The following is a 69991-nucleotide window of genomic DNA, read 5'->3' as shown; positions in this document are numbered from 1 at the left end:
CTGAGTTGGTGACATTTCTTTATTTACAAACTGGTATCCAGCTACGTCTGGCTCAGAGCAGACCCACTGAAATCAATGGAGTTAAATTCCTTAAGTTGAACGTCGCTCATTATTTGGATGGGGACCCAGGTGGCGCTGTTGTCTAAACCACTGAGCCTCTTGGGTTTGCCAATCAGAAGGTCGGAGGTTCAAATCCCCGCAACGGAGTGAGCTCCCATTTCTCTTTCCAGCATCTGCTAACCTAGCAGTTCGAAAGTACACCAGTGCAAGTAGATACATAGGTATGCTGCGGCAGGAAGGTAAACGGCATTTCCGTGTGTGCTCTGGCTTCCGTCGCAGTGTTCCTTTGTGCCAGAAGTTGTTTAGTCATGCTGGCCACATGATCCAGAAAGTTGTCTGTGGACAAACATTGGCTCCTTTGGTCTGAAAGTGGGGATGAGTACAGCACCCCATAGTCTAATTCGACTGGACTTAACCATCCAGGGGTCCTTTACCTTTAGCATGATTTGGTAACCAATTTGGTCACCAATTGTAATGTTTCACACCAATTGTAATGATTCACAAATATCTCAAAAACTAATATCTGGACTCTGATTCCTATCATCCCAGACCTTGGACCATGCTGGAATCAAAGAACACCCAGAAGGCCATAGGTTTCCCATCCCTGCCAATATGTTTTAAATGCAAGATGTTGATTGTCTACCATTAACCAGTAGCTTAACAGGTTGCGAAATCATCTTTGGCTAAAACTACACCTGAGCATACTCAGACGGTAGTAATGACCTACAGCTTCCTGCAGTAACTAACCTGAATAACATTGTTACATGCCACCCTAATCTCCACAACAGTGCAAGATGCCGGGGGTCCAGACACTAACCCAGGGTTCATGTTTCCTTTGGAAATGAGGCACAGCAGCTACTGTTGTGTTGTTATGATATGTGGTTTGTTTACACATACATACAACCTGAGCCAACAGTGGAGGTGGTCCCAGCACTACACTCCAAGAGGGCCCTGCTTTTTCCATGGCCACAGTCCTGGGTTCAAACTGTCAGCCCACATGGTGTTCTGAACCCTCCCCTGAACTTTCTCCAGCCTGCCTCTGCTTGCAAACTGACACCTTCTTTCCTTAGCTCAGATCAAGGAAAACTGCAAACCTGAAACTTCTTCTTCCTAAAAACCCTAACATTCTCTTCTGCTTACTCCCAGATCCCAGGGTGTGGCTCCACTCATTTGCTGGCTGGAGCCCAGAAAGGGAGCCCTGGCACCCCACAAATGCCTAACAATATATATTAACCAAAACAGTGAGTTTACTACTGATCCTTAAAAAAAATAAAAAAATTCAAAAAGGAATAAAACAGGAAGCCAATTTATGACTATTGCAAGCTTAATACAATCCTTTCAATCATTAGCAGTAAACTCAGCTAAAGCTTTTCTCTCCCTAGCTCTTTTTAACAAAAAAACAAAAAAAGCCCCACAGTCTTCTATTGACTCAATTCAAAACACTGCATTCAAACCTTGTGCCACATTTCCCCCATACACTTCCTAAACAAATGCAGTATAGAAGACCCTTTTACTTGAGGGGGGTTCTGTGCTAAGGCTGGGAGCAAGCCCCAATAATCATACTGGCACAGATTATTGCAAACAGTAAAGCCTGTGTGTGCACAGCTGCTCATACATTGGCTTCCTCCCTGCAGATGTGTGCTTCAATGCATAGACATCCTTGTGTGGCCCTGCTTCTCAGTCATTATATGGACAATTAACACAGAGGATCATAGAACTGTTCAGTCAAACTCAGGAAGATTGAAATGACTTCAAGGTAATGACTTCAAGCTCTTCCTTCTACTAAGATTGGCCCACTACTGAATTCCTCGTAGATTTCAACTGGCTTGCTTTTACCACCAATCAACTGGATGACAGTGAAAGCAATCCTTATTGTCCAATTCACTTCAAAGGCTCCTGGTTATGCATTTTGCAGCCTTGTCTCTACCTGTCCCTCACCTGACATCACATATGGCATCAGATGGGTATAGTTTGGTACAAATGGCCTCAGGCCAAATTGGAATTCATGCTGGGTCTATAAATAGCTCAACAGATTGATTTGAAACATGACAGTGTAGAAGGAGTGTTTGTGGATGGTTCATGAACTGGGGGTAAGGTAAAGGCAAAGGGACTCCTGACCATTAGGTCCAGCCATGGCTGACTCTGGGGTTGCGGCGTTCATCTCGCTTTATTGGCCGAGGGAGCCGGCGTACACTTCCAGGTCATGTGGCCAGCATGACTAAGCCGCTTCTGGCGAACCAGAGCAGCGCACGGAAACGCCGTTTACCTTCCCGCCGGAGCAGTACCTATTTATCTAATTGCACTTTGACGTGCTTTCGAACTGCTGGGTTGGCAGGAGCAGGGACCGAGCAATGGGAGCTCACCCCATCGCAGGGATTCAAACCGCCGACCTTCTAATTGGCAAGTCCTAGGCTCTGTGGTTATCCCACAGCGCCACCTGCTTCCCTGAACTGGGGGTAGAAAGGATAAAAGAGGATTTCCCCTCTCCCCGCCATAGACTTTGCTTGGGTAGTTTATCCAAAAAGATTTGTCCAATTGTAGAACAAAGTTTGTAAAATGAGAAGTGAGAGGTGGGGAACCACAGGCCTAAATCCCCAAATCAGTTCTTTGGCCTCTCTCTCTATTCCTTGGAATTTTGCCCAGGCCAAATTCTTAACAGACCCTGAGCATTTATATTTTAGTTAATTTCATTATTGCATTTGCATCTACCAATTTTTCAAAATCTAATTTCTCTGCATGGTAGGCATAAGGCCAAATGTAGCTCTCCACACTGGCCTTGCTTCACATTCTCCTTGAGTTGTTTCCCCCCTGGCTGGAATGTGTCCTTGAGTTCTGATCATGCTTCTTGCTTACCTGGAAGGAGGAAGGAGAGGAAAGTGCAAATATGTGTAGATTCCACCACCCACCTTTGTCTCTGGCCCCTCCCACCATTGGCATGTGGCCCTCAGAAGGTGGTCCAGAAGGGAATGAGGCCCTTGAACTGAGAAATGTCCCCTACCCCAGTTTTAAGTGATTTTCCCATGGGCTGTAGTTTGTCCAAAGCAAAGGTAATTCTTGTCTACTTACACATTATGCAAGTAATATCAGCTGGGGACTAGTCTAGTCTTTTGTTTTGTTGCTTGTAATTAACTCTCTCCTTTGAAGGAATGCATCTAAGCAAGTGGTTTAATGTAGCAAATAATTCCCCCTTACACCATTGTACTGCATAACCCCCCCCCCCCAAAAAAAATTGTTATGCAAATCCAGTAAATAGAAGCTTGGTTGGTGCTCTTGTCAAAAACAAAACTCTTCTCATTTAACTGGGGGCGTGATATGGCAAATTGCCGAGTCCTATGCCGTCTTCACAGATGCAATGGAAGATGATGAACACTCATCAGATATCATCAAGCACTCCACGCTTAGCTCCTACATTCTGATTGCCAATAAGCAATGCATTTGCGTTACATTCATATCCATTGTCTCTATGGACTTGGGTGTTCAGCCCAAGGTGAACAAGGCAATTTATTATCAGAGAAGAAATACAATAAATATGCAAGGCAGGGGATCTGGTTTGAATCTGGGAATCCAATTTATTTCCAGTAGAGTGAAGAAAAATGTCTTTTTGGCACAGGTGTATCCCCACATTCTTTTGCAAAGCTTTTTGCTATCCAACCCATCTCCCTTGAAGCTATGGCATAAATAAGTAGAACTGTCACTTTAGGTCTCTCAGAAAGACACTGTGCTCCACACAGTTTGAAAGCCTCCACTGAGCAGCAAGTGGGAGAGAGAAAATGAAGAACTTCCTTCGGAGACTGTATTGCCAAGTTTCTTCTCTTTCCCTGGGCGTGAAGCTGGATTTGTTTCTTATTTCATACTTCTCATTTTAGGAACTTCAGCACTCCACAGCATTAGTGGGACCACTGTCTAATTCAATCAAGAAAGTCACAAAGACCAAACAGATACAGTAGTATATCTTAGAAGTGCAAGTGAACTCAGGTATGCATCTTTCATCTTTTTACCATTAATCTGAAACAACCCAATTTATCTAAGCTTTACAGGGATGGGGCAATTTATGCCCCTGGGCACAAAGTGGCCTTTTAGTTCTCTCTATCTGGCCCTCAGCACTCTATCCAGATCACATAGCCTCCCTTGCCACACACGCTCTCCCTGGACCATATCTCACACTGGGCCTGCTTTGCAGCTTCCTTAGGTATTTTTGCCTGGGTAGGATGTGTTCTTGAACTCAATACTTTGTTTCTTGCCCAGAGGTTACTCAGTCTACTTCTATCCCTGACCCTGACATCCAGGGAAATGCCCAGAAGGAAATGTGAACCTTAGGTAGAAGAAGTTTCCCTATCCCTGATCTAAGCAAATTACTTACCAGACATCTGCCAATTTTCTGTAGATATAGCCATGCTCTTTCTCACAATTGACATTACAGTCGTACCTCGGGTTAAGAACTTAATTCATTTGGGAGGAGTGTTCTTAGCCTGAAACTGTTCTTAACCTGAGGTACCACTTTAGCTAATGGGGCCTCCCGCTGCCGCCACGCCGCCGCCGCCCGGTTTCTGTTCTCATCCTGAAGCAAAGTTCTTAACCCGGGGTACTGGGTTAGTGGAGTCTGTAACCTGAAGCATCTTTAACCTGAAGCATCTGTAACCCAAGGTACCACTGTATGTGCTTGGAGTACTGTTCACATACTTGGTTAGGATACATGTTTCTTAACACCCATCTGAATTTATCCCTTAGTTTGTGGAGTAATCCCATCAGGAACAATGAACAAATGGGGGAATTTAGTCTGGTGGTGCTAGGGGAACCTCTTCCCTCTCCAACTCTTGGTTCTATTCCTACTGGATGACAAGCCACTGGCAATCTGGCAGAGCTAGCTCAGAAACTAGCAAATGATTATGGTGATGATGATAACGTTAATGAGAGTGAGAATTAAAAGTCCCCTGCATACAATCGAGAAAGACCAGCCTCAGATTTATTACCTTAACATGAAAGAATCTTCCACCTAGTAGTTTTCAGCCTTGCATGTCAGTCAAGATTAGACTTGCTTGCCTATTGAATCCTGCAGTCCACTGTTTTATCTCTCCAAGGTAAAGGTAAAGGAACCCCTGACCATTAGGTCCAGTCGTGGCCGACTCTGGGGTTGCGGCGCTTATCTCGCTTTATCCAAGGGAGCCAGTGTACAGCTTCCAGGTCATGTGGCCTGCATGACTAAGCCACTTCTGGCAAACCAGAGCAGTGCACAGAAATGCCGTTTACCTTCCCACTGCAGCAGTATCTATTTATCTACTTGCACTTTGATATGCTTTCGAACTGCTAGGTTGGCAGGAGCAGGGACCGAGCAACGGGAGCTCACCCCGTCGCAGGGATTCGAACCGCCGACCTTCTGATTGGCAAGCCCTAGGCTCTGTGGTTTAACCCACAGCGCCACTCTAGTGCTCTTTAAAACTTGTCTCAATACTTGTAGATTTGCTGTTCAAGCCACACCTTTTTTTATGTGCTTGTGAGGAGCAAAACCCATCAGACTGTGATGGATGTAACATCAGTGCTCCACTCTCCGAGAGAAATTTTTCATTCAATTGTAATGGAATAAATTCAGAAATTCATACCTGCTGTCATCTAAAGAAACAAAAGTTGCTATTAGTGTAGCTGTAATTCATGTACTACCCTCTGGACAGCCGAATAATTTCATTCCTACACTCTTTCCTTATTTACTTTGAACACATCTTTTGTGTCAAAGGAAAGGAAAATTGAATTCAGCTTTGAAATTCATCGTTACTTGTAAACAACTGCTCCTCAAGTATATGCACAGTGGAAACAGTTTCTGTTTGTAAAAAAGTATAGCTAGTCATCTTTTGATTGTTGTTTTCAGTTCTATGAGATGTCAGGCTTTATATTGGATCTATGCTCACCAAGAAAATAAACAAACTTTTCCCCCTTGGAAGTAAATCAATCTCTCTCTACCTGAATGTGGGTTTTGCTAAAAGACCAGCACTGATTTTGCAAAGGGAGCTAATTGTTCCTGAATCATGCAAATGTACAAGAGCTGTTGCAAGTCAAATAATCTGCCAATTCAAAAGGGCTGTGCAATTAGCCATTTTCAGCTTCAGGAGCAATACTATCATTATTACTATAATTCCTTCCAACCTATTTGATGATGCCTACGATTCAGGTCTACAGGCACAAATTTGCAGTTCTACCAGATGTTTTCTAATTTGTATGAAGATTTTCTCCACTAATAAGTATAGTTGTCTGCTATTAAATGCTTGCACAAAATTAAAAAGGGATTTCTTCAGGAAGTAATTTTCAAATTGAGTTCCGGGTAACTTTGTCATTGCAGTCCAAGTCCCAGTGCTACCTTCCCCTGGCCAGTGAATAAGGTGAGTTGTGATAGAACAAACTCAAGCAGATAGCAGTCTGGATTAAAACTTTATTGATTACAGGTGTACGTAACTTTGGCCCAGGCAAAGGGTGTATATCCATTCTAGCCTCCGGCTGGAGGTCTTAAACTGTTTCAGGTTATGGCCTCCTCAAGACACTGATCTACTGAGGTAGCCATCATAAGACCACCAGTGGAAGCTCTATGGCCCATCCGCCCCATGCTTTGCTTCTAGACAAAGACTTCCACTAAGACCCCTCTAATGGGGTACCCTGAATACGCCACTGGTTCAGTACAGGGTGACGTACTACTTCACCCAAAGCTTGAATCTTTAAGATGATTCACTGCCCAACCACCTACAACTGCAACCAATCAGAGATACCTTTACCCAGCACTCATTCCCAGAGTTGGATAAGTAAATGCCATCTGGTCTGAAAAAGTCCCGGTTATCGAATTTGATGTTAGGATGGGGAATGGCTTGCCCTTCAAGTTGCACAGTGACATGCCACAATGCCTTGTTGATCTTTCACAGGGAATAGTTTATGTGTGCTGACTCATTTGCTTCTTGCCGCTGAAGAAGCTCTGATGAGAGGATTGTGAGGTCTAGATGCCGTGCACACAGACTTTCAGCATCGGTGACCACAGCCATGATGAGCTTGATATCCTTCATGGAAACCTAATCACTCTTGCCCAGCCAGAGAACCAAGAGCTTGGGGGCGGAGGCGGTTCACAAATAGTGAATTCATGCAGCAATGTAGGGAGAAGTGTTCCCTAACACATGCTGTGCTGCCCCATTCAAATAACTGTGGCTCTTGAATGAAGCTGCATGGTCCAGGATGTTGCTTTAGCATGCTGCTGTGCCCAGTACATGATACTGTGGCCCATGATTCAGATGTTATTGCTGGAAGTACCTGGAAGAGGATTATTATAAAGACACATTAAATGAGATGGTATAGCCTTTGTATGCAATCAACCACCAGTGCCCAAAAGTATTGAAGTATTCTGCCTCTAAATCCCATTCAAATGCTGTAGTGGCAGCACCAATGTGGAAGGTGTGACCTGAGTAGTCTTTAGGGTTCCAACGACACTCCCTTATGGGAACACCAAAGAGATGCAGTGAATTGACGCGGAGATAAAACTACACTGTTTTTGAGCACCAGTAGGGGGCCAGTAGGGACGTGGGTGGCGCTGTGGGTAAAACCTCAGCGCCTAGGACTTGCCGATCGTATGGTCGGCGGTTCGAATCCCCGCAGCAGGGTGAGCTCCCGTCGTTCGGTCCCAGCTCCTGCCCACCTAGCAGTTCGAAAGCACCCTTAAGTGCAAGTAGATAAATAGGTACCACTTTATAGCAGGAAGGTAAACGGCGTTTCCATGTGCTGCTCTGGTGCCAGTTTGCCGGAGCAGCTTCGTCACGCTGGCCACGTGACCCGGAAGTGTCTGCGGACAGCGCTGGCTCCCGGCCTCTAGAGTGAGATGAGCGCACAACCCTAGAGTCTGTCAAGACTGGCCCGTACGGGCAGGGGTACCTTTACCTTACCTAGGGGGCCATTACTTAAAGGTCTTATCTGCAAGAACCTCCTGGTGTCCTTCACAGGACATGAGCCATTAAAAGGGAAGGCATCTAAGGATAGGATGACACCTTTCGACAACTGGTCTGTTTTTGAATATGTTATCCTAACTTTGATGTAGCCCTGGTGAATACTGACATCAATAGTGCTGAGGCCGCAGTGAGAAGATGTGGTACTTGTGTACTCGCCAAGAGGAAGCACACAGAAGACAACCACCCGGAATAGCAGAGTCTCATATCTAGAATAGCATATCTTTATTTATTTATTCAAGCTATCAAGAAAATTCATCAGCATTTTACTGCAAAGTTCTTTTAACAAGCACATTTTTGTGCACAATTGTGCCTGATAAGGAAATTTTCGCAAGCAATTATCCACTGCGTAATGCATTTTTGTATCTTATTCACTTAACATGTTTTTACGCACAATTGTACCCTGGTATACATTTTTGTATTTATTATTAAACTGAAGAATCACATCACAGAATTTGGAGAAGTGCATCTTTTAATGTATGGCTGCATTTTGTAAAATGTGAAGTTGGAAATTGTGACTGCAGACCCTCCAAGTGTCCCTATTTTCCAGGGACGTCCCTGATTTAGAGAAGCCGCCCTGGTTTCTGATTTGATCCCATAATGTCCCTCCTTTCCTTAAAGGTAAGGGTAAAGGGACCCCTGACAATTAAGTCCAGTCGCAAACGACTCTGGGGTTGCAGACAGTTTTTCCAGGTCATGTGGCCAGCATGACTAAGCTGCTTCTGGCAAAATCAGAGCAGTGCACGGAGATGCTGTTTACCTCCCCGCCGGAGCGGTACCTATTTATCTACTTGCACTGTGTGCAAGCACTTTTCCTTAGGATGTCCCTATTTTATTGGAGAAATGTTGCAGGGTATGGAGTTATCTGACCCCCAAGCAGTCTGAAGGCAATCCTGTATAGGGAAGGTTTTTTAAAAAATGTTTTTATATATGTTGGAAGCTGCCCAGAGCGGCTGGGGCAACCCAGTAAGATTTGTGGGGTATAAATAGTAAAATTATCATTATGGAATGAGACGACCCTATTTTCATTGGAGAAATGTTGGAGGGCATGTGATCATTGTGCATATTGTTTTGGAAACTGTCAATGATATAAACTCACATTAAAATCCAAACCAAGCTGAATTTCCCATCTGGAATAGAAGCCTTATTGTCCTGTTCAAGCTTCATAGAAGGATGTGGAAAAGCACATATTTCCCTCTGAGACTCTTCCTGCTGTCATGCTAGAGGCTGAGGTCTGGACTAGTTTATCATACCCAGTCTATTTCTACTTCCAGGATCTATTCTACTTCCAGGATATCTACAATTAGGGCAGGGTGGAAAACCTCAGGCTTGGGGGCCAAAATGTGACCTTCCAAGTCTCTCTATTCGGCCTTCAGGACCTACCCTCCTCCTCAGGCCACACCTCCCCTACCCAGGCTGCATCACTCACCAGTCCTGCTCTACACCTCCTTGAGTGCTTTGGCCTGAATTGCATGCTTCTTGTTCTTCCAGTTGGAGGATGAAGATATGCAAATGTGAAGGCATGTAGAAAACTTATTTTTGCATGGCAAGAAAGCAAACTACTGTACAAAAGTAAGAGTCACACCTGTTCCAGTTTTTGCCTCCTGCAAAATATGGCCCTCCAGCCATAGCTGTCAACCTTCCCTTTTTTTGAGGGAAATTCCCTTATTCCAGCGCTGCTTCCCAGTGCTATCCCGGATTGTTAGATATCCCGTAGACTGTCCCCGGGACAGGTGAGGCTGCAGATCCCTTATTTTTGAGGCTGCTGACCCCTTATTTTCAAATCTGAAAGTTGACAGCTAGAAAGGTTCCCCAGCCCTGTATTAGGAGGCCTAAGCAAACTAGTTTCCTTTCCTCCTCCCCCCCTCTTTATTTTAATTCTCTTTCAATTTAATTCCCTTTTATTTTAATGTCCCTTTCAGTTTTTCCTATGTCACATAAACACCCAGGTTCTTGTCAGCCTGCGGCTTTAAAAATATTTTACATTTTGCTTGCAAACATAATTTTGGCTCCCATAAGAATGTAGAAAACACTGCCTTATTTTGGGGTGGCACAGTTTCACTTGACCACCTGAGTTTGCTATTGGCAGGAACAATGTGTAACGGGTGAGTTTTCTGCTAAATGCCAATTACTCACTCATGCTTCACACAGGAGTTGGTAACATAACCGGTTATTAAAAAGGGATATATGCAGCTGTCTGGCAGGGCTCCTAACACAGGCTTATAACATGGGTTCTTCTAGTTCAAGTCATCAGAAGAGAAGAAATGGAGTGTCAATGCTGGTCTTAACTTAAGGAGAAAGTGCAAAGCTCATTCGCTGTGCCAAAATTCAATACAGTGGTACCTCAGGTTACACACGCTTCAGGTTACATACACTTCACGTTACAGACTCCACTAACCCAAAAATAATACCTCGGGTTAAGAACTTTGCTTCAGGATGAGAACAGAAATCGTGCTCCGGCGGTGCGGCAGCAGCAGGAGGCCCCATTAGCTAAAGTGGTGCTTCAGGTTAAGAACAGTTTCAGGTTAAGAACGGACCTCCGGAACGAATTAAGTACTTAACCCGAGGTACCACTGTATATTTCCTGGGCAAGGAGGAAAAAAGGTCTATTACATTGACAACAAAGTTCCCTCTCAAAATGGCACCAGAATAGATCAAATCATGTAGACCAGGGTTGCCATATTTCAAAAAGTGAAAATCCACAAAAGTTTTTGAGCTTTTCTTTTGGGGCCGGGGGGGGGGGCAAAGTTATTGAGCTTTGGAGGGTGGCCATGACAATTGTTTCAGGCCTCACACATATGGAAACAGCCACATCAGCACACACAGATAATACCCTCCATATAATAACAAAATAGCCTGGCCCAAATCCAGTCAAATCCCATTGAAGTCAATTAGTTCTGACTAATTTATGCCCCATTAATTTCAGTGGGACTTTTGCATGTCTACATTGAATTGGAGTACAGTGAGATGGGTGGAAAGAGGGTGGTTGATATGTACTGGCTCTTTGTTTGACTCTTGTTGTGCCTATCTACAACACAAATGGAGGTACCCTATGGAATATGCAGCTCCCCCCCCCCCCGTCGCATGAGGGGCATCGCATTAAATAGGCAGTGGGTTCTCATTGGCCAGTGATTCTGGCCAAGGGAACTTGTATTGATATGTTAGTGCCTAATAGTGAGTCAGGCTGTTCGTCTATCTAGCTCAGTATTGTCCACACAGCTCTACAAGTTTTCAGACTGCCCTACCAGAAGATGCTAGAAGCAGAATATGGGAGTTTCTACATCCAAAGCAAATGCTCAATCTCTGAGCTATTGACCTTCCTCAATGTCTGTAATGACTCAGTATTTTGAGTTAATTAACTTCCAATATCCCCTTTATCCAGCCTTGTGATTGGACTAATTATAATTGTATTAGAACTAATGTCTTCCCTATAACTTAGACATAGGGAACAAGATCTACCCTAGCGGGTCACATTCTGGCATGCACAACTCCATAAGCGATTTTGACAGGCAGGTGGGGTTGGAAGCAGCAGCAGGAATAGATCAGTTTGTGACTTAAGGGTTAGTTTTGTTAATGTTAAAGCCAACCAGCCAAGAGGAAGACTGGTGGGGATGTTGCTTAGCAACCAGTGGCATGAACCTCACATGGTCTGATTGTCTATGTAGGTTTGAGGGACTTTTCTTCTGTGCATTAGTTGAATGCCATCCAGCTATACACTATACTGAGAAATTCTGTAGTGCAGCTGATCTCAGCAGAGTTGCTATAAGTGCTGAGCAGCTGATTTCTAAGTGACTACCCTATGTTCTAATGCAGGTGTAGGAGACCTTAGGCACTGCAGGTGTTGCTGCACTAAAACTCCCACCATCCTTAGCCATTGTCCATGCTTATTGGGGCTGATGGAAATTATGGTTTAGCAACATCTGGATGGCCAAAGGTTCCAGTCAAAATGTGGAGCCTGCTACCACAGTTATTTGGTTGTTTGTTTTATTGACTGTTTACACGCCAAAATCATTTCTAATCATTTCAGAAACATAAAATCAAATATGAAAATGTTCACACATAATTAAGACACACAATAGAACATTTCCTTCGAAACATTAAACATCCACAATTAAAATATAAAACAAATCCTTCAACAATAGTATGATAGTTTGATAATTAATAGTTGTAGCTTCCTAATTTCTTGGGAAAGAAAATGAAATTATTTAATCAGTGTATATGTTGTTGGCTTTGAGTTAAGGAATTTCACTGTATATAATTTATGAATTAATTGAAGGTATTTGTTCACATTCCTGTTTTGTTTTATTAATCATGCTTGGATTTGCCACGTTGATGGATATCGTTTTCCTTCTTTCTCTTCATAAGTATATATAGCGTTGTAAATAAATAAATAAGAATATAAAACAAGTCTGTTTCAAAACTACAACAATGCCATCCCCACGTGTTTATTCAGCACAAAATGTGATATTCAACTACACATTACTGAGAAAAGACACTTTGAAATTAGTGAACATAGGTAACTTAGGTTACTTGCAATATAGAACTTAGCTGCATGCCACTGAAAGTGAGTGGGTTGCAGTCAACTAAGTTTTACTCAGAGTAAACCCATTGAAATTATTGGACAGAAAATGTCATGATCATTAATTCCATTGGGTCTATTAAGAGCAAAACTTAGTTGAACACAATTCAGTGTTTAAAAGGTGCTTTGGAATTACTAGACTTCCAGGCATTCTATATCTGAAGAAAAGAAATAACTATTGGGCTGGATCCAGACTTTGTCATAATTTGAATAGGTACGGCAAAATCAATAGGCTTAATTCCCATTGATTTCACTAGGTCTACTCTGAGTATGATTAAATCTAGATTCACCCCCCCCCCTTTTAAAAAACAAACGAATATGTTGTTATGTGTTTAATTAACATACCTTGATCAGCTTTATAGATCTCAGATAGCATGTGTTTTTTGGCTGGTCAGCTTTGAAAGGTAGTTTTAATGGAAAGGAAGGTGTGCCAGCAGAGTCGCTAAATTAAATTTGGCAGGTGCTCCATTCCATCTAAAGAAGTTTGACTTCTTTAGGCAGCCTTATGCTGTCTGTTGTTGAAATTAAATACTAAATGTAAGCCAATACTTGTTTATTTTATGTGAGAGAGGGCAAAGTATTTCATGGCACAGTGACAATGTTTTCGGAGATCTTTGCCAGATCTCTGTATAAACGTAATTAAATGAACTAATTGGTTACCTGAAACTGTTCTTAGAAGAGCTGTACATGCCTGAACAAACAATTATTGTGGCTTTCCTTACACAAGAATGAGTCAGAAAAACAATACTAAGAGAGGGAGAGAGATGGGAAGACGCCATCCAGTCTTTATAAAGCCCAGCTATACCAGGTTCTTCCTTCAACTCATCAAATAGATGATAGATAGATAGATAGATGATAGAGATAGATAGATGATAGATAGATGATAGATAGAAGATAGATAGATGATAGATATAGATAGATGATAGATATAGATTATAGATAGATAGATAGATAGATAGATAGATAGATAGATAGATGATAGATAGATAGATAGATGATAGATAGATAGATAGATGATAGATAGATAGATGATGATAGATAGATAGATAGATAGATAGATAGATGATAGATAGATAGATATAGATAGATAGATAGATAGATAGATAGATAGATAGATGATAGATATAGATAGATGATAGATAGATAGATGATAGAAAGATATTATATTATTAAGAATTTTGGTAATACATCACAATAAAAATGAACCAATCTAAACAAAAATAACAACAAAAAGGAAAGGAAAGGAATAATGCAAAGTCCTCTATCACAGGTAGATATTAACTCTTGTCCCACACAAAAATATGTGAACCCTTTCAGCTCTCACATGGGAGATTGCTTTTCATTTCCCAGCATCTCACCCTGGGAGATCTTCCCTTCCCTGCCTCTCACACAGAGTCCTTCACCAACAACGATACCTAGCATTCTCTGGGAATTTGGTTCTGTGAGAGGAATGGGGGTCTCCTAACAGTTTTCAGCATATTTAACAAAGCACAGTTCCCATGATTCTTTGGGGGAGCCCATTACCATTAAAGTGGTATGATAATGCTTTAAACATATGGTGTGGATGTGGCCTGTGATTCCATTTGGCCCTTTGTGTACAGATTTTCACTGCCAAGATCAGACTCATCATTTGGCTCACCTTCTGTTTGATGGGCTTGTCATTTCACAGTTATAATTTGTTTTTGTTGTGGGCATTTTTCTTTTATTAATATGTTATTAGTATTTTAATGTATTTTTGTCTCACTTTTATTTAAACGTAAGCTTGCCCAAGCGCCATGTAAGAGGAAAGGTGGATTCTCGCTTCTTAAAAGAACCGTCTACTAAATAAATAATCAATAAATGATGTTTGCATCCTTCATTTTCTATCACGTAAACCAAGTTTCCCAAGATGGATGAAGTTAGAAGCCAGGATTTTACTTTATTTTCACATCCCTTACCATGAAAGCGGTCTTCAAAATTCTCATTTTAGAGGGGAAACCACTATCAAAGGACAGCAGAGATGGCATTTCTGTTTGCACTTTTTATGTTTGTGACTCACAGGGGACAGTCTACGAGTGCCTGATTTTAGTGTCTACATTCTGAGCATTAGTCAACATGGTACACTTTGTTTTATAAGGCAGTAAAACCTCTCAATTTTAAGATGTCTGCTGTACTTTGTCCATCGACTCTACTGATTTTCACTCCTGAGATTTTTATTGTTCCAGCTGGCATTTTAATTGCAGACAATTGCAGTGTCAATTTTACAAAGACTTGCTAGAGAGAGAGAGAAAGTTAACCGACTGTAATTGATGAACAGCCTTCCCTCACACATGTATTTTAGGCTTAGTCGGCTGCTGTTTTACTCAGAAGGGAAGTGAATGTTAGCCTTGACCTTGGTTTCATAACTTGGACCAACTGTTCCTGTCCTCATGTCCCAGAGCATACACACTTGCTAGAAAGCCAGCTGGGGCAAGATGAATAAAGGGGATCATGACAAGTCTCATAGGATGGAATCACTAGACCCTGGTCTGGTTCTAAACCTAACAAAAAATAATTCCATACTGGGACTTAGAATTTTCTAGCAGATGGTTTAAGCTGGGGATAAAGATGGCAGCAATCCATGATCTTTTGTATCCAAGCACATGGTACTCAAGAGTATTGTTTCTAAACAAGAAAATACCATTTGGTTCCTATCACTGATCACTGCTGATAAATCTATTGTTCACGACTGTATCTCTAACTCCTGTTAAAACCAAAGGTTCATTTTCAAATGTGATGCCAGATGTGTATGGAAATGAAATTCACCAGTAGCCTATGTACTGGACTACAACTCCCATCATACCTGAACACTGGTCATTCTGGCTGGGAATTATGAGTTGCAGGCCAACAATATTTGGAGGGCACCATATTAGCTACCCTTGTTTTAGGCCAAATGAGGGGAAATTGTGAATGTCTCCAGATGTTGAAAGACTACAACTCTCATTTCCCCAAACTATTGGCTACATGATCACATGTTCCTTACATGGCCTTCAGTTTGAAAGCAACTGTGGTTACCATTCAGCTAGCTTTCATATTGAAATCAAACCTTAGTTTGAAGAAGATTTTGGTGTTCCTTCACAGGTAAACCATTTGAGGACTTCTGGTGGAATTTTCTGAAGAATAACAACATTTAGCAGGGCTTTGCACCTTCTTAAATCTTTGGTTTGGCACCTAGAAACTTGTGTATGTGTGGTAATGTTCTGAGCAGGAGGCCTACTGTTGTTGGGGTAGCACACATGGTATCACACTGGAATGTGGTGTAAGAACAGAAGGATTAGCATCATTCACTTTTGAGCCAGTGCTTAACTCTGGCATCTTTCTCAGTTCAGTGCAACGAGTCTGAACCATCATTCGATTCAGTTCACATTGAAAGGCAAACCTATCTAAATTGCATTTCCCAAAACAGTACACAACCCAAAACACAACCATCCTTCAAAATTCACAATGATAGGCGCTGACTTCAAACTCTGCTATTGGGATTGGCCTGCACAGGATTGGTAGTAGCACAGCCGATTCCAGTTGGCTTACCTTTACCACCAATCAGCTGATTGGGGGTGACAGAAAATCTTCCTTGCCAATGCACAATCAGAAGTGGATGTTAAGCCTTCTGACTGCACACTGGCAACTGAGTATCCACCTGCCCCTCACCTGATTTCACATGTGACTTCAGATGAGGAAAATTATTTGATGGGAAAAAAGCCACATGAGCCAAATTGGAACCCCTGCTGGGCCAAATTAGACCCCTGGACCAGGGGTTTAAAGCAAAGTGTCTAGCTGAATGAAGGTAGAAGTTTTCAGCACCCTTCATTTTAAATATGACACACTCAGTCTATTGTTGAACCAGCTGCAAAATTGGGTCCACAACACAAAAGCAAAAAGCCACAGATGTAAGTCGCTTCAGCCAAGCAGCTTCAGAAGGCATCTTAAAGATTGCCAAGTGTGGGGTGAAGGGAGGAGGAAAGCGAGAACCTGCCACCTTCTATTAATTTTCGTTGCAATTCCATCTGTGCATGAAGTAGCCTAATGATCCAAGCAATTGCAGTCACTTGTCAAGGATCTTTTCACTTATTTCCCCGCAAACAAACTTGCTGATGATATTAGTGGGCAGCTGCCAGAATTCATCACGGCACTTAACGCATCCTTGGCAAGAGCTGACAGATGTGAAGACGCCGGGATATTCCACAGTTGGCACACATGACAGCCCAGAGCACAATTCACTTTTCAAAAGTCTATTTAAGGCAGAAGTGCAAAAAGAGAGGAAGAGATTGTACTAATCTTCAGAAGGAAGTCTATTGCCTAGGCTTGGAGAGAAACAGAGGGTGTAGTTTAGCATTCTGGCACATGATTTGCAGTAAGTCTGTAAAAATCTGAGGTTCACTTTCCAATTCCATCAGAAGAAAGACCTCAGGAAGCAGAGGTGGGAAAACCCATCTCACGATGTCTTGTATATGGCAGTAGCAATGTATTATTATGTTAGAGGTTTTATCACAATCAAGCTGTACATAAATTTTGTGAAATAAATAAGGTTTTTAATTATCCCCATTTTCTATGAAGCTCAGGATAGTGTCTTTAATGTATTTTGTCACCACAACTCTGGGAGGTAGGTTTGTCCAAGACTGACTGGCACAAGATGAGTTTCAAAGATGGCTAGGTGGGGCTTTGAAATTAAATCTCTTTCAACCCAGTTGAAAGGGGTGAGTACATTTTTTCAATGCTGAAAAACAGGTCACCTTTACTTATTTGATTTGTACATGGTGCCTCTCCCTTCTATCTTCACAACAACCCTGTAACATAGGCTAGGCCAAGGTCTTTTAAACAACCTTTCTGGCTAAGTGGATATTTGGACCTGTGACCCCCTCCAATTTAGTTCTGTACACTAACTACCATCCCATACTGGCTCTACCACCACCTCCCCCTTCCCCAAGGCCCTGAAGCTTCATGGGGAAACAGCAGAAGTGACGTCAGTCCCAAACAGTGTTGTTTTTTTCTCACCAGGGATGGGACCAGGGCAACTGAGGCGGGAAATGTTAATTTCTGCTGGGACAAAGATCCTTAGAGAACCATGGCAGGCAAAGTCTCTCGTCTGGGTCCTGAGAACATCACACAACCTCATTTCCATCTACTACCTGAAGGTGAATTTCTGAGCTTTGTGGCAAGGAAGGGGAAGAGCTGCAGTGCTGGAGGGCCCTTTGCACCCACCCACCCACCCACCCACTTATTGATTGATTGATTGATTGATTGATTGATTGCAACCATACAGATTGAATGAGCACAAAACTTTGGATCTTTGCAAGCATTCAGTTGAAGCTACTCTGAGAATTTCATTAAAGGGAATTTCATAGAAAAACCTTGAATGAGTATATATCAATACTTTTTTTTAGGGTGAACAGCAGGATTCTTGTAAATTGTTCAGAACTGATTTAGTTTTGTGCTATAGTTCTATTGCTTGTATACCACAGAAACTTTGTATTTCTAGAAAGGGTCAACAGAGGAGGAGGAGAGTGTGGAGAGTCAGATCTCCGTTTCTCTAGCTGTTGGGAGACTGGCACTGCAGGGTCTCATTCAGTAGTGGCCCCCAGGTGAGCAGGTATTTGTCATCCCAGTGGTACCTAGCCCTTTCATCTGAAAGAACAGGGAGTCCTAACAAAAAGAAAGAGCAAGCGTTCAGGAAATTAAATGGGATCTTAAAAGACCTCTATTAGGCTGAGAAGCGGCTTCACTCAGTACTGTTAGGTTGGATCCACTATGCAGTATCATAGCTATGACTCCTAATCTGGCTCCTATGGAGTCATGTCTGCTGTCCATGTTCCACCCACCCACCTCCCCACATACCTTCATCTCTCTGCCTGCTACAGTTAAGCACATAGGAAGATCCCTGTTGCATCAGGCCAAGTGTTCATTTGTCCAGCAACCTCTTCTCGCAGTGGCCAGCCAGATAGTGTTTTGGAGCCTGGAAGGAGGAGCTGAGTGCAGCAGTTTCCCTCCTCTTTCTCTATTGGGAGCTCCATGCCATTCTCTCTTCACTCACCCCTGTAGGACAGATAGATTGGGTTTAGATCTCTCTCCCTGTTCACACCTACCCTCAGGAATATCTGTTCCTTCCACCAGTTATGGAATCTGGCACCAGCCTTGCCCTGTGTTTTTAACAGGGTAAGGCTAGCTGGTCACACCCACACAGCATCACATGGCACTGCCCATCAGGTGAAAAGATATGGAGAGGCATTGGAAACAAGCAATTACTAAAATCAGGTAAAAGATTGCTTCTGGACCCTAAACTATGCGTTCTATTTTTAATAAAGGGAATGCAGCTCTTATATGTAAACAGTTGCATATCTTATTGTAGCCATTCAATTAGTCATTACTCAGGGCTGGAAAGGCACTTCATGCTGTACCCTACATAACTGGTTCAATAAAGTCATGGTCATTGTTATTTTAGAGAATTTGGTATGTAATCATGTGACTAGCACTGGCACAGATCCTTCTGTTTGGGGTTATTTATTAAATGTGCAATGCCTTCTTACTGTCTTTTATTGTCTTTTTCATTGTTATAATGTAAGGCTGTTTTCATATCTCATTTATAATTTTATAATTGTATCCATTTCATTCACTTCTGTATTCTTATTTGTCTTTGGACTTTATTATCAAAAGCACTTTGTGTTGGACTTATATTATTTTGTTCTTATTGTTTGCTTTTATCTTTGTATGTATTGTCTTTGTTGTTCAATGGGGGGGGGGAGGTGTGGATAGCAGCTGAAGACACATCTTACTAACTTCTGAGCCACTTAGGAAGTGGTTGAGATAGCTGCAAGTCCTTGCGGGGAGAGCAGTGTCCTAAACACTGTCCACTCATTTTTACTTTTATGTTTTGCAATATTTTCTCTGCCACAAGTATTATAAAGGTAAAGGGACCCCTGACCATTAGGTCCAGTCGTGACCGACTCTGGGGCTGCAGTGCTCATCTCGCTTTATTTGCCGAGGGAACCGGTGTACAGCTTCCGGGTCATGTGGCCAGCATGACTAAGCCGCTTCTGGCGAACCAGAGCAGTGCACGGAAACACCGTTTACCTTCCCGCCAGAGTGGTACCTATTTATCTACTTGCACTTTGATGTGCTTTCGAACTGCTAGGTTGGCGGGAGCAGGGACTGAGCAATGGGAGCTCACCCCGTCGCGGGGATTCGAACCGCCGACCTTCTAATCGGCAAGTCCTAGGCTCTGTGGTTTAACCCACAGCGCCACCCGCGTCCCTTGCCACAAGTATTATAGGAACCTAGGAAGTGGGCTTGCACTGACCAGTGATCCATCTAGCTCAGGATTATCTGCACTGATTGGGAGTGGCTCTCCAGATTTCCATGACATGGTCTTTCCAAGCCCTATCTAGAGATGCCATGTATTGAACTGGAACCCTCTGCACACAAAGCAGATCCTCTACCACTGAGCCATGGTCTTTTGCATTAAACACTATAGCACTACAAAACTGTAAGAGTATACCAGTAATCTACTCATACATAAGCTCGATAACATTCAAAAGGACTTACAATGGAACCTCGGGTTGCGAATGTGATCCATACGGGAGGCATGTTCACAACCCGCAGCATTCGCAACCCACAGCGCCGCATCTGCGCACACGTGGGTTGTGGTTCAGTGCTTCTGAACATGCGCGAAGTGCAATTTAGCGTTTCTGTACATGCGCGAGTGCCGAAACCCGGAAGTAACCCGTTCTGGTACTTCCAGGTTCGGCATGGTACGCAACCTGAAAATGCGTAATCTGAAGCGTCTGTAACCCGAGGTACCACTGCACTTCCAGGGAGGTCTGTACAGTACTGCAATGCTAGGCTGCAGTCCTAAGCCTACTTACTAAGGAGTAAACTCCAGGGAACACAGTAGGTGTTACTTCTGAGCAAACCTGCAAATGATTGCACCATAAGTCTCATTAGTATACTGCTGCAGCAGCTTCCTGTGTGAATTATGTAAGTTTTCCACTATGCTTTATTAGACGTAGTTTATTTCCTTTTCAACTTAATAAAAAGCAATTGCATGATTTAAAGCACATACGCACACCAGATTGCCTGTTATTGGAGAAAGATGGATTAATTTGTTCATTTGTCTAGTCATTTGTTTTCATATAAAGCAAAATGACAGGACAACAGCTGGAGATTATTATTATTTTTAATAGCCTTCAGGCTTTTCTTTATTGAATATTTCCAAGTGTAAATCAATCTAACTATTTTAATAATTCCAAGATTCCAAAATATGTTAACTTAAAAATCTACTCTGTTAATTTGTGCAGATTTGCACGTCAAGCAGCACAAAAGGAACCCTTGATATAACCGAGGGCTTTATAGGCTTCCATTTGGCACTTCTTAAAAGCTAAATACAGTGTTTTCAGCTTTAGATATCTCTTCCCTTCATTTGCACTCTCCAGCACTAGCTGGATACAATGGAAGTGGCAAAGAGGATTTAATTTTATTACCCAAAATATTTCATCCTCTCTTCCCTAAGTTTATATTACAGTAATGCATTTTGTTATTTACATGCTGTTGCAAAGACAGACAGCCAAATAAGAACTGGAGTCAGAGAGACATTTAGAATACAAATAAAAATTCTTCAATCCTCCCTCCCGCCCCAGCATGATGGCAGAGAAAAGCCAGCAAGATGTTGAAGCCGAGTTTCATCCTTCCTTCCTTAAATTATTTATGGCCTAACTGAAGAAGTATGAAATGCAGGGTGGGGAGAAAAAAATCAAGGAGTAGTTACTGTTGGGAGTTATGCTGTATGGAGACTGGGAAGGAAATCAATGGAGTTTACTTTTTAAAGCAATCATACCAAATTCACAATTTCCGAAACAATATGCAAATTGAAATACAGCCGTTCTTTGAAATTCACGCTTTTCTGAATTTTGCAAGGCAGTTCTCCAGCTAAGTAATGTGTACAAAAACACACCTACTAGGATATAGTATGCATAAATAGGCATATACAGTCAATTTCACACACACACACACACAAAATGCATGGGGGGTTACATCCCACGCCCCTGTGTGTGTAAATGAAAATCGTGTAAGTGGGGAGCACCCTCTAAGCACCCTTTAAATGCCTTCTCTGCTGCTCTCTCTAATCCAGACCAAAAATATAGTATCCAAAAATATCCACAACTAGAATTGAAACTCTGGGGCTGGAAGGAGACTGGAGGATGCATAGGAAAGTGGCATCTGTTGCTGTGCCACTGTATGTCTCAGCTGTTGTTAAAGTCTGGCTGTGCCTCCTGTATCTTTGGGGCTTCCTCCACCCTCACCGAAGTTCTCTTTGGGCTCAGGGGAGGGTCTCATGTTGAGGCACAAGGGCTCTTCAGCTCTCTCCTGCCATTTCCAGGTTTAAATCAAATTATTTGTTTATTTCCCGGTGCGGCACATACACACGGTCATGCGCAATATAAAATGGGGGTGCAATATATAATGGTCTACAAAACTGTGTATATTAGTCAAAATTGGATATTAAAAGTTACCTCTTAAAGAAATTTCCATAAGTTCTTTTTTAAAAAAAAATGCAAATTGCTGAATTTAAGATTGAAAAAATGAGAAATTGGGAGAACAGAAACCAGAGGAAAGGAGTGCTCTTTAGTGGCACGCTCAGTCTGACCAGACACAAAAGAGCCCAGCTAAAAATAAGATGCAGTGCCCGTGTCTGCCACATTCTCTTTTATTATAAGCTCCCCAGTGACAGACCTTGGGATATCAGATTTCAGTGGCACCCCTCCGCCTCTCACACTATAATTTAAATCATAGTTGTGGCATCCCCAGCGATGCTCCTGGGCTCCGTGCCCAGGGTGACGGAACCAGTCACGCTCCCCTAAATTTGCCTCTGAGTTCCCTCTATGCCAGGTTGGAAGGTGGTTCAGTGGAAGTGGGTAGTGATTGCCCTGTAGGACAATCCCATCACAAGGGATGCCAGGAGAAAATAGGAAGCTACAGGTATGACAAGAGATGATGTGAAGGGCTCTAGCTTCTTTTATAGAGCTTTGCAACCAGAACGCCTAGGGTTAAATCCTTTGCACCTCCAGGTGCGGGTTGCCCCAAACCCTGGCGAACTGCTGCCAGTCAGTGTAGTCAGTACAGAACTAGATGGATCCACTTACTAACTTGGTATAAGGCAGCTTCCTATGCTCCTAAGATCTACGTGCTTAAAGGTACAGTGGTACCTCGGGTTAAGTACTTAATTCGTTCCGGAGGTCCGTACCTAACCTGAAACTGTTCTTAACCTGAAGCATCACTTTAGCTAATGGGGCCTCCTGCTGCTGCTGCGCCGCCAGAGCACAATTTCTGTTCTCATCCTGAAGCAAAGTTCTTAACCTGAAGCACTATTTCTGGGTGTCTGTAACCTGAAGCGTATGTAACCTGAAGCATATGTAACCCGAGGTATTTCGCTTTTTTGGCCTTCTGACAGAGCCTTCTTGTTATTAGTTCCCCAGTAATGGAATGCCTTCCCTGGTGAGGTGCAACTGATTGCTAACTTTCAGCAAGAATTGTAAAACATTCCTGTTCACCCAGGCATTTGATAGCTGAAAAAAACTGTTTTTTGAAATGATTAGCTATGAGGATATGTAACTGTTTAAAACAGTTTTAGAACAGAGGTGGCCTCTCAGCACAAGGGCCATATTCTGTTCTGGGCAACCTTCTGAAGATCATTTTCAGATGTTGAGTGGAGTCATGAGCAAAGTGGGCCCATGAGCTCCGAAAGATTGGGGGAACCTGATTTAAAAGAACCATCAGAACTAACATTGTCTAGAACTCTCCCTAGATACTTGCATATCTTTTTTTTCTTTGAAAGTCTATGTATTTAGATATAGCTCCATGTCAACTTGCAAGAAGCAAGCTATTACAGGAGAGAACAAAGCAAATAGACTACAGGGAAGAATAGGCTACAGGAACGGTTCTCGTGAACTAGGGCTGAATATTTCACATTGGAATTCTCATAAAAAATGCCGATTAAGTATAAAAGTCAAGCAAGAGTCTTACGACGCAAAGAACAGTACTCAATTCATAAAGTAAATGGTTTTGTTTGTTTTGTTTTTTGTTTAATGGAAAAGCTTGAATTTTCCTTGCCACAGGCAAAATAAGTGCTTGAAGACTCTCCATGGCCTGTAGCCATTCATTCACAACGTCCTAGGTGAAGTACTTTATTGTGATGTATCTTGTCAGGTTGTTTCATTCACATCATACAGTGTTACATCATCTAATGTGATTTGACAGATGCAGCTTGACATAACATGACATGAAACATGTCACAGAATAAATTTAAAAAGCAGTTGCTGGAAGGTAAAATCTCATAGGGTTTTTTTTGCGCAAGGAAAAAAAATTTCACATGTATGTTAGAATGGATTGTTCAGACTGCATGCACACACAAAATTATCAGGTGCACGTAGACAACAAATTAAAGAGACACTGTTACTCTGGATAAATTCTTATTTGAAATAGAGAGGCTAGCTCAGTCATCTGAACCGGCAGGCCATTTTCTCCATGGTATTGCATGGAGAAACCATGCAGAATTTTGGAAAGGGAGGGAATATGCTAGAGAAATGCTACTCACAGTAAGTTTGAGAATCATGGGTCTTGGATATTCATAATTTATCACTGACCCTCTGCATGTTTAGGTCCAAGTTGGATTTACTCAAATAAGTGTACATGGGGCAACTATTTAAACTGGAAAAAAGCCATGCATTTGTTAAAGATTTATTGGAGAATTTTTTTAATAATAACTAAGAGAAGGTCACTCACAAAGGACAATCTCCCCACTTCTCTCGCACAAACACATTAATTTTTTAAGTAGCTGTCTAAAAATGCTCGGCCGCATTGCTTCAAAAGCGGAACACTCATATAGCACCTAGCTCTCCAAGAGAAATGGACTCATCAGGCTTGGCTCTCTAGAGCCTTGGTCAAACAGCATGCCTTGCTGTTTGGTTTCCTTATGCATCATATATTAATCTTGACGTCTTTCTAGCACACACATCAGGCCATCAATCTCCTTGGAAAGATACATTTGACTAAATACATTTTGTGTCCTTATAGTTTCAACTTATATGATGACCTTCTTTTCCTTCGATCATGCTGTATATTTTTTCTGTCACAACGGGACATGATCTCTTTGTTAATTTGTGTTGATCTGCTGTTTTCTTCTGCATACATTTTTTCTTCATATCCTGTTGGAAAAGTCAGTAAAAAAATAACCCCCACCCTCAGGCCAGCTGTTTCAGAACAGTGGTCCAACTTATTATATATCCAAAACAAATAGGGAATCTTTATTAGTTATTGAGATGCAATCCTAAATCTGATTAACTCTTCTGGAAATTAGTGTTTATTGAGTTTTGTGAAAAATCCAACATGTGTCCGGATTCTGATTCATAATATCCTGAAAAATCTCCAGAAACAGGAAGTAGGTCATGTGAAGTGCCATCTGGATACATGTTGGAATATTGACAAGGCGACCAGTTTAGGAAGCCAAAATACACTGGGAAATATCATGCTATTTATTTGCAATAAGTGTTAATGAATCTAGGGAGATGAGATTCTAATTCTATACACACTTACCTACAAGTAAGCTGTATTGAATTCACTGGGACTTACATTGACACATGCTGAAATTGTATTTGGGCTTTATCCAATGTTAGACCTACTCAGAGTAGACACAATGAAAATAATGGGCATCAGTAACTTAGACCCATCAATTTCAATGACCCTACACTGAGAATAACTTATTTGAATACAACCCTTTGTTTACCATGGCTTTTCCTGGCTACTGATGGCTACCTTTATAATATTTTCAGGATTTTTTAAATTAAGAATTTTACTGCATTTTAATGATTTCCATTTGTGTTATATTTTCTGATATTAGTGAATGCCAAAATGAGATGTCTGTATAACAAATGACATATACATATTTTAATAAAACAGCACAAAAATAAATCTTGGTAGATACATATAAGATTGTGCTCCAAAGTGCCTCAGCTATTTTAGACATTCCAAAGAAAGTGAAAAAGTTTTACAACATGTTTCCAAAGACAGCATTCCAAACTGTGCTTTGACATTCAGTTTTTGACATTGTCTGTATTTTAACCCACACAAGTTTTTAGAAAGTATCATTCAGTGCTGAATTTTGAAATGCATTCTTTTCTGTTCTTTGCCAATTATTTTGTCAGTCATTATGTTCAGAGCTGCACATTAATTTGGGATGCAAATTGGAATTTTTGCAAACACACAGCCCATTTGGCAGTAAACTGCCCATATTCAGTTGATCTGGAGGTCCCAAGACCTTTGGAAATTGAAAGTGAAATAAAATAATCCATGGTATGCCATTGTCTTAGAGCAGAGGGAGCCAATGTGATCCCCACCAGATGTTCTTACACAATAATTCCCGTCAGCCCAAGCTAACATGGTCACTGTTAAGGAATGAGTAGAAGTGGAGTCCAAGAACATTGGGGGGGGGGGTGTCACATAGACTACGTGAGTTGGGTTTTCAGTGGTGACCCTGGAGTCTTCTGAAAACCTTGCTGTTAAAGAGCTGTCTTTGTCAAATATCACATTGCCTTTCTCTGGATCTGTCTTATGATATCTAATGGCATTGTAGCCATGATCTCTGCTCTATGTGAGTTCTCTGTTGCTACATATTTTATGCTTATTTTAGGTTGGGGGTAGGGACGTGGGTGGCGCTGGGTCTAAACCACTGAGCCTAGGGCTTGCCAATCGGAAGGTCGGCAGTTCGAATCCCTGCAACAGGCTGAGCTCCTGTTGCTCGGACCCAGCTCCTGCCAAACTAGCAGTTCGAAAGCACATCAAAGTGCAAGTAGATAAATAGGTACCACTCCGGCGGGAAGGTAAACGGCGTTTCCGTGCGCTGCTCTGGTTTCACCAGAAGCAGCTTAGTCACACTGGCCACATGACCCGGAAAAACTGTCTGCAGACAAACATCAGCTCCCTCGGCCAGTAAAGTGAGATGAGTGCTGCAACCCCAGAGTCGTCTGCGACTGGACGTAACTGTCAGGGGTCCCTTTACCCTTACCTTTTAGGCTGGGGGTGGGGTGGGGTAGTGAGCTTGAGTTTTTGCTTTTGTGATTTATTTTATTTTAATGTTTTAATTGCAAACTGTCCAGATAATTTGGTTGGATAGGTGGTATAAACTGATGCTGTTGATATTGACAGAATAATAATAACAGTAATAGGAGTAGTAACAATAACAGTAATTCAAAGAAGCCTGTTCATAAATTGGCATTGCTGTTCCATAGTGATCAGTTCATACCACTGCAATTCATACCCTTGACATTTACATTTATTGAGGGAGTCATCACCAAGGACACATCACCTACAGTGCCTTCCTCAAGAAAACCCCAGTAATTGCAGCCTAGGACTGAGTCCGCAGTCTTGATTTGATCATTAAGAAAAAAATGCAGACAATCTCACAGAAGCAAGAGGAGGGAGAGAGAAAAAGCATTAGCCTAGCTGAATTTTCTACACTGACTAAGCAGCTTTATCATTTCAAGGACAGAGAGGGAAAAAAGGACTTCAACTCTCCCTAAATGTAAATTACTGACACAATTGCAGCTACTTATGCCAACATAAAGTGGAATTTAACAGGGCCCTCTGGAGTTTTAAATCCTCTGAACGGTGAATGTAATGGGCAGTAGGCACTTTCTTTCAGGCAAGTTGTCAGGATTAAAATGAGAAATTTGCAGGTAGGGAAATGGTCACCTTAGTGAGCTCATGAAAAATAAAAATTAATGATGAGTTTCTTGTTTATATCCGGTTCACAGATTATCAATAAAAAAAAATTGGATCAGAAACCCTGCTTTCCACCTCCCTTATCATTGCCTAAAGAGCCTGTTTGTAACGTGGCAAACTCTGGGAAAGATTGTTTTTGACTGGAAGCAATAACCAGTTTTCAAGTTGAAGAAAAGTTCAGGCATTGTTTGGTTGTCTTGTGTATGGTACCTGTATATTTAAAGCGGGTGCTCTATTCCTTGCATTTTCTAAAGCAATGACAGCATTTTTTTATACTTAAAGGTAAAGGGACTCCTGACCGTTAAGTCCAGTCGTGGATGACTCCAGGGTTGCGGGGCTCATCAGTTTCACCCAATTTCAATCAGGGATAGTAAGGATTTTGCCCCAGGGTCCATGGATAAGAGAAACAAAACAGCATTAAAGGTATCTTCAACATTTGAATCTTACAACTCTCTTTGGGTTTTGCATGTGATGACATGAGTAATCATTTCTCCAAGGCTTTATTACAGAGGCTCTTATGACAGGGTAAGATTCCATGGAAAAATACATCATCTCCCAGAAAAAACCCCCTATGGTTTAACTAGTCATTATAATGGGAACACTAACCTTGATGGACTAATGGTTTGGTTTAAGGGAGCTTTCTGCATTCCAGGGGGGAATGTTTCTGGCTCATCCCACTCCCTGGTCTGAGAAAGCAGTTTTCTACTTGCAAAGAGGGTTTTTAAAATGCAAAGAAATATTCAAAAATGTAATCTTCCAGCTGCAGTCTGTAGTCATACAGCCCATTCTATGACCGCAAGAACTCTACCATCTCTTTATCATGGTTCCTAAAGCATGCCTGTGCAACAGCAAATGGTCTTGCTAGAGCCAAGAAGATAATAGAGATAAGAGGAAATATCTATTTACCAATAGGATCTAAAGGGCTGTGTGCACAATGGGACAATTAGAGCTCCTGTTTCTACAGCAGCCTTCTCACATCCCCTGAAGAGCTCTTCCTAGAGACTGGGTAGTTGGAGAGATTCTTATAAGTGGAATTTAATGTGGGAAGTAAGTTGGTTATCTTATTTCCCCCATACTCTTAGACACACCTGACCATGGGGATGCCTCCCTACTAGCTGTGAGAAGGTTATTCCGTATACCTTGATCACAATAACAAACAGCCATGAAATACAAAAGATATTAAACACCAGAGAAAATGGCTTCCATTTGTTACAAGCACAGTTCTATGAGCTCTCAAATGTAAACCATTGTCACTCTCCATGTACATGTCTGATTACTTCCATCCCTTAATGGTGTGGAAAGGCTAAAGAGATGTCCACCAGGGCAACACTAGGTTCCAAGGCAAGGGGTACTGAAACAGCTGAGAAGCTGTCTAAGATGCAGGTTGTGTGCAACAAGTAAATAGCTATAATTGCCGCTGCTGTCTCACATCTTCCTCATACAGAGTATGAACCTTGCTACCTCCTGAGAAGGACTCGTAGATAGAATATATAGTGCTTCGTGAACTATGCTGCTACTTTCATTCTAATGCAGTGTCATCACTCTCTCTGCTTCTATGGTCCTGGAACTAATGGTAGAGGGATTGGAGCTAAGCTTTTGGGCCTCTATCACCAGGATAGGGCATATTTCAAGGAGACAGCCTCAGGGCACAAACAAAGGCATATCCTTGATCCTAGTGTCCTATTGCTGGTGGTAGAGTCTTCTACAGCCAAAGAGGAGGTCTCATCTGCTTTTGGATATAGGCATGGGCTGGTCCTGATCATATTGTTTTGACCTCCTAAAGGTAGAGAAGTGGGAAGGTGTCACAGGGAAACAGCTACTTCACAACTGTCTTAGCAATAGCCGGAAAATGTTTTAAATAGTCATATTCATATTCATATCCATCTTCATTTTCCTTTCTTTCTTTCTTTCTTTCTTTCTTTCTTTCTTTCTTTCTTTTTAAAAAAGACTATCCACTTCATAACTCCAGCAATCACACACTTAAATAAAACATTGAGCCCAGTCTTCTATATACAATTGACACAATACATTCCTACCTTCCCAGTCATTCACTGAAAAAGGAAGCAACTGAGGTGTCTATTATAGAGAGGACAGATAAAATTTAACTTAACGAGGAAGAAATATCCATGCCACATGTTAAAGGAAAAGCAGCTGGAAGAATGAAATCTTAATCTAATTGATGCTTCAGAACAAAAAGAAAAGGAGACAGCAGTTGGCACAAGTCTGTAGTAATCACCAGAGCATGAGTCTCAGACTCTCAGTACTCTCATTATGACCAAATCTAATCAGATGTATAATCTGTATGAGCTACAACTGTGCAGAATTTTATCTGAATACTTTTTTGTGTGTGATATTTCTTTTTCTCAGCCACTGAGGCCCCTTTTGCACTTCTGTAAATATTCTTCAACATTTGTGATGGCCAACATTTTGCTCCACAATGGTGGTCCAGGGCATTGTGGAAGGTAGGAAATGGTGGCTAGCCTGCCAACAAAGTTGCAGTGACAGCAAAAATAGATAGATAGTGGGCAGGGGACAAAGGAGGTGTGCAGTCTGCCTTGACAACGTTGGTAAAATGGTTCCCCTGGATTCTCTGCTCACAAACAGGAAGGAGAATTTCAAGGTGTCATGTATGTACAACTCTAGTATGAACTAGATGTAGAGCCATACCCCAGTGCCACCCCATATACATATGACCTCCATAGTCCATTTCCTGCTGCATGGATGTTGCCTGTGAACTCAGACCACTGAAACCTGTTATTCTCCTTGGAATTCCAGCATCAAGGTATCAATAAAGCAGACATGGAATGATGGGTTGGTTGGTAACTGAACTGTGCTGATAGGAACAAAAATTAGATATGTGGGAGGGAGTCTGTACATTGATAAAGGCCTTTGCTTATGACAACAATTCAGGAAAGGCCAAGGATTTGATAGTGTACTTCTCATATCTCCCTTTGCAAGCTTCCCTGATAAGAAAAACCCACACCCTAGGTTTTAGTTTTCTAGATGATTGAATGGTACAAACAGTGTCCCCATGGAAACATTTCAAGAGCACACACTGGGCTCATGGCCCATTGGCTCTTGAGTGGGAAAATGGCTTGTGAATGGTGCCTTGCATCACCTGGTTGATGGCTCACTGTTGAATGTGTGAAATGACTCCTTCAGGAGAAGGGAGAGACCATAGATCAATGGTAGGGCACCTTGTTTGCATGCAGAAAATCCCAGGGGCAGTCTCTGAAATCTTCCTTTTAAATAAAAAAGAATCAGGGTGCAGGTGATAGGAAAGACTTCTGTTCAAGACCTTGGAGAACTGCCAGTCAGAATAGATGTTATTGGGCAAGTTTGACCTGGTATAACAGCTTTATAGTTCCCCAAAGCACTGCATTTGTGGCAATATGAAAGTTCTGACAGACACTGCAGTCATAAAATGATGAAATGGCTCTTGTGAACCAGCCCTTCCTTAGCTTTTTTTATTTTAATAGATCATGTGTTCTTGTTGTAGCCAGTTTACAGAGATGCTTTATGATAAACCAACATATGGCAGGGATAACCAATGTGTCATTCTCCCAATGTTGGGGACCACAATTCCCATGACACCTGCTCATTGACTATGTTGGCTAGGACTGATGGGTGTTATGGTCCAAAACATCTGGATGATGCCACATTGGCTACTCCTGCAATACTGAGTCAACATGCAGGTTTGTCTACATATTCTTTTTTGAAATAATTTTTATTAACAGGCCAATCACATCACATTGTTCAAATCACATTAATTCCAAATTATACAGCCAAATTTTAAAATTTTTTGGGGGGTACCCATACATCAAGCTCAGCACGAGTCCAAAATTCCAGATGACTCCAGACATCACTTATTTGCTGCTTTTATTAAACAGTTCCATCCAGTTCGATTCGGATAGATCTTTATTACCTTCTTTCTCTTCTTGTTGTTATCATTTATTCCTTTCTTTGCGATCTCTGATGGTTTTCACAAACAGATTGAAGATTTGGCGTCTCTGTGTGGGTTTTGTGCTCTGCCAAGCTCATATTATTCAGGAACGGCCTCTGTTAGTCTTCGGTCGGTCCATTATTTTTCCTCAGGCTAGTCCAATAAATCAGACTTTATCAGGGGCTCTGTCAGGTCAAACTTGCATTCCAGCCTTCTTTCTTTTTCAAATTCCTGAATCTCCTCCCCCTCGTCTGTTCTCCTGCCAGCCTGTCTTTGCGAGACGCCATGTTTTTTTAACTGCGTCATAGGAATTTTCTCCCTTCTCGCCTTTCAATCTTCTCGTATTGTGGTCATTTCCCCCACACAGTTTTAAAGTTCTGTTTATGTTTTTTTAAAACGCGACGATCTTATTTCTTTCTAGGGTGGAGGATTATTGTAGTCATATCATGCAAAGGAATTTAAGAGGGTTTTTTCCTCCACCCCCCCCCCCTTCGTTCCAGCCTTACGTTCTCATGGTGGTAATTCATCAAGAGATTTACTTATCCATCCGTCACTCCCGATCACAGAGATGCATTAGTCAGCAGTCCTTATCTCGAGCCTTACTTGATATATGTGCTTCAGCCTTCTTCCGATCCGTTATTGCCAATTAGTCCAATTATAATTCCAGGCTGAAGCAACCAGCACGCGCTGATTGGAATCGGCGTCGGGAAGATCTGATTCCATCGAGGGCTTTTGCCAAGTGTTCCACACCCCCGTCTCTCGGATCAGGGGGTGCATTATGAACACCGCTGGCAGGGCAGCCCCCCCCATACCCTTGGGGGGGGTTTAGGAAGGCTGCCTACTTCCCATAGCAGCCCCTTAATACCTCGTATGGGTCAGAGAGATGTTATTGTCGGCCATCTTCCAACGCGCCACCTAGTGGCCCCCCCGGTTTGTCTACATATTCTAACTGGCAGCTGGTTCTTGGATGTTAAGTGCCTTTTGCAGCACTTGCAACCTAATCCCTTTGGTGGAGAAGCTGGGGACTTTCTACATGCAAAACATGCATTCTAGACTGCTATTGACCTAGGGCCCTTTCCATCAGCTTTATTGGTGATATTTATATGTAGGTAGAGGACTGTGCAGAGCACACAGTGATGATGATTGTTGTTGTTGTTGTTTAGTCGTTCAGTCGTGTCCAACTCTTAGTGACCCCATGGACCAGAGCACGCCAGGCACACCTGTCTTCCACTGCCTCCCGCAGTTTGGTCAGACTCATGCTGGTAGCTTCGAGAACACTGTCCAACCATCTCATCCTCTGTCGTCCCCTTCTCCTTATGCCCTCAATCTTTCCCAGCATCAGGGTCTTCTCCAGGGAGTCTTCTCTTCTCATAAGGTGGCCAAAGTATTGGAACCTCAGCTTCAGGATCTGTCCTTCCAGTGAGCACTCAGGGCTGATTTCCTTCAGAATTGATAGGTTTGATCTTCTTGCAGTCCATGGGACTCTCACGAGTCTCCTCCAGCACCATAATTCAAAAGCATCAAGTCTTTGGCAATCAGCCTTCTTTATGGTCCAGCTCTCACTTCCATACATCACTACTGGGAAAACCATGTAGTACTGGGAAAACCATGTACTGGGAAAACCATGGATGATTATTAGAACTCCACAAAGCTTTGGAATGTGTCATTTTCAATAGAAACATAGGAAGCTTCAATATACCAAATCAAACCATCATTCCATTTAGCTCAGTATTGTCTACAAAGACTGACAGCAGCTTGCCAGAGTTTAAGGCAGAAGTGGTGGAGTTTGAACCTGAAACATTCTGCAGGCAATGCAGATGTTGTACCACTGAGGATGCACTGTCCTTTATGGAGTAACATCTGGGACATAAGATTGTGTCCAACAAAGTTAGAGCTAGCATTGGATACAACCAAAGGGAATCTGCCTTACAATGAGCCAGATTATTGTTCCATGAAGCTACACTGGTTGGTAGTAGTTCTCCAGGCAGGGTTCTTTCACAGCCCTAACTGGAGATGCCAAGGACTGAACCTGGGACTTTTTGCATGTAAAATAAATGTTCTCCCTCTGGGCTACTGCATCACCTTAAAAATCCAATGAGAATCCATTACAAAGCCACTCTCTAAGACAGGCAGACATGGAGGTAAAGATTGTGCAGGAAGCAATGGGATAGACATCCAAGTGTACATTTGAGGACTAGCGTGTAAATGAGGGATTTACAACAGCAGCCCCCAGACAAATTGCTGTATCACGGCTAGTTTAGCATTCTTATTATATATAAGCCAGAGAGTGTATAACAGCATGCTAAAGAAAGGCACACTGTATGTAAGTATGGCAAGAATTTGAAACAGTACACATATTTTACTTTTCTGTAAAATCCTCCAAGCCCTGCTAAAACTGAAGGGCACTTGAATTTTCCCCAAGCTGTAATTGTATCCAAGTTGCATTGGGTGGTTGGTTACACACTACAGTATGTCAGTCAAAAAATTGGTTTTTATTCCCTCTTCCAAAATTTACATGTAAAGCCTAAGAACAAAAGTAATATGCTAATATGAAATATCTGTAGATTAGTCACGGATGCTACTATTTTTTTTAAAGATATTTATTACAAATCTCCAAATGGAGCACTCTCTCTCACCCCCAGTTCATTGTGCAAAAACTAATCTTAAACTTTCAAATATATTACTTGACATTTTATAGCCACCAGAGCAGAATAGCAATTTTTTAAATGTTAGTGGAAATTGGATAAGAAACCACATCTCAAAGGAGAATCACTAGAGTATGGAATACAGCTATTAATTTATTTTCCATTACCACCTGGAATCTCTTTCTACTCTTCACATCCATCTATCATCTGTTCTGCTTAGTCTATACCCATAAAAATAATTTTGTGATTATAGGAGGGAAAGATACTGTCAGATGATTTATGGGTGATCAGTAATCTAAAAGTAACACTGCAAATTAAGCTTCTCAAATAAGCACTTAATTTAGATGTAAGAAGACATTTATTGTACAGTATGTTAATTAAACAACAATTCATGGATAAAGAGCAGCTGATTAGGTTACACAGATACCAGAACAGCTTAGACACTCTCTTTCTCTTTTTAATTTTAGATGCTACAGTAAATGATCCTCCAAGCTCATCCATATTAACCTTTGTACAGTTATTCACAACTGCATTCTATCTCCTCCCCAAAGTTTTACAGCTAATCTTGTTTTGTCCAGAACTTGATACTGTTGTTATAATGGAAGGAGAGAAAACCATTTTTTTAAGAAAAAAGGAAGAAAAAGAGAGGGAGATGTCAATAAACAAAAATCTAGTTCACAGACTTTACTGAACCAGCAGTATTCTGACATGGTGGAGGAGCAAGCATGCCCCCTCCACCAAAGATATAAATAATGACACCTGTGAGATATAAATAACAGTGCTTGGTTTTACATTAATGTACAAGTGGGAAAGGGCTGTAGCTGAGTGGTGGAGAGCATTTGCTTTGCATGCAGAAAGTCCCAGGTTCAATCCCCAGTATCTCCAGGTAGGCCTGGGGAAAAACCCCTGCCTGAAACCCTGCCAGGCTGTGTCGGAAATACAGAACTTGGTGGGGGCCAATGGTCTGATTTGGTGTAAGGCAGGCATGTCCAACAGGTAGATCGTGATCTACCAGTAGATCACTGGATGTCTGTGGTAGATCACTGGCAGATCAGTGGCTCCCCCCAAAGAAGCTGGACAACTTTGGCTCCCCTAAGAAAAGCTCAACATTTTGGCCCTTCACCCCCAAAAAGCAGGCATTCCCTCCTCCCTAAAAGAAGCTCAACAAGTTTGACCTGAACCCCAAAAAAGGGGGTAGATCACTGCCAGTCTTTGTGAGTAGATCACAGTCTCTTGGGAGTTGGCTACTGTGGCGTTTGCCTCCTAGATGGGTCATAAGGAAAGGGTTAAATGAGTGTGGCGTGATTGGCCAGTGGAAACTGATAGGAGTTAGAGTGAGAGTAGGAGTTGTGTGGAAGTCAGTTGAGAGTTGGGAGTTGGAGAAGAAAGAGGGAGGATATAAGTCTGTGGGTTGGTCGAGTTGTGTGGTGAGAGTGAGGGGAACTGTTAGGTGGAGTCAGATAGATAGTTAGGATAATCAGTTTGAAGTTGTTAGGAACATATAGGTCAGTAAATAAACTAAGGCCAAGAAAAAATAACTGAAACCATAAGCTTGTTCATGCCTATAAAATAAACTTGATTATTTGTTAATGTTAACACCTGTCTGGACTCTGTGTGTACCCGAGGGAAACGGGTTGGTGACAGCAAAGAGGCAATCACAGTGGTGGCCCAGGGATCAATAGACCGTCAAACATCCGGGGACCCTGTGTGATCGCCACAGCTACCCTTGGTGTAAGGCATGTAGTTATGTTCACCCAATCGGTATACATCCTTAAAAAATTCACGTGGACTAGGTGTGCTCATAATGGAGATGTGCAAATTATTTGTACAAATCCCAAGAAACTGGCTGCGATGGGTGCTGCAGAGGGATCTACAAAGCACTTTATTATGTGCCTCAGCAATCTAGGCATCAAAGAAAAAATGCTGCAGACAAATATTTATGAGAAGGAAAACTATGTTTCTAAGCTTTACTGCTAATGCCATGATTGGGGGGGGGGGATGAGAAGCTTTGCGAAATGGAAACTTGCATCTCTAGCTTAAGGAAAACATCAGGTTCGGGTGGGGGGGGGGACGAGTTCCAACTCACCTGCAAGGTCTAGTATGTAATCAGAGTAAATGATTTTATCAGCACTCTCCTATTCCAGTGCTTTGGAGGAAGGATCAGCTTTTCAAGAGCGAATCATTTATTTGTCTCCTGTAAGCTTAGGGAAGATGCCAGGTTTCAGAGGGAAGTGGAGGAAGGAGAATTGTGCTGTGACTGACATGCCAAGCTTGTAACTGCATAGCACAAATGCCTCTGGACCTATTTGTTTGCCATTTTTCTGGTTTCTTACACAGGGGCTTCTCTCGTGCACACCTGCAGTTCTTAACCAATTGTCCACAAGGGAGCGTAAATAATTCTTTAAAAAGAAAAAAAAAAGCACCCTGAAAAATATAAAGGCTGCACTTGCAGGAAAACCACTGCAGCCATCCTGCTGAAATTTGGCAGGATTGAGGTGCTGAGGAGGAATGACCTTGCCTGCAGATTTCATCAATTCCACCCAAAACAATGTTCAGATATACCAAGCTTATTTGTAGGTACTCATGTGGCTATTTATATATCATTTGCTTCAGTGGAATAGGTTGCAAGTAAAAATAGCAGTAAAGCATGCAAATTTCATGAAGAAGGTCCCAGATACAAATTTCCTGAATTTGTATTTGAAGGATCTCTGGTGGAAGCATTCCCTTGGAATCCTATAGAAGTATTGTCACTCATGATAAACAATGCTGGGACAGATAGCCATTAGCTTGGCAGTATCTAAGACAGCTGTTATCCACTCTCCACAGTGTTTCTCAGGCTTGGTAACAGCATACTTAGCTCCTGGGCTAAGTTCAAAGTGCACGTTTGAGTATATAAAGCCCTATGCAGCTTGGGACCAGAATACCTGAAAGATCCTCTCACTTCTTATACACCCAATCAATCACTGCACATAATTCCAGCCAGCCAATCACACACCCCTCTAGCAGGTCATCCCATTCCTTTCCACCCCACCCCTTGAGAATGACAATCAACACCCTATGGATAATGAGCAACATTCCATAGGTCTATTGGGGAGAAGAAATAACTTGTTTTATACTTCTACTGGTCTCAAGGTTTTTTTCAAGCATGCTGACACTTCCCTCGTTTTTGGTTGCAATCCCATTGACACTCATGACATGAGTTAGAAGGAATAATATATTTGTGTTTGTGTGTGCGTGTGCGTGTGTGTGTGCGCACACACACACACACACACACAAAAGTATGCTTTTTAAAAAAGCTACTTATAATGCAACAAGACAACAACAAGCAAAGTACATGGCAAAATTTATATGCATCTCAAACTAGAACAAGATTTGCCCTTTGGGAAATTTCATCTATCTTTAAAGATTGCTTCTATTGCATGCCTTTAAATAAATAAAGAAAGCTAAAGAATATTTTTGGGAGGAGGAAGCTATATTGTACATATTCTGGAGTTGTTTATTGGCTTTCTGCAGTGGATGCAAAAAAAAAGCTCTTTGAAGACATAAAACACACCAAGTGCTCACACTCATTCCTGTCTTTTTAATGAACTTGGTTATGTTGTAAAATTATACCCAGGCAAATAAAATGTGATATATATTTTAAAGAGAAAATAGGGGGAATTTGAGTTTCTCCAGTTGCAATTTCACAATTAGCATAATTTATCCACAGGATGGCACTGTAGGGTTTTGCTATCACTGTGTCTACAAGGAGTGTGTGAGAGGAAACAACAAGCTAGAATAAAGCTGCAGTGAAAAGAAAAAGGAAGAAGCATGCAAAGACACAAACAGAGAGAGACTTCATGTGTAGAATGTGTGTGTGGATAAGGAAAACCAGGGCACAGCCAGTGGCCCCATACTCAGCCTCAGGTACATAATCAGCTCTACCTCCAGTGTTTGCAGCTGCTCATGCACTGGGATCCTTTTGTGTAGGGTTGGGCTGAATGTGCTGATAAAAGGGAGTGGGGCTAATTGAACTCTGTCACTGCTGGTACACTGCCCCCACCACAATTTTTTTAGACACTTTGATGCACATCCTAAATATGGCCAAATTGCCTCCATCTGCACACACCAGCATTTGCAACATCTCTTATTTTAATACTGATATAACTACTGCTCATATGAACAAGGGTGTCCACCAATTCCCACTCACTGAGCATCTTGGTTCAGTCAGAGGTTATTACACTCTTCAGAAATAGCAACCCAACTATTCTATATGTGGCCATTAAACTCAGGATGCAGGAAAGACTGAAAAGTCCCCAGATCTTCATTTCAAGCTATGAATTTAACAACTTAACACATCAAGCAAGTCCAGCTGTTGTTATCCCCGGGATCATCATGCTTGTTCATAGCCCGAAATTTCTTAGTTTTGCTGCCTACCAAAAGACAAAAAGTCTTTCTCTTTTTAGATGGCATATCGTCCTCTGTGAGCCAGCCATTTAAAACAAAAAACCTCACTGCAGACCTTTGGGGTAAACTACAGAATCTGCAAAGCATGAGACATTGCCAGAGATCAGTGACTTAATCTGATGGCTGATAGCTTCCCTGCAGAAGACAAATGACTCTCCAAGATCACCTAGTGGGGATGCACTGATAGGCAACTAAGCTTGGGCATTAATCATCCTGCCCAATGAGTGCACATGTGTATATGTGAATGAGAGCTACATATTCCTCTTTGGCGCCAAATGACTCTTGTACCAGTATCACCCAGCCAGTTCTCTGGCACTGTGTAAGAGGTAGTGTTGGCAGCTGTTGAGTTGTCACAGGTGGCTCAATAACATGCAGGGCCCATTCTCATGATACACCTGCTAAATTGGGGGGGGGGGGTGTTACCTTTCCATACACCAGTGATCCGTGCTGCACACCCACTAGTAGGGATGTTCATTAAGCATTTAATGTTCAGCAATATGATTGTTATTTCCAGCTTGGTCATAGCGGGCTAAGTTTGAATGATGCTCTCCCTCATGGGCCAGGCTGGAGGAGCTTTGGAGACTCTGGCAGCATGCCCCTTCCAACTCCGGTTCGGCTGATGAACCACAGGATCCTGGTGCCATGAGAGCAAGAACTGCAGAACAGGCTGCTGTCCAAATATATCCTTGGTGAATTCTCTCGCTTTCATTTTATTTGACATTTTAGAGGCAGAGAGTTCTTACAGATGACTGGCCTGTGGCAGCTGGCTGCCAACATGAGCTGTTATTGAGTTATAACACACACACACACACACACACACGTACAAATGTGTGAAAAATTGAAACAGCAATGGCTGTTGCAAGAGGAAAATGTGTGAAAAATTGAAATGACAAAAGCTTTGTGTTATCAGCCTCTCTCGCTGTCACAGACAAACTGGGAAGCTGCTAGCAGTCTTGAAGTCAAAGAGGGATGTAACAGCATGGCAAAGGGGCCTCCGGTCACGAACTCTCTTGGATAAATCTTCAGGTATAAGTCTTGTCCAGTTTGTAAGAAAGGGGAAAGAGGGAATGTAGTAAAACGAATGAAGAAAGAGACAAACAAATATCAGCAAAATGAGGCCTAGCTGCTACACAGATTTAAACACAGCTACAACTAGGGATGTGAGAGGAATTTTGTTCAGTTCACATTTTAACCACGGAATTTGCACTTCCTGAAACAATGCACAAACCAAAACTACAGATCCAATGATTCTTTGGAAAGGAACTCAAGACACTTACGTATGAAACTAATATTTGTAGTGTACCAATAACCTGAAAACAACAGTTATTATTGCTATTCAGAAGAACAAAGAGTCTTGTGAATTCTTCAAGGTTAGCAAATTTACCATATCAAAAAAGGTAATGTCTGCTATAGAGTCTGTTTACTCTTATTTTTTTTTACCTAGTGTGTTAACTATGAAATTTTGTTCTTTTGTTTGTATTTAGAAGCTACACAAAATCCGAGGACTTAAGATGTAGATCACTGGTTTGTGTATAAATATGCCACTAGGTGCCCTCAAGAAATTGGGGACTACAACTCCCATCAGTCCCAGCTGGCACTGATGGGATCTGTAGGGCACCAGGGACTATTTTCAGTTTAAATAGACATGTGAAAATATGGAAAGAAGAAAGAACAAGTAAAGAAAATGGAGGGAAACTGATGCTAAATTAAAATATCAGGAATTAAAGAAGGTATGAGAAAATACTTTTGAAGACCATTTGTCATTTTAAAAAAAAATCTGAAAGTACAGAGTTGCAAATATAAGGTGCTGCCAGAGAAGTGCATTAGATAGGATGGGTGAACTGTGAGCCCCTGACCTTGTTGCTAGACTGTAGTTGCTAGATTGCATCATCACTGACCACTGACCATACTGGCTCAGGATGATGGGAGTTGTGGTTCAGCAGCATCTGGAGGACATTGCATTGGCTGCCTTTGATCTGTATGCATGATTCATGAATCCCAAAAACAGCACCTTTAATAAAGAAATGGCATTTGCCTCTTTCTTATTAGCCCCGGGTGGTTTCAGTTTTCTGACTCTGAAGGGTCTTACAACTCCTACTCCTAAGTCCATTCAATCTTACAACACTTGGAGAATAGAAAAAAATTGTGCCAAATGGGGGGTAAAAAGGTTGCTGTGGCGTATCCACTGGTCCTAAGGAGAGTCCCCACCCCAATCTGTACCCTGGCACCCTCTGAAAGTCACTAAATGCCCCACCTTTCATAAGAGTATTAAACCCATAGTTGAATAGTTCAATGTATAGTTAGTTCCCCTACTATTTGTGACCATTGCCTTCAAGATCTGGGAAGCTTTTGACAACTAATTTAACCTCTTTGTTTCCTCTACCTTGCGGAATGAAAAATGAGTTAGTGGTGAAAGAGGCAACCATTGAACAACTTACATTACTTTGTGCTAAGGAACGTTAGAACTGAAGCCTAAATAAGGAAAATAGTATCTCCACATTGCTGAACTACAATGTCTGCCATCACTTTCTTTTACATTTTTTGTTCCTCCATCAAAACCCTAGTGCTTATTCTAGTGATGACAAGGTCTGTCATTTGACTGAAGAAATCTTAGAGGACTGGTCTTCTTCTTAGTTGATCAATAGTCAGAATACACATTAAAGGGGAAATGTTTTGTGTTTGGATAATCTATTACAGTAGGTATAATCTTAGGAGACATATCCCCCCTTTCTTTTTCACACAGAAGGGACTACCTATTTTATCTGCATTTTTAATGTCCTAGTAGTAAAAACAATTTATAAATCAATTAAACTCCACTGACTGATGAATTGCTTATTAGAATGCAGATCGAATTCTCCTCCTCAAACTATAAACAATCACACAACATGAGTGTGGGGCTTCTGCTGTCTTCTTACCCCAGGCAGTGGCAGGAACATCTCTAGAGATGAGCATGCTCTGCTCACATAGGTTCCCTTCATGGTGTGGAGCTCTGAACCAGAGTTACACACCAGGACAAGTTTCCTACATGTGGAGAGCAGATTCCCCTGCCCCTCAGCTTGTGGACAGTGAAGAAGGATGTGATAGCAATGGAGGGCAATGGAGACCCAACTCCTTCCCTCCCATGATTACTAATTTCATGAAGAAGACTGCCGCAGTTCAGCTTGTTCAAACTGTAGTTAGACTACTCATGCAACTAAATGGTTCTGTCTAGATAATAATTATTAATAATCGTAACAACTATTGTTGTTGTTGTTGCTGCTGCTATTCATAGAGTATTTCCAACAAGCATCCAATCCACTTTGCATATATTATCCTAATAATCATTATAAGAAGCCTGAAAGGAATACCAATAATTATTATGTCCATGTTACAAGGTGAAGTGCTGAGTTTAGTGGTCTGCCTAGACTCTCCCAGTAACTTTCTGACTGCAGCATGATTCCACTCTGGGATTTACTGACTCCGAGCTCATTTTCTTAACCAGTGGAGCATTTTCAGCTTTTTAGTTTTGCAAAAAAGATGACTAAGAGGAAATATGATGAGATTTATTTATTTTTATATATGCTATTTGTGGTGAAAGTGGATTTTCCCGTGCTTTCTCATAAAACTAGAACATAGACTAATCCATTGGATTGATTGGTGGGGTATTCCCTACAGACAAAAGAGAGTACTTCTTTGCACAGCAATTAATTAATGTGTGGGAATTACTGCCAGAAAATGAGATGATGGTCACCAACTTTGATGGGATACCCTCCCAACAGAGGAATGACTGACAGCAACAATGCAGACTCTTCAGCGCCAAGTTAAAAGCTTCTTATTTTGGTCTGTTAGCTGCTCTATTCTTTTAATTGTTTAGACATGCGTTTGACTTGATTGTTGTCATTGCTTGTATTAAAGTCTTTTATTTTGGTATGGTTGTGGATCATGGTCACTGTATACCACCCTCACATCTGTTAGGATGAAAGATGAGTTTTATTTATTTATTTATTTATTTATTTATTTATTTATTTATTTATTTTAAAAATGTAGAATCTCCAGTTAGTTACTCAGAACTTCATGAAAAATGGCATTTTGTCATGATAGCTGTATGGAAACTTTTAGAGTCAAAGGGACTTAGAGTCTGGGTTGCAGTAGTGGGGCATTTTTGTGTTCAGGGTTTTCCAGTGCACTTCCTACAGCAGGATTGCAGGTCAGTGATAGAGCATCTATTCTGCATGCAGAGGATTCCAGAGCCAATCCCAGATCCTGAGTACAGTGACTTTTTCTGTTTAAGGTTAAAAATATGCGGGTTGGGGTGTGAATGTGGAAAAACAACCCGACTACATCAAGAGGCAATAAGAACCTCTTCCCCAAATCCTGGACTTTCCCCCCATACACCTAAACATTTGCCCTCCCAATGACCCAGAGAATTCAAAGAATTATGCTGGATTTGATGTTTAGATCAGCCCCGGTTCCATTTTTAATCTGTTCAAAATCATATTGCTTAACCGTATTCCCCCACCTCATGCCCTGAGACACTAATATTTTCTTCATTCATTTATTTCTTTTTCTAGCAGTGCAAATGACAAGAACATTATTTCCCATTTGCCCTATCCAGAGGGTAGGATATTGGTGAAGACTGGCCAACTCACAGGTCAATCTGTCATATTTTCTCCTCTCAGTATGTGAGCAGTGGCAGATTTCTTCCTTTCATTAGTTGTGCAGAGGCACTGTGCATGGAACTGCTTTACTGAATGTTCACTTTGGGTGTAACACTGGGAAACAAAGGAATAGCATGATGGGGTAATGCAACCAGATCACTACGGTGGAAAGGGTTGAGATTTCAGTGGATTTCGCAAGGCACATTATCCTTCCTCTGCGAGGGAGCCTTCCCAAATCCGCTTTAGACCCAGCCAATATGGCCAACTATCGCCCAGTCTCAAATCTAGCATTCTTGGGCAAGGTGATTGAGCAGGTGGTTGCTGAACAACTCTAAGCACGCCTGGAGGATGCAGACCATTTGGATCCCTTCCAATTGGGATTCAGGCCTCACCATGGGACTGAAACTGCCTTGGTCGCGCTGGTCGATGATCTCCAGCAGGCTAGGGACAAAGGTGAGAGCTGTTTCCTAGTTCTGCTGGATCTCTCGTTGACCATAACATCCTTCTGAATGTTATTATTCCTCTGTGATACTTTACCTTACTAAATCAGGTTGTGTGAGAGGGATCTCTCACAGCCTCCTCTCTCAGATAGTGTCTAATACAGCTGCCTTCTTCATTTAGGTGGAACAAGTCCACCCCAACTAAATGTTGGAGACAATACATTCAGTTGTATAGTATAATCTCATTGAAATGGTTTGTCTCCAGATTAATAACACTTTATGAATGACTGTTCCTTAAACACACATGGGTTAGATAGGAAATACCAGCTTATTTTCCCCCTTCCTCCTCTTCTTTCTATGGCCATCACTCATAGCCACGTAGGATTGTCTTCCATGAACATGGTTTTAATAGTGAGTCCATAAGTGACTGTGGAGGCCAATTCTGGATCCACAAGTCCTCCCACAGTGGGAACATAGGTTTCCGGGCAGGAGTTGATCATGGTGAAGATTTGTCAAGTGTCCCTTCCTCTTAGAACATTTCTCCCTTTTGTCCTGAGTTTGAGCATCTTCAAAGCCCATGACACCTTTGGTAAAGGCTGTTCTCCAACTGAAGTGCTCGCAGGAAACGAAGGCCATCCCTGTCACCTCACAAGGTATTGAAATGCAAACTAATAGATGAAGGAAAATAACAATGTAGGATGAGTCTTGCCGGATGAGACAGAAGATCCATGCACAGCCTGAATAAAAACATCTCAGAGATCACCTACCCCACATTTATCCATGTCAGAGAAGAAATCCCATTATAATTCTGTGAAGACAGAAGTGTAGGAAATGACACCATTTAAAATTGCTGTGTTTAAATTCTATGCTATAAAAAATTATTTCTCAGTTGGCTCTATCACATGCATGCAACTAGTCACTCATTTTTGTTACAGTCTGGTGGAAGAACTAGTCTTTTGAGAAGAAACTTTCAGAATAAAATAAATAACTTCTTAAAAGTCAGTTTCCATCTTAAGAAGCTCAGGTCATTCTGGGGGCATCAAAGGAAAGGGAAGCATAGACCTTCCCAGAACAATGACTCCCAAAAAATTCAATAAATGAAGAAAAGATCATAAGACCAGCAAAATAACATGTCAATTACTTGAAAGGAACTCTAATCAAAGAGATTTAGCACAATCTCCCAAACAAAGGAAATTCTTGAATCAAGGTAACAAAAAGAGGGGGGAAAGTTCAAGGATGAAAAGATATTGGAGAAGGGTTTCCTTACTCTTCTTGATGTGAACCTCTTGATGAGAATTAAATTGGAAAGAAAGGATGAAAAATAATCCACAAAGAATAACTAAGGTGGGACTTGCTACACGCAGGGGAGTTTGCTCTCAGAGGCTAGTTTATGGGACCCTGAAATATTGTCAGTGTGCCTTAAAGTTATCATAAGGACATACAAAGAACTCATTTGGGCCAAACCAAAGTCCATAGTTCAGCACTCGCTTTCACAAATTGGTCACCAAGATACCTTCAAAAGGCCAATAAAAAATTCATGAAGGTAGCAGCCATCCCTTTGGCTTATGCCCAGCACCTGGAATCCAGAGGGATCTTGCCCTTAACAAGTTCTCCATAAATAATAGCTCTGTCTCCATGATGTTGTCTAATCACTTCATTCATTTCATTCATTCCAGTTAAAAAGCCATATCAGCTAGAGACCATCACCATATTGTGAGATAGTAGTTTTTTGAAGCTAATTATGCACTCAGTAAATAAAGATACAATTTCTTCTGCCAAGAAATGATGGCAGAAATGGGAAATCAGTGGCCCCTAGAACCCACAAAGCAGATCTGGACTATGCAGCCTTATCAACTGGCCCACCAGCATTTGTACACTCTTCTTGGCCCCATTCCTTCCTTTTAAGTGATCTACCCCTGGAAGAAGAAAGATCATAGCAATGAAAAAGTGACCTCCTTTCTTATAGGAACATGGAAATCTGCCTTTACCGACTCAGACCACTGGTCTATTCAGATCAGTATTGTCAGCACTGCCTTTCCAGCATTGCAGGCAGGGAATCTTTCCCAGTCCTACCTGGAAATGCCATGAACTGCACCTGTGGGCTTCTGCATGCAACACAGATGTTCTACCATGGGGCTTTGCCCTTTCTCTGCACAGCACAGAAATACCATCTCCAGAATTATTACTAGTATAGAGTGACCAAACATTCTATGAAGGAATGACATCTATTTCTTGGGAGGATTAGATGCAGACAACATGCAAATATATAACCTCTTCCTTCATTCAGGAAAAATTGGGATTCCCCCTGCCAAAGTTAGTGCAAATGGCTGAAATGCCTGTAAAAGCCCTATCTCTCTTTAGTGAAGAAATCTTTTGGCATGGAGAATGGCACTGCAGTATATCAGAAACAAGACCTGTGTGAAGGTTTTCTTGCTCTTACCTGTACAGTGGTACCTCGCAAGACGAATGCCTCGCAAGACGAAAAACTCACAAGACGAAAGAGTTTTTTTGTTTTTTGAGTTGCTTTGCAAGACGAATTTCCCTATGGGCTTGCTTCGCAAGACGAAAACGTCTTGCGCCTTTTTCTTAAAACCGTCAATGCATTCCTATGGGAAACCGTCAATGCATTTCCTATGGGAAACCGTGCTTCGCAAGACGAAAAATTCACAAGATGAAAAAACTCGCAGAACGAATTAATTTCGTCTTGCGAGGCACCACTGTAACTTTTTAGCTGTTAGTCTCTCTGCTATGAAGCTACTTCTAAATGTCAAACTCCAGGGTTAGCTATGGGACCTTGCCTCAGCCAATAGTGACAGGAAGATGTTTTGTCAGTTGTGACTTGTGAAGGGATTGACATCTTCCAAGATACAGTGTTACATGTGTTGGATTGGAGATGGAGGAGGATGAAGGGGTGGTGAGCTCTGAGGTATCAATTACATCTGCTGCACTGGTACTCCCCCAGTTTTTCTACCATCTCACCCTGCCTATTACCATCTCAACAAGTGGAGTGCCATCATGAGTACCTTCACCCTTCCAAGCCTTCGCTACTTCTCATATGTAAAAGTCTTACTGCCATTCCTAATGATGTGGTCAGATAACAGAAAACCAAAGCTTCTGGAAAAAGTATTGAGATCCCATCCTGCGACTTAGTGCTGCAACTCAAACTCTTATTTGCTGGTACAGTGGCTCATATGATTGCACCATTCATTCTCAAATTATCCCACATCCAGACCTCTGGCTTGTATCACAACACGGTGCAACTTTAACAGAATGCTAGGTTAAAATAAATGATGTGGGAAAGGCTTTGAAACAAGAAAAATCCTTCACTGACAGCGTATATGGAGCAACGTCAAAGGAACTGCTCGTTTTTTGCTGCAGCAGAGTAAACTCAGATTATTGACTTCATATATCTTAGCTCTTCTTTCACCTGTCAGCATGGAATAAGAACAATCTGAGTTATATATTACTGCGATATAAAACAAATCAGTTCCATTTTTGAATGCGTTGGAAATAATTGCTCCCTAACACAACATTTAAATAAAATGAACACATGGCAGTATTTGCCTTTTTTGAAATTTCCACTTTTAGATACTTAAAAAAGACAACATAAACCAGAGTATATATCATATTTATCATAAACCAGAGTGATCAGTTATACTATGCAATCATTTGGATTTAAGCATGTCATTGGCAGTAGGTTCAGGCTGAAAACTGTAGCTCATAAAGGACCTACCAAATCCATTGCACAATGTACGTACTTGCAGGTATCACTGAATAGACAAAATCCATGCTAAACACACAATGTCTATGAAACTGAATTATGAGGAACCTTAGGTCAAGGCATGCAAGATTCCCTGAAAGGACTGCATCCCCTCTCTTGTTGGTTTCCTCTTGTAATGTGCAAGAGGCACTGGCTATATTGGAAGTTACACTCTCTGTATAAAAGATGTTGAGACCCAACTGAACTAAGTAGTGTCGAATTACAAACTGAATAGAATTTTCTGAACACAGGTTCTGTGGTTCTCTAACAACTAGAAAACCTCTTATCTGCCTGATAAATCTATGAATATTATTCTTAAATAGTCATTATTCATTATGTAGCTAAAACTAGAACTTTCACCTTCTGACACAATTTCTTGGCTGAGAACCAGATGCTGAGAACAAACTGTCCCACCTGTAATTCACCTCATTTCTTTCCTTCCTGGGCCTTCCCTGGACCATTGCTGGACCATCAAAAAAAAAATCCACAGGAGGGAGAATTCTGTGAAACCATGGAATGCTAGTCATATTGAAAGCAAGGCAGATGGAACTCATATCTTCATATCAAAGGTATTAAGCTCAGTTGAGAGAATACAATGATGAAGCTAGAGTAGGGAAATCTGTGACACTCCAGATGTTGTTGCTGGACTCCAATTCCCTTCAGCCCTAGCTGGCATGGGATAATGGTCAGGGATAAAGGGAGGTGTAGTCCAACACTGTCTGGAGAGGCAATGGTTTCTGATCCCTGAATAGTGAGCCAAGAACATTGTTATGTTATTCAAAAATCTCTGAAAGCATAACACTGGCTAGACTGGGGCCGGGAACAGATATAAAATGTTAATAAAAGTAGGGGCTCGTCCACACTTCCCCTTTTACCATGCCTAGAAACCATGGGTCTGGGAGCTTTCCGTTTGACCCACACCTTCTAGGCACAGGTCTGAGCAGTTTCTCTCTTGTCTCACTCCTTTCCAAGGAAAAACCTGCTCTTTAGTGATAGACACTCTAAGGCCATATGCAACAAAATTCTACTCAGAGTAGACTCAATGAAATTAGTGAACCTAAATTAGTCGTGCCCATTAACTTCAATGGATCTACTCTGAGGAGGACTTGCATTGGATACAATTTATTGTTCCCCTTATTACAGCAGAGTGTTTATATTTCCTGCTGAATGAAGTTTTCTTTTTGACAGCAAAGATATCAACATCAAAATTATCAATTGAAAATAAATGCTCATTTACATCACTGAAAAGTTCCGTTTTCAGCTCCTGCCCACCATTTCTACACTAATGGGGACATTATCTGAAACATTAAAAGGCACAATTATTGCTAAAGCCGGCTTTTAATGATCTTCAAACAATTAAATTTAGCACATTTATTCCTGATATTCACACCAAGAAATCCATTGACATTCTGTTAACCTCCGCCATTAAATTAATCCCACAATACTGAAAGGATGCAACAAAATTACATATTGATCACTGGATTCATTACTTTGCTGTGACTTTGAAAGATGCTATGCCACCAACCATGGTGAGTAAGATGAAGAAATGCTACAAAGCAACACATGCTCACCCTCAACACACACACACACACACCACAGTTTATGCATACTAATATGTATTATTGCATTTCAAAGGTTGGTCCAAGAAATGAAACACACTTTCCTCAATCCAGCTAGGGGCATAAGTGTGAAGAGGTAGGCTTGAAATGACACCATCCAGCTAGACATATGAAAGCATGACAGGAGCAGGTTACTTGATTCTGACTATCATTCAAATGCAGGGATGCGGGTGGCGCTGTGGGTAAAAGCCTCAGCGCCTAGGGCTTGCCGATCGAAAGGTCGGCAGTTTGAATCCCCGCGGCAGGGTGCGCTCCCGTTGTTCGGTCCCAGCGCCTGCCAACCTAGCAGTTCGAAAGCACTCCCGGGTGCAAGTAGATAAATAGGGACCGCTTACTAGCGGGAAGGTAAACGGCGTTTCCGTGTGCGGCTCTGGCTCGCCAGAGCAGCGATGTCACACTGGCCACGTGACCCGGAAGTGTCTCCGGACAGCGCTGGCCCCCGGCCTCTTGAGTGAGATGGGCGCACAACCCTAGAGTCTGTCAAGACTGTCCCGTACGGGCAGGGGTACCTTTACCTTTACTATCATTCAAATGCATGCATTCCAAATTCCTTCAGCCTTTCCCAGATGAATTACTATTCTTGTTTTTACTATAAAAATGTCTCAGAGTGACTTACAAAAGCATGCATAATACAAAAGAACAATTGACTAAAAGAACAATTGACAATAACACAAATCCTACCCCACCCTACTGAAAAGTTGGACATCAATAAAGGTTTAGGTATCACCATATACTATAATCCCAATTAAGACCCTAATGCTTGGGTGAACAGAAATGTCTTTGACTGGCACCTGAAAGTTGATAATAATGGTACCAGCACTTTCTCTCTAGAAAGAGCACTGTAGTATAGTTTGCAGTACAGTTTGCTAGGGTCATCAGTCTTCAGCATTCAGCTTGCTCCCTAGGGCTTCTGGGTGTTAAATTTCTGAGGGTCAAACCACAGGTAACGTTAAATGTGCCTTGCATTTTTTTAAAAAGCACAAATTGCAGCTTTGGCAAGGGGATGACAATTATAGAGCTCACAGCAGGCTGTAAGAGGACCAAATGCGAGGGGTTTTGTTTTGCTTCCCCTCAATGCAAATAGCAATTTCAAACAAGGACCACAGCACAGGAGCAATGGGTTAAACCTCCTTCTTGCCATCTGCTTTGATTCCAGTATCAATTAGCCAACTCCATGGGTGCAATCTGTACTTTTAAAAATATGCATTGAACATCATGTTAAACATGATGGGAGCAATTCAACACAGCTGTAACTGAAAGTCAGGGGTAGGGAACCCTTTGACCTCAAGGACCACATTCCCTAATAGGCAAATTTCTGGGGGGATAGCTTCCATACACATACACACCCACACACACACCCACACACACCCCTTTCCTTCATCCTGAGAAGCAAGAGGCATCATCAGAGTTCAAGGTCATATTCCATCCGGGCAAAACCTGTCAAGCAGGTACAAAGTAGGGCTGGTGAGGGATATGGACTGGGGAGATGTGACTTAGGAGAGGGAGCCTGGGAAGAGTCCCAAGGGACCGATGGAAAGGGTTGGCTCACATTTGGCCCCTGGCCTGAGTTTCCCCTGCTCCATCTTAATGAAGGTAAACCTCCACATAGAAATTGAGGAACGTCAGGCTATGAACTCAGCTAGACAGGTAAAGAAAAAGCTCTGTATATGCGATATAACATTGTGCCACCAGATGGAGTACCGTTTTTCTCTACCTGTTTTCTCTGTGTAAATTTGCAATCCTTTAAATTGAGATGCTTCTTTGATATGTCTAGATCCAGCCTATGTCCCCCAAAAGTCACCACACTTCTGCTGCTCACAAATGACCCTGGGACAGTGGAAAGAATCTAGACTGGCTGTTGAATATGTAGTCCAAAGGATATGAGTCTGTATCTCTTTCCTCCATCATTTCTGTTGAAAGGGGTAGACATCATAAGAACTTGATAGGCTGCAATTCACCTGCACCCTGTGGAACCAGCTTATTTGTGTTATTCATTTCCCTTTGGAATATATTTCCAGGTGACAATAATAGACAGAATTTTTGACTCCAGGGGTGTATGTGGTTGAAAACATGGCATTTTGGGCAACCAGTTAATGGATCAAGTACTATGGGTGAGCAGCTGCTCAAAATTCTAACCTTACAGAGTGCATTGTCTACAATTGTCAGGAATGATCTTGACTAGAATTAACCTTTGACTCTGCATACAGCAGCCTCTTGTGGTGAGCCCCTGGAGCTGCAGTTTGGAACATCTTCTAGGGAAGGGGTGGGGAACAACAAACCTGCAAGAAATATTCAGCCCTTCAAGTCTCTCTAACTCGCCCCTGGAATTGACCCCAGGTCACACCCTGCACTCTTTAGGGCAATGTTCCAAGGGTTACATGCCAGTGATGGGTGTGCCAGGTGCAAAATTGGGTGGAGCGATGCACCTCTGAACGGGATTCTGCAATCCTCTGCCAATCCTTCAGCCATAAAAACAAGCTGCATTGTCATTCAAGGATTTGTTCCAGGCAGAGAAAACCACTCAGGGTGAGAAGTAAGGCTGGTGGCCTGGAGAAAGTTCCATGGACCGAAGGGCCACATTCCGCCTTCTGGCCCAAGGATTCCCAACTCTACTTTACTATAATTTCTCACTCCACTCTGGCTACTGCCTATGGTTCAGCCCTGACAACAATCTTCACTTTTGAAAGACTCCACTTTGCTCAGCCGTTTATTTGTTCCATTGATGAAATATACTCAGAGTCCTGTAGTGATACCATGCTCTTTATTGCAGCCTGTAAAACAGTGATTCAATTGCCCCCCAAACCTCAGGCTTTTATATACATTATTTACACAATGAGTCCCGTCTGATTGGCTGATTCTGCTTCCCTCCTGGAGCCTGATTGGGCTTTTCCTGCAGGCCAATCAGTTGTTGCATTCTAGGATCCTACCAGCCTAGCACTCCTACCAGACACTTTCCCCACTTCATCCTGAGGCTGGCCATCTGGAAACGGTGCAGGACAGTGCGGAGTCGGTCCCCAAAGTCCCCCAGAGTGGCCCCGATGATCAACACATCATCGAAGACAGGTGTGACACCAGGAATTCCTTTGAGGAGAGAGTCCATTAGATTTTGGAATATGCCTGGCGCCACGCTGATGCCAAATTGCAGCCGCTTGACACAGAACACGCCCCTGTGTGTTACAATCATCTGTGCCTCGGCAGTGGCCTCGTCCACTGGCAACTGCTGATAGGCCTAGGCCAGGTCCAGCTTGCTAAAAATCTTAGACCCTGCCAGGGTGGTGAGGACATGGCTGACCACTGGCACCAGGTATGCATGAGGCGTAAGGGCCTTGTTTATGGTACATTTGTAGTCTGCGCAGATGTGGACTGAGCCGTTGGGCTTGATGGGTGTGACGATTAGGGTTTCCCAGGGGGCATTAGGCACCGGTTCGAGCACTCCTTGCTCCATGAGCCAGGCTAATTCCTCGTCGATGCGGGGTTTAAGGGCAAACAGGACCCAGCGGGCCTTGAACCTGATCGGTCGTACGGCAGGGTCTAGTTGTAGACCAACAGTGGGGCAGTATATAGTCCCAATGCCCCGCTGAAAACCACCAGAAACTCTTTGCAAATGGCATCCATGTGGGAGCTGGTACGGTTCACCCCAGTGATGGCTAGCCCCAGTGACCCAAACCATGCCAACCCTAGTAAGCTAACATAGGGCCCCTTGATAAAGTCCAATCACCACCCTCAATATTGTACATTGAAGGTTCCCACCCCCATTGTGGGGACCTTGTGTTTTTGGAAGTCCTGGAGGGTGAATGGGGCTGGCCTAAGCTTGGGACACAATTTCCTTAATGTTCGTGCCGAGATTATGGACAGGGTTGAGCCTGTATCAAGCTCCATGCGGCACGGGGCTCCCTCTATCTGTACCTTGATGTAAATAATTTTCGCATTAGAATGAGGCAACTGGTATGCCTGACAGTCTGTGATCTCCGTTGAGTTGCCTTGGTGCATTGGACCATGGGGCCAGGGACTCTTGGATCGGCCATCTGGTTTGAGGCATCGGGCAGGGCGGGCACAGCACACCCGGGCGATGTGTCCCACTTTTCTGTATTGACGGCATTCTGCATTGCGGAAACGGCAAGTCCTCTGCTTGTGGCTCTCCCCGCAGCTTGTGGAGTTCCCCTCTTCTGGACAAGGCTGTCATGGTGGGCATGCGGCTTGTATGTGCTGCTGCACTCGGTGCACGTCCTCTCGGTCGGATTCCAAGTCGTCAGTGAGGTCTTCGTGGTGGACCCTCGGTTGGGATGACACGTTTGACTGGAATCCTTGTGCTGACCTCTCAGCAGCTTCAGTTGCTAGAGCCTCCTCTAGGGCAACCGGAACATCAGGTACAGAGGCACCGCTGCAGTTTCTCGTCCCTCAGGCAGGCCACGTGGCTGTCGCGGAGCATGTTCTCCAGCTCTGTGAAGTTGCAGAGCCAGGCAGCCTGGCAGGGGGAGGTCACATACCCGGTTATGGTTCCTCCGGGAGCTGCTGCTTTGTGTAGAAGGCGTTGCAACACGGTACCACCAAGGGCTGTGGTGAGAAGCACCCCTTCAGCTGTTCCATCATCGTGTCATAGGAAACGGTTGCGATATTTACGGGAGCGAGGAGGGCTTGGGCAATCTCAAACGTTTCATCTCCACAGATGCTGAAGAAGGTTGCCCTCTTCTTCGCTGTGTCCATAACGTCCTTTGCTTCCAGGAGGAACTGGAAGTGGGTGGCGTATCCTTCCCAGTCTCCTGAGGCTGGGCTGAACAGCATGAAGATGTTGTCTGTCACCATTCTGGGTCCTTGGGTCCTGGAGCTGTAGCCGGGATGCGTGGTGTGATGCTGTGTTGTGTGTGGCAGCTGTGTGCGGTGCGCAGCAGACAGCTCAGCAGGATCCCATCCTTGTTGCCAGTGAAATATACTCAGAGTCCTGTAGTGATTCCATGCTCTTTATTGCAGCCTGTAAAACAGTGATTCAATTGCTCCCCAAACCTCAGGTTTTTATATACATTATTTACACAATGAGTCCCATCTGATTGGCTGATTCTGCTTCCTTCCTGGAGCCTGATTGGTCTTTTCCTGCAAGCCAATCAGTTGTTGCATTCTAGGATCCAAGCTTAGTACATAGCAATTGACTAACACTTCTGATTACAACAATATCCCAGGTGGATTTAAATGACACATCCTTCAGCTTAAACCCATTCAGCGAACAAAGCCAGTGAACGAGCCTAACAGCCTTGACTATTTGAGCATTTGTGTGTTCTACCACAGCAGGAAGGACTTGAACCTCCTCTCCCCTTTTGTCAAAAAAGTAAAAACCACAAACAAAAGGCCACTTGAAGGGCACCATGTGCTTCAACCAGAAGAGCACTAGATTCATTTTAACTGGGTTGTAGACTGCAGCAATTCAAAGCAATAGGGGGATTTTAAATAATCAAAAAGAGAGAGGGAAGGATGCATGTGTTGACAAGGCTTAGAAGGAAGGAGTGGAGATCGGGAGCAACACATTGTCACAGAACAGCAATACTTTGAAAAATTTATTTGATTGATATTGAGTGGTACTTGCTGGAAAAGCTTTATCATAATAAAAAATTAATAGTTTGCTTTTCTTTACCATAAATAACCTTAATATGGTACACGGAATGCTGCAGTTTTGCCTCCACATAATCTCTTTAATAGTGGTTGCATGCTGGGGAATTATTCAGTAGTTTGCTGTTGCTAGAGATTGCTCCTCTTTGTTATCATGGGGCTAGTGGGTAAAAGATGTATCTGCATTCTGTACAAGAAGAGGCAGAGCAAGACACATCATAAGATAGACAAAAGAAACAATTTCCCCCCCAACTTTAACAATGCAGTCCTGTGTATTTTTACTCAGAGCTAACAGGCAAAAAAATTCAAAAGCCTTTGTGCTGCTGTGCAAGAAGGGCAGGAAGCTTCTCCTGCGTCTGATCTCACTGCGGCAGTGGCAGGGTATCGTCACACATCAGACATGGATGTATATTTCAGCATACATGTGAGCTTTTAAAACAGAATTTTATTTTGCAGTATAGTATTGTTTTTATGTTGAATTACATATGGGATTCAGTGTTTAGGGTCTCTAGAAGTATTAATCCAGCCCTGGGGTTGACCACTGCACAAAGAGAGGAAAAGAGGGAAGGAACCAATATAGCGAATGAAGAGGTGAAGAAACATAGTAAATTCACTGGAATCAGTTAATGTATTAAGGAGCACATTTCGAGACACAAGTCAGTGCATTGTTGAAACTATGGAACGAGCCACTAGAGGATGCAGTGATGGTTACCAGCCCAGAAGGTTTTAAGGAAATTGCTTCAGCACTCTCACACTTTATTTATTTATGTACCTTGTGCATCCTGCTGATGTTCAAGTTATCCTACAAAATTAAAAACAAATGAAAAAATGAAATAAATAAATAAAATAAGGCCTATTTCAGAGAGAAAATTCAAAACAACACAGCAACAGATGAAAAGCAACAACTTTCCACAACTAAAACATAAAGGGCCTTAGACCTGTTGTCACCTGGTTTCTAAAATAATTAAAGTATGCTTGGGAAGGGTCTGTCCATGCTAGCCAAACATTTAAATTCCGGAGCTTGGATCACACATTTTTGTACCCTATTGCCCAATCAAAAGTGTACATACTTTCCCCATGGAAATGCCAAGGGACAGGGTGACGCACAGAGAAAATCATGGCCAATGTTAGCTTTTCATTTTTACAAGAAGCTCAATTCCATGGCTAGCCGAGGGTTTAAAAAAAGGAAAAGGAAAAAGACTTCAAGCTACATCTGCCTTATAGATGCATGGGGTGTATTAACAAATCTAACACCATGGAGTTGCTCTCTGGTGGCAGAGATTTTGCAAGACATTGCCCACAAAACTGCAAATCCAACTTCAATGGTGGAAACTTAAAAACCATAATAAGAACTGAAGTTATCTGAAGGCTGAATACCAAATTTTGCTTCTACCGAACTGCAAAATCCACATGACCCTAAACTGGATATGCCTAAATTTATGTATTCTGGCTTAACAGGGGGTCCAGCTATTTGGGGAATGGGGAGGAAAGTAGCACTTGTTTATTTTGCAACAAACATCCCCCAGTACTGACTCGATTAGCAATTCAGCAAACAGATGAGAGCAGAGAATGGTTCAAAGCATAGGTCAACATTAGTAATTCAAACCTGGAGTTAGAATTTTTTTTCAACAGTTTCCCTGCATAATTTATTTCCACATTTCTGATTTCTGTCCAACTCTTCTTCTGCCAGGGGTCCTTTCACCTCTCTGTGCTAGAAACAGCATGAGCTTCACATACTCGTAGGATTTTTGGATCCAAGGCTGTCCTATTTTGCAATTCGCACCCAGACTTCTCTCCTTTGAGCTCAGCCCTCATGCTGTGTTAATCACATGTCTGGCTCCCAGACAGTGGCACAGATCCGATGTAATAAAAGTTCATAGGCCAAAATGTTTAAGTCATAAAGATTTACCAATCTTCATATGCAATGATGGCCAACAAAATGAACAGCTTGCAAATCATGTGATGCTTCCTGATTTAGGGGAGCTTCATAAATATTAAGCCAAACTTCAGCTGTAGTTTCAAAATGAACTGTCAACTTTTACACACACACACACACCACAGAGAGAGAGAGCTTCATTCCATTCCACAGTAAGTTTCATTCCCTGAGTGAGGTTTTTTTCTATTAAAAAAAGAGGTCTGTAGGTACTGCACACTTTCTCCCTATTACAACAAATCCAGGTTTTCCCCAGAGTAATCTGGAAGTAGAACATCCCATTAAAAATGCTACTGCAATTTCTTGTGAATTCCCCAGTGTATTCTGCTTGTGCTTGGCATACCCATCATCTCCCTTTCTGAATGGGATTGAAAACTGGGGAGGATGCAGGGAAGAAGAGGGACGGTTTAAGGTCTAAAAAAAATATCGCTCACAAAACTGTCAAATTAGAAGCAACCAGAAAGCCATTTGTCCAAAGCCTAAGTAGAAAATGGGACTGCCCGAAACCTGTCAGCGTGAGAGGTCAAATGTGGAAAAGTTGGGAGTGGATTAGAACAAAGGTGTCTGCACACACAACACCCCCCCCCACATACTACATGTGGGGTTTGGCTAGAGATACAGAACCACCATCAATTAGGAGGTGCCATATCTCAATGTCAGTACAAATGCTTGGCTTGCAGAAGTCCTCAAGTTCAGGGATAGTCTGCTCATTAACCACAATGAGAATGTTGACTTACAAGGAGAAGGGTGGTGGGTTTCTACAGTCACTACCTGCCAGGGCTCTGAGAGTGCCACTAGCACCTTTATAACACTCGGGGGATTGCTGCCGGCAACTTTGTCACTGTAGCAGAGTGATCAGTTGTGCTTCTGTGGGAATTTCATGACACCCATGCCGGAATTCTCAAAATGAGGAAGGGTTCTCCAAAGTGAGTCCCACTGAGTTCAAGGGGACTTACTTTCAGGGAAATGACTATAGAACCACAGCCTGTTAAGCCTTCTCCCTTGTCTGCTGTCAACTGTCCCATATGCTCCTTCAGAGCAATCCCATCTATGTTGAGCGCATATGCACAGTCAGCTGTTGTCCTCTATAGCTCCATAAGTCAGTTGGCGTCCTGGGCCATAAGGCAGAATTAGTCATTAATTCCATGGCAATGGAAAAATGAGAATAATGCTCTGTAGCATAAACAGAGTACTTTCCATTCAATAGCTCTTCAATATTATAGTGAGTCAGTGGTTCCACAGAAAACTGCAGGCTGAGCTGCACCCGCTAACACTATGCATACCAATTCAGAAATAATGTCCATTGAGTCCAGTGGGTCTTACTCTCAGGTAAATGAGTACAGCATTGCAGGAAACAGTGTAATTCCACCCTGCAGGAATATTGCCAGAAATAGGTGCCAATAGGCACCACTTCTCTGCCAGGGGCTATAATTGTGCCTCTGACTAAGCTCATTGGCTACGATATGCTTATTACAGGTAGCTCCTATCTGGAATGGTTTGCCACACAGAATAGCTCCAGGGTTTGAGAGCTGCTTGATGAATCATCTGGGGATTCATGACTGCCTGATTCCAATTCCTTCAGCATCTTCTGAACAGGTTAATCCAAGGCACAATTATTGCTAAATGAAAATGTCATCTCAACTCAAGCAGCAAAACGAGACCTGCCAGCCCAGCCTTGAAAGGCCTCACCAACAAGACATAGGGGCCATTTTGCCCCAAGGGCATCCCACCCACCCACCTTTGGGTTAGATCCTCACTGAGCTATTTGGGTTGATGGTTGACAGAGCCAGAAAGGATTTTTTTCGTGGCAACCTCTATCAACAGGTTCTTGAGTTTTTCACCTTTCCCTCAGCGAGCCAAGACACACTTCTATTAGGTGTTGATTGGCTATGTAAACTGTGAGCAGAAACAACATGGGGCATGATCAGCATAGAAGGATTAGCCATGGTTTGCCCTAGGCTCAGGTTAGGGCCTCTGCCTGGCTGGAATCTCGCACTCCAGTCACCTAGTGAGATCTTGGAGGCTTGGCTTGCACTATGACAGGATTCAATGCCGAGTGACTCCCAGAGAAGGAGTTGGGCAGTTCCCAACCCTTGACAGAGTGCCATTCAATCAGTTAGGGCTGAATGGAATCAGCAAAATGCCTTGCGCTTCAACCATGCCAACCCTGGTATCTGTCTTGGTTATTCCACCACTGCCTGCCTGGGCAACAGAAAACACCCTCCCCACCTCCACCCTTGCACTCTTGTGTTTCAGTCAAGAGTGGGGAAAGTTTTTATTTGTTGCTGCTTGATGGGCTGCTGCTGTATATATTACACACACACACACACACACACACACACACACGTCAAAGTGTATGGATCTATTTTAGAGGATAGAGGAAGTCTGAGTCATTTTTCAGTGTCATTTCAAACACATTTCTTTAGGGTGGAAATATAACACAAGTATTGTTAAATGGGTGTTAATTGCCCAGACAGCTGCCAGTGTGCTCTTCCTGCAGAGAAATCCCAGCAGGGAGTTTGCCTTTGAATGCTCGAATGTAGACAATATGCCCTGGGGCACAGCTGAACTTTCAAAGATGCAACTGCGAAATGGATTGAAAATTTCGAGAATCTGGTGGGGAGGGGAGGATAACCACAACTTCTTTCACTCGTAGTTGAATGGCAAAACAAAATGGGGGTGCTACAGCTCTAGGTTCCATCTGACCTATACATTATAAGCAGTATCATGCCACTTTAAACAGTCATGGTTTTGCCCAACGATTCTTGGGAGCTGGAGTTTGTTAAGGATGCTGAGAGTGGTTAGAAGACATCCCTTCTGGTTGGAAAGCTACAATTCCAGGAGTTACCTGGGTAAACAGATTGACTGTTAAACCACTCTGAGAATTGGGGCTTTGGGAGGGGGAACTGGGTTATTCACAAATTGTTCCAGCCTTTCCCCTTTCCTGCACAAACCTGACAAGTTACCAGATTAAACCACCATGCTAATTATCATGTTCCTGTCTCTAATTCCACCTGTTCAGCATGGCAGTATGGAGTAATCTCACACTGAATAGAGGGAGGACAAGCTCATGCAAATAAAGAGCTGGAAGGAGACTAGCAAAGAACCTAAAATCTCATGCTCTTCTTAGGCCTTGGCGATTATGCTGGTGGCATCCCTACTGCAAATGTGCTCCCCACCCCCACCCGCTCTGCACTGACTTCTTCATGTTGAAGCTAGGGAGTGGTGACCTTCTGCACCAAGCTACATGTGTCAGAAAGAAGTGTGTTCCCTGTTGAAAAAAGACCTATTCCACCCCTTCCTCCATATTTCACACTATGTGTTCTGTGGCTGGGATGGTAGCCTTGAGTGAAAGTTGAGGAAAGGGGTGGAGTTCAGTAGTAGAGTATTTGTTTTGTTTACATTAAGAACGTCCTGATTCTATCCTGGCATCTCCAGGTAGTGCTTGTAGTTGACGCCTGCCTGAAACCCTGGAGAGCTTCTGCCAGTCTGTAAAAACAATAATGAGCTAGATCGGGGTGCCCAGACTTTTTTCAGAAGGTCAGATTTGATGAAGTGAACGTGCGTGAGGGCCAACCAAAGTTGTTGAGCTTTCTTTAGGATTGAAGTTTACCCAAAGTTGTTGAGCTTTTTTTAGCACATATACTGCCACGGGGGCGGATTAAACCAGCAGGTGGCCAGAAGGCCCCCAAAACAGACTTTGGACATGCCTGAGCTAGATGGACAAGTGGTAGAAGTCAGTTTCCTATGTATCTAAGTGCATTCTAGTTTTTGAGGGTGGTTGGTGGTAATAATACTGTCTGGTTCACCCTAATAGTGCAGGTCACAAAGGAATGAAAGAAACAAATTAGCTGATGGGGTGATAGACCCCATTGAAAATTACAATAACATCCCCAAATTAAAGCCATGTTCCCACACACACAGGAATGTGGCAAATTAAAACGGGGGATGCAAAGTGCTTGAAAGTAATCAGCAGTGGTTTTCATAAGAGAAAATTACCAGCTTTATATGTGACACTTTCAGTTGTTACTATAACTGCTATAAAAGGTTCTGCAATATACTGCAGGAGCATTGGGAACCGCCGATTAGCTTTGTTGGAGATCTTCATTGGTTTCTCTCATTTGGCACGGTGCTGCTTTGAAATGTCTGCTTGCGGGACTTATATTAAATGTAATTTTTTTCCCTGGTAAATTGTTCACATTTTCACCTGCTGTGGGAGATCATCAAGAATGGAATAACTTAATCAATGTGGGCAAAGACAAATCAGCAGCTGATGAATTCAAAATAGAGAGCTTTATATGGAAATGGGAGGGAGTGGGAAGGAATACATTTTGTATGACATATGTCAAACTCGGGAAGAAAATTGTTATTGAGGGAAAGTTATGCCTTTGAAAAACAGCTGGAAGGATGTACGGTATATCCTAAAAAGTAAAGGTTAAGATTTCTTGTAAAGGCATATATTTTGCCCAGTCTATTCCTGACCCATAAGATTGGGCTCTGTAATTAGAATATAAATGAATTTCCATGTGCATGTATGGCACTTAATTACTACACATTTAGGTTTCTTTCCACATACATTGCCATTGCAAAATGCACTCAGTCACTTGAGCCTCTTTGAGACACCTTCACACTTTCAGTAAACATGTGTAGGGGGAAATGAGATCTTGGAAGTAGTGGTGCAATTAGGTTTTATTCTATTTCACTATTCAGAATACATGGCCCATGGCCAGGGATGAAGGCAGTTGTGGTTCTGCAACTTTGAGAGGCCAAATGTCCCCCATACCTGCAGAAGATGAACTTCTGAACAACGCTAGACCAGTGTTTCGCAAACTTGGGGCTCCTGCTGTTGTTGGACTACAACTCCCATCAACCCTGACCACTGGTCCTGCTAGCTAGGGATAATGGGAGTTTGTAGCCCACCGACAGCTGGAGCCCTGTTTGAGAAACACTGCACTAGACAGAGCCCTCCTTGAATAAAGGCATACATATAGGGAGTGTTTACAGATGTTCTAATAAATGGATATATTTTGGGCATGGAGACTCTGAGCCTCCTATTCTCCCCTCACAGGAAATGAAATTTAGTTGCTATATGCATGATGGCAATTAGAAGGTTGTGTGAATCAAATGGATTATGTTTCAGACATTATGAATATCTGTGGTATGATATTCATGCCAGCCACTAATTGCATACAAGGCACCACTTGATACTGCAGTCATAAAACAGCAGCCATCAAATGATAAATATACCTCCATTAATTAAGACTTAATCAGAAAAACATTCTAGAAGTGGTACTTTTTAGCTTTCACTGGGCAGCTCTATGCATGTTGATTCAAAAGTAAGCACCATTGAATTCAATGGAACATACTTCCAGGAACAAGTGCTTAGGATCACAGCTTAAATGTGGGCACAAAACTTAAATCCCAATTTCTAAGGAATGTTATTAAGTGCAAATGTAAGTCAATAGTTGATTTTTTAAAACAACAACAACAAACAACTATTTTCTTGCCCCTTTGGAAAATATTATCAGACTGGGAAGTTGCTTTCAGTATAAATGAAGTACATAGCAGCAGTGCTCAGGAATTCCAAAAAGAAAAAGAAAAATTAGTACAGCTATGGAAGTTTCAGTCTGCAATCTTTATTCAAAATGCTGTAGAATTGTATCCAGGCAGTGACAAAAACCTGTTGCTTGATCCCAAAATTTGGTTATAGTGTGTTGTAATCTAAGCTATATAGACCCATTGGAATGAATAGGTCAAAGTTAGTAAAGTTCATTACTTTTCAGTGGACCTACTCTGAGTAAGGCCAACACTGGATACAACCTGATATTTTAAAAGGGTTCCAAATGCATAAAAGACAAATAAACAAATTTCCAAAATATACAGCAGATACATAATAGGCTTCTTGATCCCCCTAACCAAGAATGGATGGTTTGATTTTGTAGTTCAAAACTTTTTTTGAAGGTTTTTGGGTTGGCTTGCTTTTATAAAAACAGTAAACATAACAGCACAAATCCTACCTTTCAAAAGATATTCAGTTAGAAGCAGCATATAACTTCAGATATATATTTCTGACAAGCTCACCTGACACTTAAAAGTTATGTTCAACAGCAACAAAAAAGTTTTAGCAGGATTTGATGTAGTTTATGGGGAGGGAGAAATTGTTTGGTTACTATCTAATTAAATGCAAGATACCTGGCATGGCTCCACATTAAACATGTTTCATGCTATCTTGGATGTATTTGCAGCCTTCCAAAATACAGTGTGATGGAAGGAGGAGTATCATAAAGCATATCAGGCACCTATAATGGTTACCAATATATCTGAGCATTTAGAGTGACTGGATGTTGCTACTCACTGTCAAGAAGGAAATATTTATAACAATACTTTAAGCTAATACCTTTCCAAAAGAGAAGTGTATAGAACAGAGATTATAACAAAGGTAGTGTTTTGCTCTCCTCAAAGTCAGAGAATGATATGTCGATAGAAACACTTCCTCCCTTTCAACAACTTAAATATTTTTGAAATGCAGTAAATACAATTTAATAGTTTCTGAGCTGAAAATTACCTCCTGAGTCATCTGCGCAAATCCCTTGTTCTACAAAGAGGATACTAGGAGGCGGAGGGGGGGGAATTGTGTTTCAAGTTGACAGTTTCCTTTTAAGAAATAATATCTGCTCACCTGGGGCTCTGTGGAAGTGGCATTTGCTGCACAATGCAGACATGACTGGTTCCGGGAAGCCACCATCTCCCAGCATGGATGGGGTAGGGGCTGGACACTTGGCACCACCCTCCTCTGGCCATGCCACATACACCAACTGGGGGAGGGGTTTGCCCACAAGGCCCATTGGGGCTGGGGCAATGGGGGCTGGGAGCTGCCCATTCCTGCCATTTTTTAGAGGGCAACCATGTGCAGGCTGCCTTCTTTGCTGATCATGGGTCAGAAGCATGACTCATGTCAATGAGAAGTCATGCCTTCGGAGTTGTGGGCCCAATTCAGTGATATACCTAGATAGGGTCACTAACTGATTTCCTGCAGGGACCGCTCCAATTTCTTACAAACGTTACAACCCCTGAAGTACAACCCCTGAAGAAACTGAAAGAGCAAATGCTGGAATGCTCTGCAAGTGACAACAGCCCATAAGTGGAACTCCAGAGGCAAAAGTGACACAGGAGAAGGGGGAGTTTGGTTTGGAACAAATGAAACTTTGGAGGCCATTAATTTCAAGTTTCAGCTGTTTTGAAATTAAAGAAAGAAAATATTCTTTTACGGCCAGTGAACTGTGATTTTATTTTTTATGTGTGTTTTAAACAGAAAGATGGACATCAAAAAAGATTATGCAAGATTGGTCTAGATCCATTTTAGGATTTGGCTAATCACTAGAATAATATATATGTTACTATGATGAACAAAATGGGCGCAGGGGGGATGTGGCAAAATGCTTTAGCTTCCACCTTCATCAGCTGCTATAAATGCAATAATTCTGATCCTAAGTCTGACCATAGCTGTCAAGTGTCCCTTATTTGAAGGGACACTCCCTTATTCCAGTGCCATGTCCCACTGCTGTCCCTTACTGATGGATGTCCCTTAAATGATGTTCCTTAAATTTCAAGGGAAGCAGCTCCTCTCCCTCCCTCCCTGTCAGCCAGGAAGGAGGGAGGCTCCAACTGTGTTGCTTGGCTGCATTGCTCACCCGATAAGAAGTCTAAGAATGACTGGGGGGTGGAGCTTGCATGCCTTGTGTGTGGCTAGTTAATGCAAGCTGAGGGGTTTTTTGAATGCTGGACAACATTTTGTTGCACGTGCTGCTGCAAACTTTGCAGTGCAAAGCCAGGCCGGGGAGCCATCTTAGGTTGAGGCTGCATAGACCTTGTGGTGCATGTGATTCAGATTCTATTCAGTTGAACCTCTGGTTACAAAGTTGGTTGGACAGTGTTCTCAAAGCTACCAGCATGAGTTTGACCAGACTGCAGGAAGACAGGAAGACTGGAGTGCCTGGAACAGGTGAGGCTGCAGGTCCCTTATTTTGGCTGCTGGTCCCTTATTTTCAAATCTGTAAATTGACAGCTATGAGTCTGACAGACAGTGGCTTCCATACTGAAATGTTTATCAACTGGTTGCCCCATTTTTTTGTTGTTGTTCCAAATGGCTTACAAAACAGAAGTTTTAAATTCTTGTAGCAAAATATTTTACCTTCTGCCACCAGCAGTTGCAACGTTGCAATCCTGTAGTTGCAGGTAGTGTTTTCCGCTGAATGTAAAGTTATTACAAGTAGGCAGTAGCATAGTTAAAGTAGTGATAACTTCCGCTGGACAGTTTTTAGAATTTCTGTTGTAAGGAACTCATTTAAAGCTTGAATCCCATCCTTATGTGGCATATTGGTATAAAGAGATGTAACATCCCAAGTAGCACGTGTAGTATTGGCATTGAATTGATACTGCTTGTTTAGAGACTCGATTTGAAGAAAGAAGTCATTAGTGTCATTGATATACCATGTTTAGTAAGTTAGAGTCAATAGACAGAGAAATCCTTCTAGTAGTTGTGTTGTTAACTGAGTCAATGGGGCATCCAGGGTTGCTGGCTTTGTGGATTTTTGGTAGCATGTAAAACCTTCCAGGTGTGGGAATTGAATTAACAATGAGATCAGATGTCTGCTCTTTAAGAAGTTCCCTGCCTGTACAGTTTTGCATAGTTTTAATGATGTGGTTACTGAGATCCATGGCGATGTCTTTGTCAAGGGGTTTGCATGTTTTTTCAGTCAGTTGTCTTCAACGTTCTGCTAAGTAGTCTGCAGTGTTAAGTGCCACAGCACTGTCTTTGTCAGCAGGCTTAATGACAACATCCCTTCTCATCTGGAGATTTCTTGGTGCTATTATTTCTTCTTTTGAAAGGGGTGTGTGTATACGCTATTGATGTACCCTGTTTATGTACATACTACTACCTTAGGAACACACACACACACACACACCTTTGATTCTGGAAAAGACGCACAGTCTACAAAATAAATGAAATTTTATATACCCATCTCTTTCTTTCTCAATATTTAGCTTATGTTCTTTTCTTTTATTTGGAACATCCTGCATACATTCCTAATAAGAATACCAGTGATGCACATGGAGAAATTGGATGTTCTGCTGTTCTTTAAACTGAGACCGTAAAAAAAAAATTACATCAAATGGAAATAAATTACTGTGCCACATCTCTGGCAAGATTCACCTGGATCTGTGATTAAAATACCAAACCACCAATATTTCTCTTCATTCCTGCTAAATCCCAGTCTTCATTTTGCACAATCTATTCTGCATGGTGAAAACATTTACCATGATTTCCATTGTGGCGTCCTTAATGCCTTTTATGTAACTGAGATTCTCATTAAAATAACATATCTGAAACATTTGTTTGATCTGTTGTCCCATCTCTTGAGAATATGTTTAATATTTAAACTCATTTAAATTGTTTGCACATGAAAGAGTGTGTGTGTGTGTGTGTGTCAGAAAGGAGGAGAGTTTTTGTTCTCCCGATTTCAGCTTCTCTGTTTTGCCAAGGAAAATATATACAGTATAACAGACTAATATTATGCATGGTTATTCAGAAATAAGCTACATTGAGTGGGGCCAATTTCCAGATAGCTGTGTATAGGATTACATTCCAAGTCATGCAAATTGGATGCATTCTTTAAAATAACACTGTCCTATATTCTTAATTCTTATTGTTGTTTTGGCAGTAAGATAGCATCTTCTCTCTTTATTAGGAATTTCTGCTGGCTGCCTTTCTCTCTCCTCCATTTCCTTCTTAAGTTGACATATTAAATAAAGAAGTACTGAAAATTAAGATACAAGCTCAGAAACCTTAGTTGACTGCCCAAGGGAGAAGGGGAAATAGTTTTGTATTTAGTTTTGACTTTCTCTTTTCTCACAGCTTTTGCCAATACTTTCATGAATAATCAGTTACCAAGGCAGCATTAAGTCATGATGTGCTAACAAGTTTTTCCTTCCTTTCTGCATTTCCCCCTCTATTTGATCCCAGACAATGAAAACAGCTATGTGAGATATTTATGAAATTTTAATAGTGATCGATTCCTGCAGAGCCTTCAAAGGCAGGCTTTTTCTTTACAGGTATCAGAACATGAAAAACCAAGATCCTCTTTGCAGAGGAAAACAGCCCAACAATGCAGAAACCTTGCTTTCACTCTCGGTAATAAGTGACTTACTCCATTCTTGGAAATAGAAGAGGTTAGCTGGCTGGTGGAGGAAATAATATTGTTTCCCTTAAAAGCTGGAGCGCTTTAAGTACAACGCCATTGCACACATAAGATGCACTCATACGTAAAATGCATTGAAGGGAGAAAACTGCTTAGCTTCTTAACTAGAGCAAATCTCTTTTTTAAAAGAGGGAAATCTTTCTTTTGCCACACATTGTGGTCATTTCCTACCCACTAGGACAGGGATGAAGAATCTAAGGCTGGGGGGGGGGGGAGTGAGGATTATGACCTATTCAGCTCCCGGGATTCTACCCAGGCCAGGCCAGGCCCCAGCAGTTGTTGGTGCCCATTGAGATTGGTAGGGCAGAAAGCAGTTCTTACAGTGAGACCCAATGAAAGGCAGAGCCAACCAACTCAAGTGTTCTACCCATCTACAACTTGAAGAGCAGAAAAATCTGCAAGAGATAGTTGGTTAATGCTTGACTGAGATTGTTGGTGCTGCTTCCACTGCCATGCCCCACTCCATGGACCTGATCCCTTTCTCCATACCTCCTCCCACCTCATTGGCCATGCTTCATACCCTCCTTGAGTACTTTTGCCTTGTTCAATGATGGGGAACTTGTGGCCTTCCAGATTTCATTGGACTCCAACTCCCACCAGCCCAGGCCCACATAACTAATGGTGAGTTATGACCAGGGGTCAGCAATCTTTTTAAGCTGTGGACCACTCCACCATCCCTCAGACCTTGGGGGGGGGGCTGGACTTTATTGGGGGGGGGGAGAGAATGAATTCCTATGCCCCACAAATAACCCAGAGATGCATTTTAAATAAAAGCACACATTCTACTTATGTAAAAACACCAGGCAGGCCCCACAAATAACCCAGAGGTGCATTTTAAATAAGAGGACACATTCTACTCATGTAAAAACACGCTGATTCCCAGACCGTCTGTGGGCCAGATTGAGAAGGTGATTGGGCCACATCCGGCCCACAGGCTTTAGGTTGCCAACCCCTGGTTATGACACACAAGGAACATCTGGAGAGCCACAGTGTCCTTACCAGTGGCCAAAGTAGAATGTGTCCATGACAATTGTAATGCCTGGATGGAGGATGAACAAACATTTGTTTTTGAATATGCTTTTCAGTGCTTTCTGTGCCTTTCAACCAAAAACCAAATAAAAAATGCACCATAGTACTTATATAACAGATATATTATCAATGTTGTTTGTTGTTGGTGCTATAGAAAAAGGAAACTTCTGCCCACATGTGATGGGAATTTTGTTTTTATATATGGCTTTTTCTCAGATGGAACTCACTGGAGCTCAGTTTTTGCACCTCTTAGGTGAGCACCATTACCATTCTACGAGAAAGGGGAAGGCATGTGTGGTGAGTTCTGGCACCTCTTTTTCTAGAAAAGTAACACTGTAATATGCATATATGAAGCCATAAGGGAAATAATGGGATGTTGTTTGCAACTGAATCCAACCACAATGTTGTAAGATCATATTAGTTATCAGGTAAAGAAAGATCAACATCTGTTGACTGATAACAGCTATGATGATGATAGCAAAATCATGGAGAAGCAGTAATCTGCCGAAAATCGGCTACGAAAATTGTGGGGCATCATGGTTATGAACAAACTGTCATGCTATAAGAGCATTTGTAAATGAAGAGTACAAATAATTCAGACTTTCAAACAAAAAGTGGGCAGCTTTTTATTATGTATTGCATTAACATCAATGTGAGGCTGTCTAGAATGCTGCCTATGAATTCTGAAGCTCGGGGTCTGTTTGTTATAGGATTTTATAAAATGAAGCTTTTAACTTTTCTTTTTAAAATAATAATAATAATAATTCACTGCTATGCTAGAACAACAACAAAAAAACAGAACTCTTCACTGTTCCACAGGCAGCATTTCAGCCAGCTTCACTTCTTGCAAAACTCACAGACCCAAGAGAAACAGAAATCAAAGAAGCAAAGCAACAGTGACACAAGGCTCTCTTTGTGGCATCCTATTCAGGAGTGTTTATAAAAATTGGGCTTTGACTTGGTGGGGAGAGGATATTAAACGCAGAAAAATATGCTATTAAATACTGTCTGTCTACAAGAAAGCATGGTTGTTGATAACGGACATACTGTCGTGCCTTGGATCTCAAACGCCTTGCGACTCAAACGTTTTGGCTCCTGAACGCCGCAAACTCAGAAGTGAGTGTTCCATTTTGTGAACGTTCTTTGAAAGCCGAACGTCCAGTGAGGCTTATGAAGCTTTCGATTGAGCGCAGGAAGCTCCTGCAGCCACGCCTTGGTTGTCAAACATTTTTGGAAGTCGAACGGACTTCCTGAACGGATTCTGTTCGACAACCAAGGTACGACTGTATTGGTATTAATAGTCCAGTTAACATAAGTAGTATGGCCAAAATCCATGGTGCTAATTAAATCTACAAGTGACAACACTGAACTTCTTGATGAAATATAATCACATTTTCTTGTGTTGCTATTTCCCTTTGAAGTTCTTTTGTTACAGTAGGTCCACCTTAAGGTCATAAGTGCTCTCTCTTTCTGGGGGGGGGGGGAGGATTTCTGCGCATGTTAAATACTTTCCCACTAGTTTTTCACTATTATCAACTTTGGTGACAGAGTTATGCCAATTTATCCCTTTGTGTGGAAACTGGCCTATTTGTCATTTGCTGGGATAGAAACATAGAATTACAGAGTTGGAAGGGATATCATGGATAATCTAGTCCAACCCCCACAATGCAGGGATGCAGAAGGGCATTTAAAATGTTTTTTGTCCCTACTTCAGTCTTCTAAGTAAGTTATTACATAGTTATTGTTAGCTTTTAGTCCTGTTTTAGTCCTCTTCATACTGACTGAGCAGTGGGAAAGAGCCAAAGGGGGGGGGAGGGCAACAATTAAAGATTTTCATTGCATTGTAAGGTTGCATCAAATAGAAGTTGTCAGCAGTTTAAGCAATTACAAAATGACACAAATCTGGCAGAGATTAAGAAAATCACTTAATTTTGTTGCAAGTAAGAGTCCAATTAAAGCTAGAGGAATCACAGAAGAACCAAACAGCGGTGTTATTAAACACTTAAATGCCATCCTGGTTAGCTCTGACTAAAAACAGCTCAATTAGAGTACGTTTTAATTACTGCAGACCGGTACAGAAAGTACCAATTAGCCATATATAAACTCAATAGCTTCAGACATAACTAAACATTAATGAAAGAAAACTACAATATAGATAAACAAGCCATAAAACAGCTAGTTAAACAAGCTCTACTTAGCAAATGGGCAAACATGTAGATATCCATCATCGGAACTAAACTACAGTATTATCTTGGGATGACACAAGGCTGAACCTAAGAACAAATAAAACTGGGAACA

General features: G+C 42.1%; 1 long non-coding RNA gene across 1 annotated transcript; it reads left to right on the top strand.

The window, feature by feature from the left end:
* Positions 1-9469: 9469 nt before the first annotated feature.
* LOC310668943 lies at positions 9470-40155 on the top strand. Its single transcript, XR_014506917.1, has 4 exons — positions 9470-9544; positions 17222-17753; positions 27667-27807; positions 37682-40155. It is a non-coding gene; the product is annotated as an uncharacterized lncRNA (long non-coding RNA).
* Positions 40156-69991: the final 29836 nt, after the last annotated feature.

The sequence above is a fragment of the Podarcis tiliguerta genome (genome assembly GCF_965153285.1).
Source record: "Podarcis tiliguerta genome assembly, chromosome: Z".
Taxonomy (NCBI): Eukaryota; Metazoa; Chordata; class Lepidosauria; order Squamata; family Lacertidae; genus Podarcis; species Podarcis tiliguerta.
This window is presented reverse-complemented; position numbering and strand designations above follow the sequence as displayed.